This window comes from Silene latifolia, chromosome 8 (assembly GCF_048544455.1).
Source record: "Silene latifolia isolate original U9 population chromosome 8, ASM4854445v1, whole genome shotgun sequence".
Lineage (NCBI taxonomy): Eukaryota > Viridiplantae > Streptophyta > Magnoliopsida > Caryophyllales > Caryophyllaceae > Silene > Silene latifolia.
Window position 1 is genome coordinate 46012992 of NC_133533.1, and position 72089 is coordinate 46085080.

Genomic DNA, 72089 nt, shown 5'->3' on the forward strand with positions numbered 1-72089 from the left:
GTAAAGTAATTGCCTATGCTTCTAGGCAATTGAAGCCTTATGAGGAGAACTACCCTACTCATGACCTGGAGTTGGGTGTAGTGGTGTTTGCTCTCAAGATTTGGAGGCACTACCTTTATGGAGCAATCTTTAAGGTATTTTTGGATCACAAGAGTCTCAAGTACATCTTCACGCAAAAGTTGAACATGAGACAGAGGAGGTGGATGGAGGCGATTGGTGATTACGACATGGAAATCATCTACCATGAAGGGAAGGCCAACGTTGTTCCTGATGCTTTGAGTAGAAAGAGTGTACATTCCTTGAGTACACTCTATCTTTGATGAGGCCGAGGGATGAGGTAGCGAGCTTTGGGATTCATATGATGCGAAAGGGATGCTTTGGGTGATATGACAAGACACATGGAGTTTTATGATGATATTCAAGGTAAACAGGCTTTGGATCCTAAGATAGTGGAGTGGAGAGCTGGAGTAGAGAAAGGGACAGTGTCCCGCTTTTCCATTCATACAGATGGTAGCTTGAGGTTTGATGGTAGGTGGTGTGTTCCTAATGACGAGGAGTTGAAAAAGACAATCATGACTGAAGCGCATTGCACACCATATTCAGTTCATCCCGGTGGAGACAAGCTTTACAAAGATTTGAAGAAAACGTTTTGGTGGCCTGGGATGAAGAAAGAGACAAAATGTGAGTTTGTGTCCGTTGTTTGACATGCCAGAGAGTTAAAGGGGAACAAAGAAGACCACAAGGTAAGATTCAGTCTTTGGAGGTGCCGGAGTGGAAGTGGGAATCCATTTCCATGGATTTCATTGTGGGTTTGCCAAAGAGTCAACAAGGTAACAATATGATTTGGGTGATAGTGGATCGTTTGACCAAGTCGGCTCACTTTGTTCCAATGAAAGATACATGGACTAAAGCACAATTCGCTATGGCCTATCGAAAGAACGTGCTTAAGTTACATGGAGTCCCTAAGGACATAGTGTCTGACAGAGATGCGAGGTTTATATCAAGGTTTTGGAAGGAGTTGCAGGAATCGTTGGGAACAGCTTTGAAGATGAGTACAGCATTTCATCCCCGCGGATGGGCAGACCGAGAGAACAATCAAGACTCTTGAGGATATGTTGCGAGCTTGCGTGATGGATTTTGGTGGTAGCTGGGAGCAGAGGTTGGACTTAATAGAGTTTTCTTACAACAACAGCTATCACACTAGTATTGGTATGGCACCGTTTGAGGCTTTGTATGGAAGGAGATGTAGGAGTCCGATCTGTTGGGACGATAGTGCTGAGGCAGTGGTTTTAGGACCAGAGATGGTACATGAGATGGTGGAACAGATTAAGATGATCAGGGAACGGATGAGAGCAGCCCAAGATCGACAGAAGAGTTATGCAGATCTACATCGTCGGGACATAGAGTTTCAGGTTGGGGACAAGGTTCTTCTAAAGGTGTCCCCTATGCGAGGAGTTATGAGATTTGGGAAGAAAGGCAAGCTAAGTCAGAAGTTTATAGGGCCTTATGAGATCTTAGAGCGAGTTGGGGAAGTGGCTTATCGTTTGGCTTTACCGGCTGCTTTGGAGAAAGTGCATAATGTGTTTCATGTATCGCAGCTGCGGAAGTATGTGAGTGACCCGTCACATGTGTTGGAGGCAGAGAGCTTGGAGCTTGATGAGTCTTTATCATACCTTGAGATGCCTAAGCAGATCCTAGACCGAAAAGTTAGAAAGACCAGGAGTGGTGAGACAGTGTTGCTTAAGATCCTTTGGTCTAACCATGAGACTGAGGAAGCTACATGGGAGGCGGAGGATATCATGAAAGAGCGTTACCCTTTCCTTTTTGATCAGGTATGTATGGTTACGGGGACGTAACCTTGTTTCTTTTAGGGGGGTAGGAGAGGATCGCGAGAGTTTTTAAGAGTTTTTACACCCCTTGTATATGTTGTGTCGGTATGTTTGTCGGGATAAGTTGGGTTAGTAGCATGTTTTACGTTGTGTTTATGTTGACCTTCGAGTCGGGAAGCTTATGGGAGTACCTTTGTTTGGTAGTGGTTTGAACTTCGGGGACGAAGTTCCTTTTAAGGAGGGAAGACTGTAATACTCCGTATTTATGGTCTTGGGGGTACTCTATCGAGTAGCCCTTACTCTGTCGAGTAAGGGTATGTTGCAGAATAAAATAGTTTCTGACCTGTTGGGCACTCGATCGAGTAGCTGGGGCACTCGATCGAGTAGGGGGGTACTCGATCGAGTACCTTGGGTACTCGATCGAGTGTCCGGTTTTACGGGGGAGTTTTCTCGGGTTTTGTTAATTACGCGATTAAGGTATTTAAACCAATTCGTCTTTGTTCTAAATCACTTTTTACAAAACCTAAAACATGTTTAAGAGAGAAAGCAACTTGTCTTCTTCCTAATCGCGTTCTTGACAATTCCCGGAGTTCAGACGGTCGGTTTGCATCGTAGTTTGCGTCGTTGGATTCCTTGCGTCAAGGGTAAGCCTTTAATGTAATTGGTATAATGTTTTGTTATGAATAGTGAAACCCTAATTTAGGAATTGGGGGTTTTTATGAATAGTAATTGAATAGTAGTATCTATGTGTTGTATGATAGGAGGAGAGTTCATAGAAGAGGCGTTTTGAGACAGCTGTAGATACCGTCTGCGTGTTGTGCTTTCCAGGTAGGATTTCCTACTCAGTATTAGTCCCATAATGGGATATTGGTGATGTGCTGTAGTTAGTTACTTGATATGATGATTGTAATTGTAATTGTGATAGTGTTTGTGGTTGTGTTTGTGATGGTTCTCGAGATGCGTTCTCGGCTGAGTGGGGTCACTTGCGGGAGTGATCTCACGCCCTAGTTTCGCCCTTCGTGGAACCCGCCACGAAAGGGGATGTGCACATTAATGGACAGGGTTATCGCTCGTACGATGAGCGGGGCTTAGGTGGGAACGGCAGTGCGGTCCCCCATCGGCGGCGGGTCCAAAGGGACGATCGATATTGAGATGATGGGAGTTGGTGGTGTTGTGTGTGTGTGTGACAGTTCAAATTGCCTCTGTGTGTCTTATTGTTGTTATCTATTTTGATTGTGTGATTAGTACGACCCCTGTTGTTTTGTAAAACCTGCGGTGATCCATTCGGGATGGTGAGCGATATTGAGCAGTATAGAGATGATACGGGATAGGCGGGATGGCCACGACATGACGATAGAGTCTTCCGCTGTAGTTTAGTTTTATTTACATTTCAGTTGAGAATAGACAGTTTGGAATAATGTAATGTACTTTCAGTTTGGTTTCGAGGATTGTACTCATTCATTAAATTACTCATAATAAATGTTGTTTCTGTTTTGTCTATTTGATTATCATACCTCGGGCAACCGAGATGGTGATGTCTTCATACCTGAGTGGTCCTGGTAAGGCACTCGGAGTATGGGGGTGTTACAGAGGAGGCACGAAAGGGAGGTCACGGTTGGGTGGTGGTGGCAGTGGGTGAGTGAGGAAGAGAGAGGTGAGATGTCGGAGGAAGGTGGTGTCGGGGGAGATGGTGGTAGCAGTGGTGGGTGTCGGGTTTGGGGTGAGGGTGGAATGAGGGGAATTTTTTTGGGTGGGTTTGGGTTTTTTTTTTTGGTTGGTTTTGTTTTGGTTTTGTTATTGAGAGAGAATGAAAGGAAATGAAAGTTGTGAGACTGAATGATTAGTGAGGGATGAGGGAGTGGGTAAAGAGAGGGGATTAGAATGAGGAGGGGATTATGAATGATTAGGGAGGGAAATTAGCTAGATTCATTTCTAGCCTTCCATTGAGATGGAATCTCCTCCCTCCATCCCTTTCATCCAAAGGCCCATAATAGGACTAAGGGACTCAATTGATGCAAGGGACTTAAAAGAACTTTACTCTCTCTCTCTCTCTCTCTCTCTCTCTCTCTCTCTCTCTCTCTCTCTCTCTCTCTCTCTCTCTCTCTCTCTCTCATCTCTCTAGAGAGAGAGAGAGAGAGAGAGAGCAAAGTTCTTATAAGTCCTTCATATGGCTTTGAGTCCATGAGTCCTTTCCACAACCCTTGGATCATGCACGGTGGAAGGTTGAGATTGAAAGGAGGAAATACACTTAACACTAATTAATTCACTTCTCTCTCTAGTTTTAGTAATACATTCACTAATTCATTATCATACACAATTAACACCACCTTTTGGCTTATACTTCAAAGTTTATGAAAATTTTGTTAACATTTTTCCTGTTTCGGTTTTTTTTGTTTTTTTTTTTCGAGACAAGTTTTCGACATTTTAGGATTTTACGAGTGTAATTCTAACAGCAAAAAGTGTAATTTTAAGGAATGTTTACGAGAATTATGCGTTTTTCAAGTTTAACTTCTGTCTTTTTCGAGTGATTTTGACGAATAATATTTTGAATTTTTGTAATTTTATCACAAGTTATTGTAATTTTAGCATTTTACGAGTGTTATTTTAACGACAAAAAGTGTTATTTTAGTGATTTAGTCCATGTAAGTGTAATTTCAGTCCAATGAGATAGTTATTTTAGTCCAGGAGAATGTAATTTTAGTCCAGAAAAGTATAATTTTAGTCCAGGAAAGTATAATTCCAGTCCACTGAGAGTGTAACATTAGTACAGGTAAGTGTAATTTCAGTCCAATGATATTGTTATTTTAGTCTAGGAAAGTGTAATTTTAGTCCAAGAAAGTGTAATTTTAGACCAGAAAAGTATAATTTCAGTCCACTGAGAATGTAATAATTTTAGTCCATTGAGAGTATAACATTAGTCCAATGAGAGTATAACCATGTTCATTGAAAGTGTAATTTTAATAGAAAAAAGTGTAATTTTAATAGATAAAAGTGTAATTTTAATGGAGAAAAGTGTAATTTTAACAAAAAAAAAAAAGTGTAATTTTAACAAAAAAAAGTGTAATTTTAATGAAAAAAAGTGTAATTTTAATTGAAAAAAAGTGTAATTTTAATGGAGAAAAGTGTAATTTTAACTGAAAAAAGTGTAACTTTAATAATAGAGAAAAATATAACTTTAAAAGAAAAAGGTGTAATTTTAATATACTTAAAGTAACACATGAAAGGAAGAAGAGGGGGAAAATGCCCATAATTTAACTAATAACACCAAATCTGAAAAACAAATTAAAAAAAAATCCAAAAACAAAAAAACAAAAACAAAATCACATATATCGACACAACAAAACCAAAAAAAATAGAAAACAAAACGCACAGATAACCAAAATCAAAGAAAACACCAAAACTCTTAGATCCGAAAATGAAAAAAGAAACAAAAAAATTTAAAACACACAAAAACCATCTTAAATCTGAAACGAGCCGGAGAAAGGACGACTTGTTGTCGTTATTTGCGTGGGACAGCCCGATGGTGGTGGGGGACAGATCCGAAAACAAAAAAGGGGAGGAGGTGGTGTGGTTGGTGGAGGTCGTAATGGTGGAAAAGAGGCTGTCGGGGGGAGTTATGGTGGTGGCGACTTTGGTGGTGTTGTGTCGGGATTTGGGTGGTGTTGTGGTGGCTGGATTTGGGTGTTTTTATTTTCAGATCTAGTTTTTTTTTTTTTAATTTGTGGTAGACGGTAGTGCAATGGAGGTTGCTGTGGGGGGGTTGTCAGCGTTGTTGTTGTTTTTGTTGTGGAGTGGTGTGTCGGATTTGGTGCGTGGTGGTGGGATGGTGGTAGGTGGTGTCGGGTGGCCGGGTGGTGGAGGATGTGAGATGGTGAGCGTGGGTGGTGGGTGGTGGGTGAGGCTGTGGGGAGGTGAGGGTGGTGGTCGGTAGTGGGGCCAGTGGAGGTGGGTGGGAGAGAAATATGGAGGGATTTTTTTAGATTTTGAATTTTTTTGGATTTTGAGAAATGAGAGGTATTTGAGAGATAAAGTGACTGAAATTGTGTTGATGAGAGATAAGTAACTATAAAAATAAATTATATATAGTAAATTAGTTTTTAATTAGGTGGATTAGTGAGGGTAGAGTGAGAAAGTGTTATATTGGCTAATTAATCACCTTTTTTCCCTTTTAATCTCAACCATTCATCTCCTTCATCTAATGGCCCTAAAGAGAACTTATGGACTCACATGTAAGAGAAGGACTTACATGATCCTAATACTATATATATATATATATATATATATATATATATATAGAGGCCGGATCCGGTGAGGCACCTCATTATGGCGAGGCGGCCGGTCTCACCAAATTCCTCATTATGGCGAGGCAAGATCCGGTGAGTCCACCTATATATTTGAGTCCATGAGTCCATAAAACAATATCACGCACTATACAATACAATATCACGAATTTTTTTTTTCAAATTTTTTTTTTTAAATTTTTTTTTTTCGAATTTTTTTTTTCAATTTTTTTTTTCGAATTTTTTTTTTTTAAATTTTTTTTTTTGAAATTTTTTTTTCCGAAAAATTTTTTTTTTTTTTTTTTTTTTTTTTTTTTTTAATCTCATACCTATTTTGTGAATCTCATACCTTATTCAGTGAATCTTTAAGGCTTGTTTTGTGAAACTTGATCATCATAATTGGTTAAAATCACCTATTTCGCTCTTTTCTTTATTAGGTGAATCTCGGACTTTGTTTTGTGAATCTCGGACCTTGTTCATGAATCTTAGAACTTGTTTTGTGAAACTTGGTCATCATAAGTGGTTAAAATCACGTTTTTTCCTCTTTTCTTTATTTTGTGAATCTCATACCTTAGTCAGTGAATCTCAAGACTTGTTTTGTGAAACTTGATCATCATAAGTGGTTAAAAATCACCTATTTTGCCCTTTTCTTTATTAGGTGAATCTCGGACTTTGTTTTGTGAATCTCGGACCTTGTTCTATGAATCTTAGAGCTTATTTTGTGAAACATGGTCATCATAAGTGGTTAAAATCACGTTTTTTTCTCTTTTCCTTATTTGGTGAATCTCGGACCTTATTTTGTGAATCTCATACTTTATTAAGGTGAATCTTAAGGCTTGTTTTGTGAAACTTGATCATCATAAGTGGTTAAAATCACCTATTTTGCTCTTTTCTTTATTAGGTGAATCTCAGACTTTGTTTTGTGAATCTCAGACCTTGTTCAGTGAATCTTAGAGCTTGTTTTGTGAAACTTGGTCATCATAAGTGGTTAAAATCACGTTTTTTTGCACATCTGAGTACGGATTTCGCTAACTCATCCTCAATGTTAATGTATTTAAGTTTAATACACTAGATTCTTAAATTAACTAGGCTATATGAGATTCGAACTCATACCTTTGTGCAAGATTTGCACATTGCTCTCCCATTTGAGCTAATAGCCTTTAAGATATACGAGTACATAACAAAGATTAAATAAGGGGAACCAGGTTTAGGGTTCACATAATATACTCCAAGCTTCACAAAATCAAGTCGAGGTTTCACAAAATTAGGTTTATGTTTGAACCTTATTTTGTGAACCTTGGACCTAATCTTGTGAATTTCTGCCCGATCTTGGGAACTCTTAACCCAATTTTGTGAATCTTGGACCTGATCTTGTGAATCTTGGACCTAATATTGTGATAATTGGAGACTTACATGATCCTTTTTAGGACGGCAACATTTCTTGTTTTCCATATATAACACTGTAATCTACTATTTGTATTACTCTTAAATGCCTGTGTGTTATTTTTTTTTCATCAGCGTAATGTGAAAAAGGGAATGGCATTCAAGGCCGAGATAAAATTTTGTGAACAGAAACTGCAAAGCATTGGCCTTCTTCGACTTAGAATTACCTTCAAAGTGAACATTCCAAACAAGGATGAACCTATCAGGGCCCGATCTACACCAGGATGAACATTGGGAGGAACATTACTGATGAACAGTCCATATAATCCCATAGCAAATATCAACATCACGATTAAATAAATAAACATCTGCACATTAACAAAAAAATTATCAACATCTGCAAATTAACAGAAAATTCAACCATTTAGCAAAGGGTGATGATGACAGAGCCACATCTTCCTTTGAAGGATATGATTCGGTAAAATTGGCAGAGAGACCTAAACCTAAGCTATCAAAGTATGAGAAGCTATTATTATAATCTCACCAATAGCTTCAACCAATCTCAAAACCATCTGTCCAGTGTGTTTCCCTTTGAGACAACCAGTCCAATAAACTTTGTATGCATCAATAATGTAAGCACATCCCTGCAAAGTTAAAATGTATTATCAGTTGTTAGACACTTTGTCTCAAGTTAGGAGGTCAGGCCGTCAAGTGTAAACTATAGCAGCCTTCTAATATAGAACTATTGGATAGTAGTTGTTTTTTCTTTGAAGGTGAAAATATAAGATGATCTTGGAGGAGCGAGAGGGAACAAAATTACGTTTAAGAAACAAAGAACTGAGCCAAGCAGAGACCCTCCACAGCCAGAAGCGCCAAGAAACTGAAGTCAAAAATAACTCATACGAACATAACAGGAAAATGAGTACTTGAAAAACATTAAAAATCCAGAATACATGGAAAGTTTATGATAAATTGAAAATCACCCTTTGGGCTTGAAAACTACTATACCATTTAAATTTGAGTTTCTAAGGATGTTACGCAAGGGGTTCATCTTCATATGTCTTACAAAGATGAAATCTAATGACCAAATACATTTTCTGTGTTACTAATAATGTTGGGGTCCTTCCTCAAGTGATAACTAACTAATCTAGTAATCTACCACAAGAATGAAGCTCAAATCTCATCCGATCATCATTTGCCCAACTACTCCAACGGCTACGGATGCCATGTCCTATACTGATTAGTCGAGATATATAACAAAGACCATTATCGGACAAATCTTACCTTAATGCCACAACAATGACTCCAAATTGAAGGAGAGGTATATGGGTATAATGTACACAGTCTTACCCTATGTCAAAAAAATACTATCGATAGAGTTACAAAAAAAGCCGAAATCCACAAAGAATAGTTGTACATAAATAGTGAGCCAACTGCAGCGACTCGAGTAACGAAAATAGTCGGCCCAAAAAAGCGGAGGAACTCGATATGACTCCAATGGAACAACACGATGCTCAATCCAACACTGATTTAACCAATTAATGGTGACAAGATGCTTATTCTTACTTGGCAGCCCACCGCAGCTTAAAAAAATCACCGAGGAGACGACAAAATAATAGTATATCAAAGCTTGGTAGTCATATTAAATTGATGTGGCACATTAGAATAATTATGTAGTCTTTGACATGAACAACGTAAAAAATCATGTAGAAATACAAAATAGAAATTGACAAAAAGCCGAAAAGAAGAGAAGAAATAACCTTGTACTTTCCAAATGAGAACAGTCTTGATAATAACAAAGCTAACATCCGAGGATGACTTAGATTCAAAACTTCCACTCATAGTCGTGACTAGCTTTCCTATTCTTTCCTGCAACATGTAAAAAGATAAACCACCTAGAAATGTCACAAGTAGATATTCACATAGCAGAGGTAATAATAGTTGTCTAGAAAAGCAATCATGTATGTATTCATAATGCAAAGTTGCGTAGATAGTTTCATTGAATGATTACATCTTGAACATAAAAAGAAATGCAACCAACTTGGTGAGTCGCTTTGTATTCTTGTTTTCATTGTAATCTTTAAACCAAGGATTAGTGAGCTTCTGGATCTTGCAAATCAAAATCTTAAAAGAGATGAAAAAACTATACTTAAACGATCAATATAAGTTCATCAGTTCATGTGTAGTGATGATGTAAAGACTTAGAACAACTATAACAATTACTTTTTCCTATCGCCAATTGGTTTTAGGACCCGAGACGGAATTTAGCAAGAATCAAATCGGATCGAAACTCAAGAAAACAAAAAAGATTGAGTGGTGAGTAAGGAATGAAAAGAAAGAAAGAAAGAGAAACCCTTTCGATGGTGGACTCGTGATTGAACAAAACGGGCCATTGGGGTGCCATTTGGAGACCCGAGATCTGGGTTTGGGGAAGTATGGGAGTTTGTAGTAGAGGTTTTAGTAGAAGAAGTGGAATTCGAAGAAGGGAGATTAGGTATTGAGCAGTGTTCTTTGAAGTCATGGATACGATCCGCGAATTGAATAAAAAATTAGGTGACCGATATTACCTAAATTGCGGATGATAATGGAGGTCGAAAAGCTTAGTGATAATGGCGGATGAAAGCTTAGTGATAATGGCGAATTGAAGACGGAGCTCGGATGATAATGGCGAATTGAAAGACAGAGCTCGGATGATAATGGAGGTCGAAAAGCTTAGTGATGATGGCGAATCAAGACGGAGCTCGGATGAAGACATGTTGAAGGAGCTCGGATGAAGACATGTTGAAGAGAGAAAAATGAGAGGAGTAAATGATTGTATGAGGAAATATGCTTGTTAGTGTCGGGAGGTATTTAAGGAGACACGTGTCAATATCTTGTGTCTAATTTTTTTAGATCCATGGTTTTAAAAGGTGTCAAATGCCACCCTAAGAAGGGTCATTACATGATTCAATCTCTATATATATATATATATATATATATATATATATATATATATATATATATATATATATGGGATCTCGTGAGTTTGGTTCTTACGGTGAGTTGTGAGTTTGGAAAATCACAGTCACTGGATCAAAAGAAACCAAGGGCTGAGATCAAAATGGACAGTTGAGATTCTATTTAGCATACTTCACTCTCTACGCTAAAAAATTCCCCCAAAAATTTCCCATGAACCCTAAAATTACCCCCAAAAATTCCCCAATTTTTTCAATCGATTTCCCTAATTGCTTGCTCGATTGCTCATCAGAAACGCCGATTCTTACTCTCGAATTCTTTATGAATGAATTTTGTGAATGAATGAATTCTCTCGAATTCTTTCTCTCGAATTCTTTATGAATCATTCTTTCTCTCGAATTCTTTATGAATGAATTTTGTTCTTTTCGGTAAGGAAGTTCGATGACGGCGCGCGACGGGGATGAACTGGCGAACAGGTGCACGACCCTTGACGACTCAACTCGCCTGCAAAGTACGGTGGTGTGTGTGGTTGACGCTGATGATTGCGTGGTGAACTTCGTCGGTGGTGAGGTGAAATGGCGAATTGTCATGCTGGTGGCGGGGTATATGGTGGTGTTAATGATGGTGTTTATGGTAGCCAAATTGGTTTTTATCCGCTCATCGCCAAATTGGTTTTTCGTCAATTATACAACTCAGAAGCTCTCAGTGTTTGGATTAAATAGTCGAGCAATGCCTTTGTAGACGTATTTGTATATCGAGTAACACAAATGTTTGCTCCATTGCTTCTATCATTAATTAGATTTAACAGATCATTGCGCATTAAGATAATTTTGAATTCTGATGGAAGTTTTTACATATGTTGAATGGTCACATCTCACGAATTAGAAAATCCGATTAGCAATATACACATGAAGCCTGGGCAGGCGGGCAGCAAATCGTATAAGGATGTAAAGTTGGGCATGGATGAGAACGAAAGTTACACTGATGCACACAGTTAATTTGAGGTAAAGGGGACCATATTCAAGTGTACGTTGTGCAGGTTATAGCTATATACAATAAGAGATATTTTTAGTCTCTCAACAGAAGCAACTACTATATACTTCGTAGTACCTACCCAATCAGCTTGATTTATCTTTTTTGAAGGCGGATGGCTAGCAAGCAAATGGTGGTAGGATGATTCACAAAATTCTTTGATGTGTTTAAGGAATTGATTCCTCTTGTTAGAAGAGGCTGTTTGTGGCACTGACAATTGCTTAGTCTGTAATGCTGTTGTATTCATGCTGTATGGTCTACAGGTCTAGTAAGTTACTGTAAATCTATTCGAAACAAACATGTACTTCCCCGAGTATTCATTCTGCCATTATTGATTGAGCTCAGTTTCACTTAATATCTCATGTTCTGAAAGTGTTGACTCTTTTGTGATAACAAACTTTGACCACAACTGATTGTTTAACACATTATTTCTTCTTTCAATGACAGTTTTTCCACCGAAATGGTGACATAGATGATCTGGTTTAGTTCGCATTTTCAGTCAGGTAGGACCAGGAACAAGTATAAAATCAGTCAGTTAGATGATCTGGGTCACATAAAAGGACACACAAATACACAATAAAGCCAATCAAATCTGTTGGAGTATAAAATCGATCATGGGACTCCAACCATCAGCTTAAGCTTTTGGTTGGAATCCCAAGTTCGATTTCATACTCCAACAAGTATAAAATCGATTTTATACTCCAACAAAATCAAATAATCAAAATGCTAGACTATATTTATGAAGAACAGGAAGATTATCAACAACTGAAAATTCCGAAGACAGTGCAAAAACTTATTGACTGAAGATTGGCAAAGACTCCTCCCTTGTATTCCGGGTTCTAGTATGTGCAGGCAGTCAGGGACCGGCCAGACTTGGGCCGGACCTGACATAGCTTTTTTTTAAGTCCATAAACAAGCAAATGGTGGTAGGATGATTTTGTGAATGGTGGTGATGTAGAATAATTGAATGAATGATGATGGTGGTCTGTCGAGAGAAGTCAGGGGGTTGGAAAATAAGGGGCTTCAATTTGATAAGGTCAAAGGTTGACTTTTCTACCCCTTTATTTAAATGCAAAACCATGATTTTTTTTCACTGTTATTCATTTATTTGTAGTCTCAAAAGCTAGTGATGAATTTGGTACGCAATTTGTCACCTTCAAATGATAACGTAACAATAAATTGTACCATTTAGTTTTGTCGAATTGTAAACATTTGACAATAGAGTAATACCACAATAACACTGCATTAATAATTGAATAATACCATAATAACACTACAATAACAGTAGAATAATACCACAATAAACACCAGAATAACAGCACAATAACATGTGGTAAAAAAATCAAAGTGACACCGAAATAACATCACAATAACACCAGAATAACAACACAATAGCATGCGGTAAAAAGAGTAAAAAAATCAAAGTAGTAAAAAAAATCAAAGTGACACCGGAATAACATCATAATAACAGCAGAATAACAGTAGAATAACAGCACAATAACAAGTGGTAAAAAAAAGAAAAAAAAATCAAAGTCATAAAAAAAATCTAAGTGGCACTGGAATAACATCACAATAACACCAGAATAACAGCAAAATAACATGCAGTAAAAAAATCAAAGTAGTAAAAAAATCAAAGTAGTAAAAATCAAAGTGACACCGGAATAACATCACAATAACAGCAGAATAACAGTAGAATAACAGCACAATAACACGTGGTAAAAAGAAAAAAAAGAAAAAAAAATCAAAGTCGTAAAGAAAATCAAAGTAACAGCAGAATAACATCACAATAACAGCGGAATAACAATAACAACACAATAACAGCACAATAACATGTGGTAAAAAAAAGAGAAAAAAAAATCAAAGTCGTTAAAAAAATCAAAGTGACAGCAGAATAACATCACAATAACAGCAGAATAACAATAACAGCACAATAACACGTGGTAAAAAAAATCAAAGTCCTAAAAAAATTCACAATAACAGCAGAATAACATTACAATAACAGCGGAATAACAATAACAGCACAATAACACGTGGTAAAAAAAAAAATCAAAGTCGTAGAAAAATTCACAGTAACAGCAGAATAACATCACAATAACAATGGAATAACAATAACAGCACAATAACATATGGTAAAAAAAAAAGAAAAAAAAATCAAAGTCGTAAAAAAAATCAAAGTAACAGCAGAATAACATCACAATAACAGCGGAATAACAATAACAGCACAATAACATGTGGTAAAAAAAAAAAGAGAAAAAAATCAAAGTCCTAAAAAAATCTAGGTAAAAAAAAGCACAATAATAGCATAATAACACGAGGTAAAAAAATAAGAGTAAAAAAAATTTCAAGTATAAAAAAATCCGGTACAAAAAGAAAAAGAAAAAAAGGTAATATAATGAGTAAATTAAAGAAAAACATAAAAGAAAACAAAAATCAAAGTGGTAAAAAAAAAAAGCAAAATAACACGAGGTAAAAAAAAAAAAGAGAAAAAAAAATTAAAGTAAAAAAAAGTAACATTAGAAAAAAGAGAAAATAAGTAAATGACAATGGTTTTATATGACATGTAAGATTTGATCTTGGCCACTCATCTCTAATATAATCTAGTGGTTTGAGATTCTCACAACTCACCATGTAACCAAAAAACCAAATCCAATCTCTCTCTCTCTCTCTCTCTCTCTCTCTCTCTCTCTCTCTCTCTCTCTCTCTCTCTCTCTCTCTCTCTCTCTCTCTCTCTCTATATATATATATATATATATATATATATATATATATATATATATATATAGGAGTTCTAATGAATCCTCCTCTCAAATTGAGTCCATAAGTCCATTTAAGGGCCTTTGGATGGACTCAATGAATGGTTGAGATGCATTTGATTAAGGGCTATTAAAAAGAAAAGGAAAAAAATGTGGATGGTTGGATTGAGATGGGTGGTTGAGATTGAAAATTACCAAAAAAAATTTACCACTAATCAAATTTCTATACATTAATTAATTTTTCTTTCTCTCTCTAGCCCCTAATTAATCGCTTTTGAGTTTAAGATTTGAAGTGTAAATGTAATGTTGTATGAGTTTTACAAGTGTAAATGTGATGTTTTACGAGTGTAAATGTAACATTTTAAGAGTGTAAATTTGATTTTTTGTGACGGAAATTTTGAATTTATATAATTTTAACCTTTTACAAGTGTAAATGTGAGGTTTTACGAGTGTAAATGTAACATTTTAAGAGTGTAAAATTGATTTTTTGTGACGGAAATTTTGAATTTATATAATTTTAACATTTTACAAGTGTAAATGTGATGTTTTACGAGTGTAAATGTAACGTTTTAAGAGTGTAAAATTGATTTTTTGTGACGGAAATTTTGAATTTATATAATTTTAACATTTTACAAGTGTAAATGTGATGTTTTACGAGTGTAAATGTAACATTTTAAGAGTATAAATTTGATTTTTTTGTGACGGAAATTTTGAATTTATATAATTTTAACATTTTACAAGTGTAAATGTGAGGTTTAACGAGTGTAAATGTAACATTTTAAGAGTGTAAATTTGTTTTTTTGTGACGGAAATTTTGAATTTATATAATTTTTACATTTTACAAGTGTAAATGTGATGTTTTACGAGTGTAAATGTAACATTTTAAGAGTGTAAATTTGATTTTTTGTGACGGAAATTTTGAATTTATATAATTTTAACATATTACAAGTGTAAATTTGATGTTTTACGAGTGTAAATGTAACATTTTAAGAGTGTACATTTGATTTTTTGTGACGGAAATTTTGAATTTATATAATTTTAAAATATTACAAGTGTAAATGTGATGTTTTTCGAGTGTAAATGTAACATTTTAAGAGTGTAAATTTGATTTTTTGTGACGGAAATTTTGAATTTATATAATTTTAACATTTTACAAGTGTAAATGTGATGTTTTCCAAGTGTAAATGTAGTATTTTAAGTGTAAATTTGAAGGTTTAAGAGTGTAAATTTGGTCCTTTGAGTGTGACTTTGGTCCTTTATAAGTGTAACTTTGGTCCTTTTACGATTAAAACTTTAGTCCGACTCCCAACAAACACCACCAACGCCGTCCTCCACCACCAACTCATATCCACGAAAATATGAGTCCAAATACATATAAATTTAACGAGTGTAAATGTTCAGATATACGAGTGTAAATGTAAAGAAATAAGACTGTAAATGTTAAGAAATATGAGTGTAAATGTACACAAATACAAGTGTAAATGTTAAGATTTATGAGTGTAAATGTAAGGAAATATGAGTGTAAATGTTAAAAAATATGAGTGTAAATCTGAAAAATGCATGTAAATGTAAAGAAATACGAGTGTAAATGTACAGAAATATGAGTGTAAATGTGAAGAAAAACCAGTGTAAATGTAAAAAAATATACTATATATTTATCAGATCTAAAAGTGTAAATACTAAAACTAAATCTGAAAAAACCGACTGTGAACATAAAAACCCTAGATCTAGAATAAGGGAGAGGAAAACAAGTGCATACTTAAAAAAAGAAAAAAAAATGAAAAACATTTAAAAAACAGTAACAAAAAACACATAAAAGAAAAACAAAGAAAACAAAAAACAAAAAGAACAAAATTTGAAAACAATAACTAAACTGGCGGATGAAGAAAGAGAAGGAACAAAAACATGATAAGAGGAACAAAACAAAACAAAAGAGGAAGAGAAACAAAAGATGAACCAAGAAAACAGAAAAACAAAAGGAAAACGAGAAAGAGAGAAAAGAGGGAGCGGTTGTCGGCGGTGGTGACGGCGTCCTCCACCACACACACTCGTTTTTTTTGGATTAGTTATTCTCAGATCTCGTTTTTTTAAAGTCATGATGTTGTCGGCGGTGGTGGTGCGGCAGAGGTGAGGTGGAAGGTGTTGTTGTTGACGGGGTTGGTGGTGGTGTCGTGGGTTGGTAAGTGAGGTAGAGGGTGATGGTGTTGGAACGTTTGGTGGCTGTGGTTGGGGAGTGCGTGGTGGTTGGTGGCTGTGGATGTGGGAATACGTGGTTGTTGGCGTCTTTTAAGATCTGACTTTTTTTTTTTTTTGGCGATGGCGGGATGCTGGCGGTTGGTGGATGTGGATGTGGGGCCACGGTGGATAGTAGGGGTGGTCGTGGGTGAATGTGGGCGTGCGTGGTGGTGGTTGTGGGGTGGGTGGTGGTGTCGGGAGAGGAGGAGGGAGAAGGCGGCAGAGGGGAGGAAAGGGAAATGTTGGTGGTGGTTGTCGCGGGGAATGGTGCTAGCGGGTGTGCGGGTGGATGGTGGCGAGTGTGTGTGTCGTGGTGGTGGCGGGTGTGTGTGGTGGGTGATGACTGATGAGGATATGAGAGAATGAGGGGGAATTTTTTTTTTTGATTTTTTTTAATTATTTGGTTTTTGGTTTTTGTTGGATTTTGGAGAGGTTTTGAATTTTTTTGATTTTTAGAGAGATGAGAGGAATGATAATTGTGTGAGATGAGAGAGAAGTGAGTGAAAAATAAATGTTATATAGTAAAATTAGTGGTTGATTAGTGGAGGTAGTGAGGGAAAGTGATTAATTAGCTTCAATCCTCTCCATTTAGCATTAATCCCTCCCTTTTCCCCTTCAATCTCAACCCTCCATCCTATCTTTTCAATGGCTCTTAAGAGGACTTAGGGACTCAATGCTTTTTGGTGGACTCACTTGATCCTTCTTCTATATATATATATATATATATATATATATATAAATAGGATCATATGAGTTGGGTTTTTTTGGTGAGTTACCCCTCTAAATCTGAACCACTAATCTACTCTAAGATGGATGGCTGAGATTAGATCTTACTCAACCTACAAATACCCACTTTTCCCTCAATCTCCCCCATTATTAGAAAAAATCACTCTCTCTCCTTCTTCAACCTCTAAAAAACCAGAACAAAAAAAAAAAGAATCGATAAAAATTATGAAATTCAATCTTCTTCAATTTCGTTCAAGTTGCAGCTACAAACTCAGTCTTCATCATACTCTTTCAAATCGTCATCAATTAAGGAGATTTGGTCGTCACTTTCGCTTCATTTTCGTATTTCTCTTCAATTTCACAATAGGTAAGTACTACTTTTGTTTTTGTAGATCTGATTTGTGCGTTTTCATTATCGTTCTTATCTAATGTTCGTTTCATTTTCATTGATTCGCTGTATATTTGCTTGTTCTTATGTCTTTGTTGTTAAATTACTTGTTCTCTCATTGTTTTTGCCAATAATTTATAAGGTTTTGAGTTTGAGATGAGAATTCTAAATGATTTGTGCATTTTCATGTTGTTTGTAAGATGTTTGAGTAGGTTTTTTTTGTTATTCAATTGTGTTTTTGTATCTTTGATAGTATCTCGGATTCTGTGGTTAATCTGTTAATAGCAGTTATTGTATTACTTTAACCGACTTATTGTATTATTCAAACTCAGTTATTGTATTTTGTATTTACTTCTTGTTTTTATGTTTGAATATATTATGTTAATAATAGTTATTGTATTGCTTTAACCGAGTTATTGTATTATTCAAACTTAGTTATTGTATTGTTTTAACTTAGTTGTTTCAAATTAGAGTTGTTGTAAGATGGCGTATTCTTATATAATCTGTTTAAGTTGGTTATAATAATATTACACCTCAATTATTGTATTGTTTTAACTTAGTTATTTCAATTTGGAGTTGTTGTAAGATGGCGTATTCTTATATAATCTATTTAAGTTGGTTATAATAATATTATACCTTAATTATTGTATTGTTATTGTGGTCTCATATAATATGCTTATAGTCGGTTATAATAATATACTTTACTTTTCTAAAATATCCAGTTATTTTATAGTTGTTTTACAGTTATTTCAATACTTATAGGTGGTTATTGTATATCGGTTGCAAAGTTATTTATAACTTACCCCCTTTTTTTTTATTTCTTTCAGTGAGCTTTTGTTGTCTGCTGGTTCAACCCTCATCAATCGGCAAGGCATGGTTCTCGTTGGGAATAAATACTAGTGGAAGAAACGTGGAAACAACAACAAGACACGGTTCTCATTGGAAGAAATATTTTAGACGTTGTATTGTAGATAAATATATGTAATATTTGTGATGCTACTATTGTTCGATGTATTATTTGAAATGCATAGATGTAATTAAGATGATGCTTAGATATAATTTGTTAAAGATGTTTAAATGTAATGTGTTGGAAACAAAATAGTTATATAATGAAAGTAAGTGGTTTTTTTAACCTTGTTATATATATATATATATATATATATATATATATATATATATATATATATATATATATATATATATATATATATATATATTATTTCATTTTTCAGATTTTGCTATTTCATTAACCAATCTCAATTATTGATTGAATGAAATGCCTAGTTATGCAATTAAACAAGATAAACAAACACAAGATAGAAATTTGAGTATATTTGAATTTTATCTCAATACAATAACGCGATTTATTCATTACAATAACTGACTTTCTACATTACAATAACTACAAATACCAAAGTTTTACATTATAATAATTGAGTTTCTACATTACAATAAATGAGTTTCTACAATGGAATAACTACAAATACTAGAGTTTCTACATTACAATAATTGAGTTTCTACATTACAATAAATACAAATAACAGAGTTTACACATTACAATAAACTCAGTTTTCTACATTACAATAACTATAAATACCAGAAAAGATTATTCTCAGTAAACAACAAAGTTAACTATAAAATAACTACATTTCTTCATTAAAATGACCAAGTATAGACATCAATTTTCCATTGAATGTCAATTATCCACATCTATCTTGATTCCACCTGCAAATCACCAAAAAAGAGACTATAACTTACCATAACACTCATGAATCAACTACAAACTACAATACATGAGTTTTGATAATACAATAACGGAGTTAAAGTAATACAATAATCGAGATATAATGTTACGACAACTAACGAGTGAACATGAAATTTGAACATATTTGAGTTTCATCTCAATACAATAACACAATTTATTCATTACAATAACCGAGTTTCTACATTACAATAACTACAAATATCAAACTTTTACATGACAATAAATGAGTTTCTACATTACAAAAACTGGGTTATTCAATTAAACAAGATGAAAACTAACAAAAAATGACCAAGTAAATGCATCAATTTTTCCATTGAACGATAATTATTCTAACAATAGTAGCATCAATACCAAAGAACATTATTCTCAGTAAATAACTGAGTTAACTATAAAATAACTACGTTTCTTCATTACAATAACCGAGTTTCTACATTAAAATAACTATACATACCAAAAACCTTATTCTCAATAAACAAGATATTTTATTACAGTAACGTAATTATTCTATCATACAACATCAGTTATTCTATTACACGACTTCAATTATTCCATTAAGCATCAATTGTTCGTGTTCAACGTCATTCCACCTGCAAATCACCCAAAAAAATATACAATTAATCGAAATACTAATGTTATTAATCACGAAAAAAACACATAAATCATAAGAATTTGTTATTTAATTCAAATACTGCAGTTATTCAAGTATTAAATATGAAATCGTAAGAAATATTCATACCTTCGTTTTGATTTGAAGGATTAGGGTTTTCCGAAATTTGAGTATTAAGAAAAAACTGAGAGTTTCAATTGAATTAATCGAAAATGTTAATGAATTTTGTATAAACCTCTGGAATTTACAAAAAAAACGTGATGAATCGATGAATTTGTTAATCGATTTTGAAGAATTTTTGTGCGATTTTTTGATCATAATAGCGTAGGAACAATTTTGGTAGTAAAGGAGAGAGAGAGAGAGAGAGAGAGAGAGAGAGGAGTTTAGTTTATTTTGTGACGTATGATTGTGATTTGTGAGTTATTGGTTTTGTTAGGTCACTTGTATATATATGTAGGGGTAACTCACGAAAAATGGCAAACTCACCGGATCTTGCCTCTCTCTCTCTCTCTCTCTCTCTATATATATATATATATATATATATATATATATATATATATATATATATATAGAGAGAGAGAGAGAGAGAGAGAGAGAGAGAGAGAGAGGCTTTTTTTCGAGCGATTCTAAGTTGTCCACATCATCAAAAATCAATTTAGGAAAGCATCATAAATAATATTTTTTGATATAAAAAATAAAACAAAAAATATTTTAATTATTATAATATATATTTCCTAAATTATATTCAAGTGATTTTTCTAATTTTTATATAAAAACTTTTTACATTTCATTTAAAGAAAAAAGTATCGTTAATAAAATTATGAAAATAGTATAATTATGATTATAAATAGAAGACATCCTTGGAATTTATTAATTAACCCAAAATATTTTGAATCTCTCAAGTATTATCTTAGAGATTTCTTAAGAGTTTGTATCATTATCTTCACAATATGATATAAAAAATAATGTAGAGAATGTTTTAATTACTATAATAATATTTCCTATATTAAAATGGTTTATAATGTTTTAATTATTCAATTTAACGAGAATGAGAATATAAAAATGAGTTGGGTATTATTCATTACAATGGGACCAACTCACTGAATATTATTAGTCAAACAATTAAGCGGACAACAGTTGAAGAAATCCAAGTATAGCAAAGAGCTCATGGTTCAGCTATCATCTTAGCTCTAGCAAATGTAACCACACTCATAATAAAATGCTACATTAACATTTTCCTAAAACACCCATTGGCCATAACGGCTAATGTAGTGTTAATACCAAATTTATTTGTATTTTATTATCACAAATTTTTATTTGAGACGAAATTATCCGTCTTCAATCTTTTTTTGTTTAAATAGGTACTTCAATTAAAAGAATTACGGAGTTCATACATCAATTAAGGGGGGGTAGGAGGCCTGACTCCAAAAACAAATCGTTATTAAATTGAGTTGGATGTCGAACTAGGCGCGAAAAAGATGATGTACTTCTTAGTATGTTATATGTCACACATTTAAATAATGTAGATGTGGTGAACATACTACGTATAAATAGTAGAAAATGTGGGGTCATCCTATTATAAATATTAGAATTGTCCCATATCGAAAAATTAACATAAAGTGTGCTGCTCCTATTATTATAAATAGTAGAATTGTCCCACATCGAAAGATTAACATAATGTGGGATGATCCTATGATTATAAATATTATTCATCCTTAGAGCTTAAATATCAACCCAAAATCTTTTGAGTCGGTTAAGTGTTATCTTAGATAGCTCTTTTAAGAATTTGTATTATTACCTCTACAATAGTGAAATTTATTTGTATTATAATTTTGATTTTGGTGGTTTCACAATTATATAATTATATATAGTTATATCATCTCCTTTTCTACTCAAATTTAGTAGTTTAGCAATAAGTTATTCATTTTTTTAATTTTTAAGCTGAATTTTTAAATAACTACATTAGTAATATACTTATTATATAAGAGACTTTAAAAGTAACATTACATAATGTTATATTTTAATGTTCATTTTTCAAGTTTTAACATTTTTTTCATCTATAGAGTCCAACCCTTAAAAACTACTTAATATTTATAAGAAAAAAATGTTCATTTTATACGTAAGAAAAACTTTGGACTTTAGATGAAATTAGTTTGTTAGCAATAAGATAAAATTGCACAAATGTTACCTATATACGTGCGAAAAATTTTAGACTCTAGATAAGATTAGTTTGTTAATATTTGCTCATTATTAATCGGATTGGATGTTGAACGTACGAAGATTAACATATAGTATTTGCTCATATTATTAAATATAACTACTATTAGATATAATGAGTAGCAATCGTCCGTATTTCGGGATTCGGATTGGATGTCGAGCTAAGTGTAAAAAAGATGGTGTATTTCTTAGTATGTTATTTGTCCCACATTCAACAAATAATAGAGGTGGTGTGAATATACTACGTGTAAATAGTAGAATTGTCCCACATTGAAAGATTAGCATAAGGTAGGGTGATATTATGATTATAAATATAAGTCATCCTTGAAACTTGGAAATCAACCCAAAATCTTTTGAGTCACTTAACTATTGTGAAAGAGAGCTCTTAAGAGTTTCAATTATTAACGGTTAAAATTAAAATTTAACAAACTATAATTTTGTTGTCACTAAATTGTATGTTTACTTATAGTGGCCAAAAACACAGATGGGTTTATCTTTTACACATTTACGGTGGAATGATAGCAATAAGATGATCACAGGAGTATACATTAGATGTGCTTTCTGAAAGAAAGAACATAAAAATAAACTCTGTGTATCAGTAATTAGAAGATTAATTATTAATATTATGTAAGACAGTCTTATTAATTGAACAAAAAAAAAATGACTAATTTAAAAGCATGACATGTGTAAGTAAAGTGTCCATATTTGAATGGTAGGTATATGGTTTAAACAAAATATATACTCCTTCCGTCTCAGTCAATAGTCTACATTTGTTTTATTCCCCCTCACAAAATACAGCAAATGTAAACTATTCATTGATTTTACACATGTCTTTATATAATCATAAGGGCTATCAAAGCACCCCGATTCCCTTACACTTATGATGATTAGTACTTAATAAATTTTGCTAGAATTCGAGATAACAAAGCTTTAGAGGCTACGTAATGCTCAGAATCAAGTACGTATCAAGAGACCATAAGGGATTAGAATATTTCAGTTTTTTAGAATTATGTGACACCCGGATTTGAACTTCGAAACACTTATTCGATAATGTTCTATAACTTAGTTTTAAAATAATCAAGGTCATTAACTCATACGAAGTACGAGCTTTCAAATTAGTTCAATAATAATCTAGGCATTTAAGCCTTACTCATTCTCTTTGTTTTTACAGTTGATCAGATATATTTTTTTTTTTTTTGGTATTGACCAGGAGTATCCCCTACCGACAGCTGGGGCAATCTCCTTCGGGGTACTGAAGGCAATTTAATGGGTTGACCCCTCCCAAGTTTGGCTTTTTCATTCGCAAGAGTCAGGAATCGAACCCCTGACCACTTGTTTAAGAGATGAGAGCCCTTACCACTCACACCAGCCAACTTTGGTACAGTTGATCAGATATTATGGTAATACAAATAAACTAGAATCAAGGAAACACGGAATATAGTAAACAAATCTACGAAGAATTGTTAATATTATTTATTAAAAGATCATTCACAGTTGTGTTGTAGTTTTTGTATTATAAAGATTACAAGTATGTAAATAATACAAACAAATGCACTAAAACAGAAATGAAAATAATATAAGACGGTTTATTACACCCAATCGAATCGTGTTGAACACACTTTTCTTAGAGTATTTCGACCCTATAGCCTTTGGGTATCACGAAATCTCTATAGGATAAGATTTTTTATTCTCACATTAAGAGAGTTTGGTTTACTTTGTTTTGTCAAAATACGAAAACTCACAAAAAATTAATAATGCAAAGTCAACCAGACTTTTTATTCTCACATTCTGTGAAATATATATGTGTATGAATTACACACATACATACACGCATGCATATAAGAGGATAAGGACGTTTACTTTGTTTGTTATTTTTCAGCCAATCACAAACAAATGAAACTGTCATTACATGCAGAAACACGCGCCAAATACAAAGAACCACAAAACCCCTATTGGGGGGGATATGCAAGGCAAATTATATCATACTCCCAGGAGTAATGAGTAGGATACTCTCATGGTAGTTATTGAGGGAAAAAATAAAAATAAAATTATTAACTACCCACTACATCTTCATACAGTACGTTGCTACGTTTGTTCTTTTTTTCTTCAAATTACTCAATTTACAAGTTTATTAAAATCTTATCAAATTCATAAAATTCATAATTTTAATCTATTTGTACTCAAATTTATCAAGTTTATGAATCATAATCATCAAAATAAATCATCATATTCATTTAAGTTAAAGTGAATATATCGTAGAGTGAATATCACACTAAGTTACATATATTCATCAAATTACCCTATCATATTCACTAAGCTCAAAATGAATATAATAGTGTCATATGATGAATATCATAGAACCTTATACATATTCATTATGTTACACTATCATATTCACTAAACTGAAAGTGAATATAATAGTTACATATGATGAATATCACACTGGATAACATATATTCATCAAACTAAATTATCATATTCACTAAATTGAAAGTGACTATGATAGTATCATATGATAAACATCACGCCCGAAATCATAAATTTAACCATGAATAATGAAAGAGAAAACGGAAAAATTCAATTCAATTAATAGTATATGCGATTTTTAGGGTTTTAAAGTAATTTCAGCACTTACCTGATAAAATAATCGATCAAAACAGAAAACGAGATTACAAAACTAATAGGATGGATGGAAAATTAAATTTGTGCATAATTTATTTGGTGAATATAGAAGCTGTAGATTTGAAATAGGAAAAAGAATGATTATTTATTGTAGATGGTAACTGCTTAATAGCAGTTAGTAGATTATACATCCAGTGGTATAGTGTTATTATACAACCAAGGGTAGTTTAGTCAATTTCTCCCTATTTTTTGTTTCCCTAATTTTTTTCCCTAATTCCAATATTCAGTAACTGATTATTCAACGTAGTCAAGAATTTTCTCCCCTATCTCTCTTTTTCTCCTAATTTCTCTAACTGATTAACAATTATGCAGTTACTCAATTCAATTTTATTTTTGCATCTTCAGTAAACCACAATCTGTAATTAAAATCAAAATTCTATATAAGAATTACAATCTATGGATGATGAAGCTTCTACGGCGAATGTTACAAATTTATCATCAGCAATGGGCGATGGAGTTTTGATAGGCTATCGCACACCTATGCAAAGATAATATTTATACCCTAGACAACAAATGAATGTAGTACTTAGGGGTCGAACCCAAAGGAGACGGGAGTTATTATTTAGTTGTTATGGATTGAATTTTACCTTGGTAGATTAACGGTTGATTGATTAGTTTGGTTTGATGTGATGATAAAACAATAATAAAGAGAATGTCTAGGGAGGTCGGGTCACACATGCTAATTATGTAAATGCTCATGTTAAGTTAGGAAGTTGATTTTATGATAAATGTTTAGGCTTAAAGACACCCACCTTACGATATTAGTGTCAACCATAGACCGGGTCCTAGAGAAACTCTCGTCCATGACTAGGTCGTCCTACTACACATGCTTAGTCTAATTCGGTTCCATGCCTCTCGACTTTTAGAACGAATGAACAAACTTAATCAATGAATAAGGCCTTTAAACATAGATTAAACATTATGGTGCAAACATGTGATAGAAACAATTATACAATATTAACTTATCCTTATTTTCACATTTACATATTACTTAATCATGCATGGTTTCCCTTACTCCTTAGACAAATATAACTACTCAAACATGTTGGAAGTATAAACTAAACTAATACTACATGAAATGATAAATAACATAATGAAAATAGAATAAGAATTACCTTGAATGGAAATGGGAATGGAAATAGAAAAATAATGAAACTAGAACAAACTTGAAATGTAACTTGGAATTAAACTTGAAATGTAATTGTAATGTAATTGCTAAATGAAATGTAAACAAACTAAACTAAACTAAGCTAACCTAAACTAAACTAACTACTAAGATTTAGAGAGAATTTAGATGGAAAAATATGTGTCAAGATGTGTAAGAGGTGTCCAAGAAATGTCGACCAAAGCTTCTATTTATAGGAGTGAAGGGAGTAACGGAAATAAGCTACAGGGGGCTAACCCCGATCGGGGCCACCCAACCCCGATCGGGGTCGTGGTATTTCTCAAATTTCTCTTAATTCCGTCTTAACTTTGCACTTAATGTTGATGCGGAATCCGATGCTTATGTCTTAATGCGTCCGTCTAAGGTATCTTAAGCATCCTTTGGCATCCAATGCAAACTCTTATCATGGGCTTTCATTTGGATTTCATTTCTTTACATATCCACCAACTAAGATTGGTTTCCTCTTGTTCGGGTTTTCCAATTTCTTCCCAAAATGCCCCTATGCTTCCCGAAACTCCTTTGCATGATCAAGACTTGCTCTCATTAGCCTCGTGAACTCTTGTACTTGCTACTTTGACGGGAAAAAGCAACTAAAAGCTTAATTTTCTACAAAACACAATGGAAAACAAGCAAGCACAACTAGAACACGGAATTAGCTCACAAACACTAACATTAGTGCAAATGACATGTAAAATAGAGGTAAAATAGGGGGTTAGAATGTATATAAAATGGACCTATCAAACTCCCCCAAGCTAAACCCTTGCTTGTCCTCAAGCAAGATCATCCCAACATTGCAAATCCCAAGCAGCTAACAAGCAATTGATTCAAATCCCGAAACAACATGGGCATAAGGATAAGCAAAATCATGGATGAGATTTACATGGCGGCGTAGAGTAGAAGACTTCAAGTAAAATTTTCGGCTCTTGCATGATCTTTTGACTTTCGGACTCTCACGATCCACTTATAACTCAAATTTGTGTAAAGGACATTTTGTGAATAATCACTCAACTATCCTCGTCTCATGAGTATGTGCCCGCAATCTAATATGGTAAACAATCAAATCATAAGCAAAACAATCAAATGCAAGCAAATAATGAAGCCAAAGGGTTAGAAGAAGGCTTTATTGTGATACGGGAGATAAGGGGGACAAATGATTATGGATATGTGGAGCTAATGTTAAGCTAGCAACAAAACCATGTGAAAATGCTCATTCCAACCCAAAATAACCCAGTTAGAAGACAAATGACTTCTTACATTACAAACCTTAAGAATTTCTCCAAAATATATAATTAACCATATGAGAAATCTGAACTTCTTCTTCTTCTACCACTTATTATTAACATCAACTTCATCAAACAAATTTTTTCTTTTCTTTTTTTTCTTTTTTTTTCTCATCCTTTTTTTTTTCATTTTTTCTTTCTTTTTCTTTTTCTTTTTTTCCTCATCCTTTCTTTCATAGCACAACCGGAAAACAATGACATCCGGCAAATAAATTCACAATGACATAAATTTTAAAGAACATCCCAATTTTGAGCATCCCATCACCAAAAGACATAGCTACTAGCTTTAACAAGGGTAGGCTATTTTTAATATAGCTAAGGAATAAGAACATGTGAAGAGGGCTAGAAAATGGGCAAATTTATCAATGTGAATTTGGCTTCAAAAATGCATAGCAAAATGAAAGTAATTCTTAAAAGAGATGAAAAGAAGACCATACTTGTGCGTTTTGATGTAACACACACCATAAGGAGACCTACCACTCACCTAAGTGAGACCAAATAAAGATGAAATGGCCTTTAAGGAAGTTCTATCTTACTAATTTTGTAGCTTGCCGAAAGTCAAGATCAAGCCTATTTGGTTTAATTTCCATCTTCCACCTACTATGTCAAGACATCCCCATGCATGCTATATCCCGTCAAAAGTAGCGAATCAAGAGCTATCAAGCCAAAAATGGGACAAACAAGAGGGCATAAGTAGGACAAGCAAAGAATTAGAGCAAAAACAACACAAATTTTTCAAAAATTCTCACTAAATCTACACTAACTAAATGCAAACCAACACAAATTTCGAAAATTGTTGATTTTTTAAATTTATTTGAAAGCAATAAAACAACTAGACACACTAACTCCCTCCCCCAAGCTAGAACATCACATTGTCCTCAATGTGAAAATGGGGTTAACCGCAAAAAACCACAAAGAAAGACAAGTAAAGCCAACAAGAGGAAATGGAAATGACACATGCGGAAAATAAAGAAAATAAATGCATACTAAATTTTAGAAGCCTCCCCCAAGCTAGCTTGAGAAGGGGCTTGGGAAGAAAGGACTTTTGTTTCTTAAAAAGCTCGTCAAAGCCCTTAGAAGTCTATCATATACCTGCGCATGAGCAACATGGAAGCATATATACGCAATTGATAAGATATTAGCATGAATGATCAAAGGTAAGAAATAGGATATCTTATCAATTGGCGCATAAGAGACTTCAAATAATACCACCATATCACTCCACTCGTCAGCAAGAAATGGAGTAAAATTCTTAAGATCACAAAATAAATCGTTAGAGCACAAATTATAATCATAAAGGGTCTCAAATGGGTGGTAAGTAGAATGAAAGAGGAGTGGATCATCAAAAATGGGAGGTTTATCCCACTTAATTTCTAAGTCGAAAGTGCTTAGACCTCTATCTTCCTCAAATGGATCAACAATATCTTCTACAAATAAATTGTCAATGGGGTCAAAAGACTCGGGAGAAACCTCATTAGAATTACAAAGAATCTCGACAAATTCATTTATAGAAGGTGACTCATCTACTATGGGGTTAATGTCATCAACATGAGTCTCAACATTTTCTATTTGAATGACATTAGAAGGGATTTTAAAAGATAAAATCGGACCATCATCATCATCATCCAATAGGTCAAAATCGTTAGTAGCAAAAGACTCACAATGGGGAGGTAGAAAAGCAAAATGAGAGAATATAGGCTCACGTCGTCTCGGCTTCTCTTGAGAATTTCTTCCCAAACGAGCCTGTAACACTTTAACCTCTTCTTCAATGCGCCAATAATGGAATTGGCGTGCTAATTCCCGACATTCGGAAGCCATGAAATTTAAGAAATTCCAAAGTTCCGGCCCAATCATGTTGTAGAGATTCCCATTACTCAATTTTAGAGCCAATCCACGGGTCTCGGAATCCATGCCGCCAAGCACGAAATGACCCAAGTAATCCCCATCAAGGACATGTCCAAAGGAGATGAGACTATCGCAAAAGTAGTAGAATCGGTCAAGATAGTCAGGAAAAGGCTCATCTTGGAGTTGTGGGATGAATTCGTAACTCATTATGAAAGGCCAATAGCTTTATCACCTACAAGAATAGGCACTAAAACTACAAGAAAACGGTGAGATGAATCTCAAGGAACAAGTGTTCCTCGAGACAAAATAAAAAGATAAAATTCAACAACTAATTAGCAAACAAAACCGTCTCCCCGGCAACGGCGCCAAAATTTGATAGGCTATCGCACACCTATGCAAAGATAATATTTATACCCTAGACAACAAATGAATGTAGTACTTAGGAGTCGAACCCAAAGGAGACGGGAGTTATTATTTAGTTGTTATGGATTGAATTTTACCTTGGTAGATTAACGGTTGATTGATTAGTTTGGTTTGATGTGATGATAAAACAATAATAAAGAGAATGTCTAGGGAGGTCGGGTCACACATGCTAATTATGTAAATGCTCATGTTAAGTTAGGAAGTTGATTTTATGATAAATGTTTAGGCTTAAAGACACCCACCTTACGATATTAGTGTCAACCATAGACCGGGTCCTAGAGAAACTCTCGTCCATGACTAGGTCGTCCTACTACACATGCTTAGTCTAATTCGGTTCCATGCCTCTCGACTTTTAGAACGAATGAACAAACTTAATCAATGAATAAGGCCTTTAAACATAGATTAAACATTATGGTGCAAACATGTGATAGAAACAATTATACAATATTAACTTATCCTTATTTTCACATTTACATATTACTTAATCATGCATGGTTTCCCTTACTCCTTAGACAAATATAACTACTCAAACATGTTGGAAGTATAAACTAAACTAATACTACATGAAATGATAAATAACATAATGAAAATAGAATAAGAATTACCTTGAATGGAAATGGGAATGGAAATAGAAAAATAATGAAACTAGAACAAACTTGAAATGTAACTTGGAATTAAACTTGAAATGTAATTGTAATGTAATTGCTAAATGAAATGTAAACAAACTAAACTAAACTAAGCTAACCTAAACTAAACTAACTACTAAGATTTAGAGAGAATTTAGATGGAAAAATATGTGTCAAGATGTGTAAGAGGTGTCCAAGAAATGTCGACCAAAGCTTCTATTTATAGGAGTGAAGGGAGTAACGGAAATAAGCTACAGGGGGCTAACCCCGATCGGGGCCACCCAACCCCGATCGGGGTCGTGGTATTTCTCAAATTTCTCTTAATTCCGTCTTAACTTTGCACTTAATGTTGATGCGGAATCCGATGCTTATGTCTTAATGCGTCCGTCTAAGGTATCTTAAGCATCCTTTGGCATCCAATGCAAACTCTTATCATGGGCTTTCATTTGGATTTCATTTCTTTACATATCCACCAACTAAGATTGGTTTCCTCTTGTTCGGGTTTTCCAATTTCTTCCCAAAATGCCCCTATGCTTCCCGAAACTCCTTTGCATGATCAAGACTTGCTCTCATTAGCCTCGTGAACTCTTGTACTTGCTACTTTGACGGGAAAAAGCAACTAAAAGCTTAATTTTCTACAAAACACAATGGAAAACAAGCAAGCACAACTAGAACACGGAATTAGCTCACAAACACTAACATTAGTGCAAATGACATGTAAAATAGAGGTAAAATAGGAGGTTAGAATGTATATAAAATGGACCTATCAAGTTTCTAAGGGAATTGGGACGTCAATGGAAATTGTTGTATTTAATCCAGTATCAATGAGTTTGGAAAGACAACCAGATGAAAAATCTACTTGTCAAGGTAATTATCGTTAATTTTATGTATTACATGACTACTTCACTGTATTCGTACTGGAGCATATAATTTTCGTCTTTAAAGTGATCAACTTTGGCAATGTTTTTTTTTTTACAAAACTTTGGCAATGTTTTGTAATATAAGATATGGTTTTCGTCTATGTTACAAGGGTTGCTGTTTTCTGACTTTGAATATATGTGGCTCGATAAGTCTGTTGAATAGCTCGTGAAGTTTATGAGTTTTGCTCCATTTCTTTGTTTAACAGTGAAATTCAATTTTGCTCGGAAAATTTTAATGACAGCTCAATAAGTTAGTAGGTGTGCTCTGATTGTTTGATATACAAGTTCATTTTACGTTTGCTCGGTAAATTTAGACGAAAGCTCAATAAGTTACTAGTTGTGCTCCTGTTTTTTTGATATACATGACGATTTTATTGTTGCTCGGAAAATATACATGATAACTCGATAAGTTACTAGTTGTGCTCCTTTTTTTTTTTTTTTTTTTTTAATATACATGACTATAAGATATGCTTTTCGTCTATGTTACAAGGGTTGCTGTTTTCTGACTTTGAATATATGTGACTCGATAAGTCTGTTGAATAGCTCGTGAAGTTTATGATTTTTGCTCCATTTCTTTGTTTAACAGTGAAATTCAATTTTGCTCGGAAAATTTTAATGACAGCTCAATAAGTTAGTGACAGCTCAATTTTGAAGAGAGTGGGTTTTTATGTCGTCACATTCTAAGGATATATCATTGTAACTGTGTCGATGAGATACCCAATGTTTATGTTCTCAAGCGTTGGACGAACGATGGAAAGCCTAAAGATGATGTAATTGAAGTGTCAAAAGGGAAGGTTGCAGGGCCCGTGAGGAGATTGGATATGCAGCGCCAGTTTCATAAGCTTATTATTGCTAGTTGTGAAAATGACACCACAAGAGGTATTGTTAATGATTGTTTTGAGAAAGCAAAGTCCGAGATTGAGGCTGTAGTTGGGGGCATCTAATGCTCGGATGTTGAAGGGGACGATGTTGATGTAATACAAAATGCAAAGCGGAAGACAAAGAAGGGGGATAGGTTTACTAGGAAGCGGAGTTTGATAGATATTCAAACTAGCCGAGCTCGTGGGAAATTCAAAGCTGCTAATACTCGTGCACTTAAAAAGGCAGCGAATAATGCAGAGAAAGAGAGAAATAGAGTTGGAGTTGTGCCTTTCACTAATAATCATGCTAATAGCCACGTCGGTCTTCGCGATATTCTGATGTCTTCGTAGAATTATCATTTATTGGTTTTTAAACTTGTAATTTAGCTTTGTTGAAACTTATTTAGTAGTAGTTGTAGTCATTTAATTCCGTGTATTTGTTTCATATGGACAAAATTCTATTAGTTCATGGTTGAAGTTATAATGAAATTTTAAAGATGTGTCATAGTCATGGTTTATTGCAATTTAGCGTAAAAACTTACCGAGCTCGAAACCTTTACTACGCAGCTCAAGTTATTTCTAGCGGAGCTCGAAACATAGTCATGCTTTATACAATTTGGCGTATAAAATTAAACAACTCGTTTTCTTTCTTTAGTAGCTTTAATAGTTACATACGTAGCTCGAAACCTTTGATATAAAAATTTGTATGTAGTCATGTTTATTTTAATTTAGTGTATAAAATTTCAGAGCTCGAAACCTTTCTTGCGTAGCTCTAATCGTTACATATGGAGCTCGAAACTTTTTTTTGCAAAAAATTGTGCATAGCCATGGTTTATTGCAATTGTTAGCGTATAAAATTACGGAGCTCGTTACCTTACTTACGAAGCTCGTTACCTTTCTTACGAAGCTCAAGTTATTTCTTGCGGAGCTCGGATCGTAGTCATGGTTTATACAATTTGGCGTATAAAATTAAACAACTCGACATCCTTCTTAAGTAGCTCTAATAGTTACTTACGAAGCTCAAACCTTTGTTACAGAGCTCGAAAAGATAGCTCAAATTGTATCATACAAAACTTGAAATCTTAGAATATGCTCAAAAAATATTGTCATGTTATTCCAAGCTTGTACCTCGAACATGAAATAGTTATTGTCTTTAAAAACAACCTACATAGTTTGCAATCTGTAAAAAAGTTTCATATAATAAATCACTTGGAAGCTTTACAATTTACAAAATGTCTGAAAGGCGTGGCCTTTAAACTTTCTATTTGAATTGCAGATAAGTTGCTAATGAGCTTCACCACCTTCGCTGGAGACATCCTTGTATCCAGTTTAGGAAAATTTCCCAAATCATCGTCATCATCGGTGTCTTTCTTCATCATCATGTTTTTGTCTTTTCGAAGGCCTAAGAGAGGAAATAGCCAAAAACTTAGTATTGTAGCTCCTCCTAAAACAACCCAATTCACTTGACATAATTTTATTGATTCAAATAACTACTAATAAATGGATTATATTCATGTGTGTAGCAACCTGATTTTCAATAATACTAGAAAAACCTTCGTTTTTTTTTCTTGAAGATATTCACGGTCTTTTATCGAAACGGATACAGAGCAACAAATTGATGGCAATGCTGCTCATGGAAACGTTCTGAGCATGTGTGAAATATCAAATGTGAGTTTCACAATAATAGTACTTATTTATGAACATTAAATTTTGTTATTTCCCACTTCAGCTATGGGAGATGAGTTAAGCATTACGCTGTATCGTCTGCATCTATCACTTTGGTACGAACTTAGCCGCTAATTAAGCAAGAACAGGAATATCGTAATCGCGCAAGCAAACATAACCCAGAAGCAAGGCAAAAGTCGAAACATAGCCAAAAGTCATTAGAAACCTCAACCCCCTTTTCACCACCGACCAAAACCGATGTGGAAATATAACGACTGGATTAAAATAAATGACGATGAAAGAAAAGAAAGGCAAAATTACTCCATAAACCTCATTAATGGTAAGAGCAAACATAAGAATTACCAATTGTAATTTCGTGATTAATGAACGAAAATTAGGGTTATGGTGGTTTACCTAAAAATATAAAATACATGCAAATAAACAAAGCGATAGACAAAATTACCTCGGAATGTTGTTAGATGCACTCGGGATGTTGTTTGATGCGTTCTTTCGTCTTGCTGGTATTGTTGATTGATGTTTTTCCATAATGAGAGCAATGGAGTTTTGAAGAGAAGTGTGGAATTGAGAGGTGAGCGTCTGAGCGATTGTGTATTTTTAGGGTTTTTGGTTTTTTTTTTTTTTGTTTTTTTTTTAAATATTGGGATAGATATTGGGCCAGTTGTATAATTCTCATATACAACTGGTTATAGGATACAATTTGTGGCTTAATAGTGAGGATGTTGGGGGTTTTTTTTTTTTTTTTTTTAATAGGGGGTGTGAAGTAGCCTACACTTGAGTGTAGGGTATAAGAATTGGGATATGCAACCCCGATCAGGGACGTACCAAATTTGATATTTATCAAATTTTTTCTTCTCAATTTTCGCTAAGTATTTGATATACTTTGATTCCGAGTATAAGACCCCGATAGGAGATATAGTATACTATGTATATAATTACCGAACATGATAAACTTACTTATCATTACCTTATCCATTACATACATGAACTCGATATACGATTATATGAGCATACACTCCGTATTCCCCTACTCACATTATATCGATTCCGAGCTCAAATCCGATTTTGACACGAAAACCCGAATACACTTAAATGTACTTGTGATCAAAATCACCAACAAGTTGTATGGCACGCGCGCCGTGGAATTCATAGTACTGAAGTTGATATCAACTAGATTTCTATGTCGCGATTGAATAAGAAAGCTTCAATAGAATTTGTTATCAGAGATTTATCATTTTTAAGCAGATTGTTCATCCTAGCAGGGTGTTATAGTACTAATGTTTTTTGGGATACGGATTACTGTTTGAATTGATTATTATTTAACCGATAGACTGATGTACTATTTATTGTATGAAACCGTTCTACATTGTGAGACGGTCTCATTCTAAAAAAAACAATTCATTTATTAGCATTAGATGAATAGTTTTCATACAAAAATGGACCGTCTTATTTTATAATTTGTTTTACTAAAATTTGTATTATGATTTAGCATTATAGAATAAGACAGATTTTACACTCTGAGATGGTCCATTCTTGCAAAAAGTATTACACTTTAGTAGTAAGACAAATTATTGAATAAAATGATCTTACATTGTCTTTTTACTCAATGAAACCATCCAACACAATTATTCACAATATTATAGTGAGGTGGTAAGTCGGTAACTCAAGGAATAAGGAGAAGCATGCCAGTTAATGTTGTGGAAAATAGCTTTGTAAGATTGTTAGTATATATAGGTTAACTAGTTTTAAACCCGTGCAAAATTGCACGGGTATGTATTTGGGCCGATATTAATATTTTTGGATGTATATTTGTTTTTGCATTTCTATTGTACTTATCTAGTTGGTCTAAATCAACGATTTACATAATTAATGTTTAAACTTGTTACAAATACGTGTTCACATGCACTGATTTATGAGGAAATAGCGTAATTAACTCGGTTGTCTATCATTGTCAACTACCATTTTCGGTGTGCGCGGCTGATAGTTAAGTTGCCGAGTTTTATATTCCAAGTAAATATTCCGTCATGATTGATTTTTTAAACAAAATTTTTTGTACCATGTAGTTTTAAATAATTATGTTGTTATGTTGTTGCTGCATGGTACAATAATATTAACCAAAATACATGAATATTTTATACTCCAAGTAAATACTCCGTCAAGATTTATTTTTTAAACAAAAATTATTGTACCATGTAGTTTTAAAAAATTATGTATGTAATTCATTTGCGTTTTATGTTCTATCCCGTATATAAATGTAATTCCTTCTCGTAATATAAATGTAATTCCTTCTCGTAACATTGTAATTTTATTATTATTTAATTTTGTTTTAAAAATTATGTAATTCAATTTCATTTACTCCCATTTGTAATTCATTCTACTTATACGTTATTAATTTTATTTACACGGGAGAATTGAAGGCATTTGTAGGAATTATTTATGGTGTGGGGGGACTGAATATAACAGGGCACCTTTGGTTGCTTGGCATGATGTCTGTTGTAGTAAAAAAGAAGGTGGACTGGGTATAAAAGATGCTGGGGTGTGGAACATTGCTAGTGTGGGAAAGTTAGTTAACTGGATATATACAAAAGCTGATAGACTTTGGGTACTTTGGGTTGATCACATTTATATGAAGGGTGCTGCTTGGGCTACTTATCATCCTCTTCCTGATTCTAATTGGAACTGGAGGAATATCTGTAGGGTTAAGGAGTGTTTGGCTAGTGGTTTTCAGGGTAATTCCTGGATTGCCTCTGCTAGTGACTATTCTATTAGGGCTGGATATCATTGGTTACAGGCAGCACACCCACCTGTTCAATGGTATCATGATATCTGGGACTCATGGATTCTTCCTAAACATGCTTTTGTTGGTTGGCTTATTCATAGACAGTCTCTGAATACTAGATCTAAACTGTTTAAGCTTGGATTAAGTACTACTGATAAATGTGTTCTGTGTGAGTTGGGGGAGGAAACACATGACCACCTGTTTTGGGATTGTGCTTATTCCTCACGAGATAATTAAGGAATGGAGAACTGGCTGCAGCTGAAGCTCAATGGGAGCTCTTCTTCCTATTCTAAGCTGCAAAGAAGAGTTTGCAGAGTAGTCAAAATGGCTACTTGGTATGCTATTTGGATGGAATGAAATTCTGGTAGGCTGGACTATGCTATCAGACGGCCTGGTGTAATGATTTCAATTATTCAACATCAAGTGCATGGACGTTTAGTAAAGCAATTGTGTACTAACTCTATGCCTAGTGATTGTAGTTGGCTAAGTATGATTAATATTCGTTGTCATTTTTGTACTTAGCTTAGCTTGTGCAAATTCATGTAATCTGGAAACTGCTGTAACTGGTTTTTATTATTAATGAAAACGCTCACATTTCACCAAAAAAAAAAATTTATTTACACGGAATGTATAAAATTATTTCATTATTTCATAATATTAATTCATAGAATTTTTCATAATATTATTTCATAGAATTTGTTGCAAGATGGAATTTATCGCATGTTTGAAAAGACGGAAATCTGAAGAAATAAATACATTGCACACTAACGGGTCCCACCATAACATGAATTTCCAAAAAAAAAAAGGCTGCATTAATGACGTGGCGCGCTGAGGATTGAGTATTGTCTTTTGTATTAATATAGATAAGATTGGAACATAAAAACTTTAGGGAGATGGTATCTTAATAGAGTTATTTTTTATTTCTCCCACTAATTTAGTGAAAGACGGTCACTCAGGAGACCTTTTCTGAAAGAAACGTTACTTTTTGAAAAATAAGGGGCCAAAAGTCAGATATACTAACCTTAACAAATATATATATATATATATATATATATATATATATATATATATATATATATATATAGAGAGAGAGAGAGAGAGAGAGAGAGAGAGAGAGAGAGAAGAGATCAACTAAGATCCTTAGATATATTAAGTCCATAAGTTCTATTATGAGCCATTGGATGGAGGGAGATGGAGGGATGAGATCAACCCCAAAAAAGTGTGTTTATAAGCTAATCTCATCATCTCTCTCCTCCTTCACTAATCCACTCTAATTAATCACTAATTTACTATATATTTGTTTTCCACTCATCCATTTCTCTTTCATCTTACACATTTCATTTCTCTCTTCTCTCAAACTCTAAAAAAAAACCCAAATAAATAAAAAAAAACCCAAAATCCAAATAAATAAAAAAACCCAAAAAATCCAAATAAATCAAAAAATTCAAATAAATCATTCATTCATCTATTCCTTATTCACCACCACCCACCACCACCCCACCCGAAACCAAATAACCACCCACCACCCCCGCCGCCGCCACCCCACCGCCGCTGACCCTTTTTTTTTTTTTTTCAACTCGGTTTTTTTTTTTTTTCGTTTTGTTAATTTGTATGTTTTGAGTTGTTTTTTCCATTCATTATTTTTTTTGTCTTTTATTTTATTTTAGTTGTCTTTTATTTTATTAGTTCTCATTTTTTATTCATTTTCTTAAATCTATTCTTGTTATACGTTTTTTTTAAGATTTCGTGTTTTAAATCTCGTTTTTTTTTTGCGAGATACTTTTTTTTCATCTAAGACAAAAATGGACTAAAGTTATACAAAAATGAACCAAAGTTATACAAAAATAGACCAAAGTTATACAAAAAAAGACTAAAGTTATACAAAGATTAGACTAAAGTTATACAAAAAATTGGACTAAAGTTATACAAAAATGAATCAAAGTTATACAAAAATGAACCAAAGTTATACAAAAAATGAACCAAAGTTATACAAAAATGGACTAAAGTTATACAAATATGGACTAAAGTTATACAAATAAGGACTAAAGTTATACAAATAAGGACTAAAGTTATACAAAAATGAACCAAAGTTATATAAAAATGAACCAAAGTTATACAAAAATTAACCAAAGTTATACAGAAATGGACAACAGTTATACAAATATGGATTAAAGTTATTCAAATATGGGCTAAAGTTATACAAATAAGGACGAAAATTATAAAAAAATGGACCAAAGTTATACAAGAATGAACCAAAGTTATACAAAAATGGACTAAAGTTATACAAACATGAACCAAAGTTATACAAAAATAGACCAAAGTTATACAAAAAAAGACTAAAGTTATACAAAAATTGGACTAAAGTTATACAAAAAATTGGACTAAAGTTATACAAAAATGAACCAAAGTTATACAAAAATGAACCAAAGTTATACAAAAATGAACCAAAGTTGTACAAAAATTGGACTAAAGTTATAACTTTTGTGCATTTTTGTATAACTCTGGTCTATTTTTGTATAACTTTGGTTCATTTTTGTATAACTTTGGTTCATTTTTGTATAACTTTAGTCCAATTTTTTGTATAACTTTAGTCCATTTTTGTATAACTTTGGTACATTTTTGTATAACTCTGGTCTATTTTTGTATAACTTTGGTTCATTTTTGTATAACTTTGGTTCATTTTTGTATAACTTTAGTCCAATTTTTTGTATAACTTTGGTTCATTTTTGTATAACTTTGGTTTATTTTTGTATAACTTTAGTCCATTGTTGTATGACTTTAGTCCAATTTTTGTATAACTTTAGTCTTTTTTTGTATAACTTTGGTCTATTTTTGTATAACTTCAGTCCTTTTTTGTATAACTTTAGTCCATTTTTGTATAACTTTAGTCCTTATTTGAATAACTTTTGTCCTTATTTGTATAACTTCAATCATTTTTTGTATAATTGTAGTCCAAATTTGTATAACTTTAGTCCAAAATTGTATAACTTTAGTCCTTATTTATATAACTTTAGTCCTTATTTGTATAACTTTATTCCATAAGAGTACAACTTCAATCCAAAATTGTATAACTTTAGTCCAAAATTGTATAACTTTAATGCACGCAGTGTATAACTTTAATAGACAAGGTGTATAACTTTAATGCACCCAGTGTATAACTTTAATATTTTAAGTGTATAACTTTAGTCGTAAATAATATAACTTTTATAAAAACCAAATAAATATGAAAAATCGTAATTAATCAACAAATATTAAATCTGGAAAAAAATTAAATAATAACAAAAACCAAAAAAACTCATAATAACAAAAACAAAAAACCAAATAACAATAACAAAACCAAAAAACCAACAACCCAACCCAACCCGAAATCTGAAATAAACCAAATAACAATAAAAAAAACCAAATTTAAATATCGTGTGTATAACTCTAATGCACGCAGTGTATAACTTTAATATACAAGATGTATAACTTTAGTCCAAAAAATCAAATAACAAAATAAAAAATAAAAACAAAAACAAAAAACAAATAACAAAAACAAAAAACAAAGAACAAAAACAAAAATAAAACAAAAAAAAAAAACAAAAACGCAGTAGAAAAACAAAAAAACAAAGAACAAAACCAAAAAAACAAAGAACAAAACCAAAAAAAAAATGGAAGGAAGGACGGCGGAGATCTCGACAAAACCAAAAACAACAAACAAACAAGGAGTTGTTGTCATCTAAACCAAAAAAATGCACAAATATTGAGATGTCGACATTTATTTAAACAAAAATGTTTGCCAAAAAAAAAAAAAAAAACCAAAAAAATGCCAGATCTGAAATGCACAAAAAAACGAGTTGTTGTCATCGGGTTGTGGGTGGTTGTGCGGGGGTGTTATCGTCGTCGGGTTGTGCAGGGGTAGTGGTGGCGTCGGGTGGGGTTGTCGGGTTGTGCAGGGGTAGTGGTGGCGTCGGGTGATGTCGGCGGTAAGGAGGATTGTTGGTGGGGGTGTTGTTGTTGCTGGTTGTTGATGTCGGTGGTGGTGTTGTTGTTGCTGGTTGTTGGCGAGAAGGGAGAAGGGGCTGGGAAGAAGGGAGGTCGGATGGGGGGGCTGGGAAGAAAGGAGGGAGGTCGGGTGGTGGTGGGCCGGGAAGAAGGGAGGGAGGGTGGTGGTGTCGGCTGGTGAGGGTGATGGAGGTGGAGGTGGAGGTGGAGTGGTTTTTTTGGTTATTTTTTTTGTTTTGTTTTAGTTTGGGTTTTTTTTTGTATGAGCTTGGTTTTTTTTTTTAGAGAGGATGGGAAGAAAATGAGAGAGAAAGTGTGAATGTGAGAAATGAGAGAGGATGAGTGAATGAGGAAGTGAGTTGGGAGATTAGAATGGTGGTAGAGTTGTACAAAATTAGGTGGAGTTGTACATAATTAGGGAGGGAGATTAGGGAGGTTCATTTGTGACCCTTGAATGAGATGTAATCTCATCCCTCCATCCCTTCCATCCAAAGGCCCTTATAAGGACTTAGGGACTTATTAGATGTAGTGGCCTTATAAGAACCCCTCTCTCTCTCTCTCTCTCTCTCTCTCTCTCTCTCTCTCTCTCTCTCTCTCTATATATATATATATATATATATATATATATATATATAAAATATATATATATATATATATATATATATATATACATTACACAAATCCCATAAAAGTTCTTGCACTCTAGGCCTTGTTTCTCTCACCTATTTATTTCTCTTGACCGATAAAAATTCAACATCTCTTATTTTATTGGGGTAGAAGTACAGCAACAAGAAATGTGGTAATTGCTTTTAATATTTTTCTATTCTCAAAATGTACTTTCAATCATTTCTTAATTGTTGCATACATCTAAAACGTCAAATAAAGAGCAATGGAGTTATTGTATATATATATATATATATATATATATATATATATATATATATATATATATATATATATATATATATATATATATATATATATATATATATATATATATATATATATATATATATATATATATATATATATATATATATAGGGTCGAGATCCGGTGAGAACCACTAACATAATGAGTATATATATAGGAATGGGATCATATGAGTATGGCTCATATATTTGAGGATTTAGGATTAATACCATCCATTAGATCTAAGTCATCTAACGTCCTATATTCAGCGCGGCTCATTAAGGGTAAAGATGTCATTTCATCTTTCAGCTATATAAACTCTTTTCTGAGGCAAAAAAATCATTCTCATCTAATTTTTTTTATCTCTCTCTCTCTATACCGTCTTTCTTCATTCTCTCACTTGTTCTTCCATTAAAACCTTGTTCTTCTCTTCGTGATTTTTAGTTTTTTGATCAATTATCAGCTCGATCTCATCTTCAATCGTAATTTGCGTTGTCAGGTATGTTATTGTTGTTAATTTTCAGCTTATGTTCTCTTTAATTTGTAATTTTTCGCTTTAATTCAAATGTTTTTTCGTTTTACCCTACATATATTTGGGATTTGTACAGATCTTACCGCGTTTCTTCAAGTTTTCTGTTTCAATTTTTAATTTTCTGTTGCTTTATTCTTATTTTCGCCTTTATTTCGCTAAATTTGCTACGTTTGCTTCTTTATTTCTAGGTTTTCAGCTCAATCTCAGATCATATCTCTTTTTCTCATCACTTATTATTCTATTTCAATCATTATCCGATGTCAGGTACGTTATTCTTCTTAATTTCAGTTTTATGTTCTCTTTATTTAGTAATTTCAACTTTCAATCACATGTTATTTTTTTTTTCCTACATCTATTACCAATTAGTAGTCATCTTATAATTTTCGTACCTAATTTAAATTTTATGCGTATTTTAATTCTTATTTTCAGCTTTATTTGATGTTTTTCGATTTTGTTTGCCTCAATATTAAGTTGTCATATTCATATTCTTCCACAAGATGATAGTTGTCGTATGATTTCTCAGGTTTAGCAAAAGTTTATATTTTTTAGCAAATTGTGTGATATTATTTTGCAGAATATCTGATATTGTTCAGCAGAATGTATGATATTGTTTTACACAATACGTGATATTGTTTTACTGCATGCTTCAGTATAAATGACAAGTTTCACATGATTCGTGTCAAAGTAGGGGATAGTTGTAGAATTTATTCGTAATATAATTTGAAAGCTCAATAAACTCAATTAATTAAAATGTTGCTTGATAAAGCCGTATCTCCGTACAAAGTCAAGAGATTAACTACTCTTTTTACTCGTGGTTATCTGAATGAATCAAATTCCGATCTTTACTTTGTGGAGTATTACTCAAATATTATGATAAGTTCAAGATCTTTCCTCCACAAATGTGAAAATGAAAATGCGTTATTAATGTTGTTAGTATGTAGTTTCTTTTAATGTCACGTATGTTGTCGTGGTTATTTATTATGAATATGATGTACAGAGGACCTAATTGCGGAGAAGATGCTGAAGATCATGGACATCAGATCAAAATAAGGCCACTACGATACAAGACCGTTGCAACTCTTAAGAATAGAAGTAGAGGTAGAAGAAGTAATTAGAACGACAACTAGATATGTTGGACAAAAAATTGTAATTGGAAGTACATGGATGTAATGCTGGTAGAACTTATTTCATTCGTTACTCAATTATTTATGGTGTAGTTGATATTGTATCTCGAGATTACAAAGGTAGTTATGGCTAAACAATTTCTTTTGGCTCTGATATAATTCTTGGTAAGGTGTGATATTGTTCCAAATATCATGTGATATTTTACTTTAATGGTTGAGATATTGTTACTCTTATAACAAAAGTGGATAGGGATTTAAAAATCCATTTTACTTCAATATTGTTTTGTATATATTGTGATATTGTTTTATATACAATGTGATATTGTTCCTAAAATTGGAGACTCCTTTTACAATACTTTTAACCGTGATATTGTTTTGTATACAGAGTGATATTGTTTATAAGTACATGTGATATTCTATAACAATATCACACAAGGGGTATTGTCTACAATTAAGCGTGATGTGATGATATTGTTTTGTATATAGTGTGATATTGTTTCTAATGACTTGTGGTATTTTATTTACCTGGTTGTGATATTGTTTCACAGTAGCACAAAATTGGAGACTCCTTTTAAAATACTTTTAACCGTGATATTGTTTTGTATACAGAGTGATATTGTTTATAATAAGTACATGTGATATTGTATAACAATATCACACAAGGGGTATTGTCTACAATTAAGCGTGATGTGATGATATTGTTTACAATACCGTGTGATATTGTAAAATGCAAAAGGCAAATCTTGGTAACACTATATTATTGATTCCAAGGTTTTATGTTATTGTTAACCAAAAATGGAGAAAGAATACAAAATTGTTGCCATTTGGAATTACATCAAAGCATAAAAGAATTTGTCTATGTGAATAAAATGAGTAAAAAAAGACGATTTTGCTAAGTTGATGATGTAATATAGACTTTCTCAGCATGCACACAAGCTCTTAATCAACATCCGCAAATGAAGAAATCTGCAAAAATAAAAAAGAAAACAAAGAACAAAAACATAATGTCAGTAGTAAGTTTAACACATTAATAACAAAACTGTGATATTTTTTCTAAGGACTTGTGGTATTTTATTTTAATGATTCTGATATTGTTTCATAGTATCACAAAATTAAATTCTCATTTAAAGCACTTGTGAAATGATCTGAATGACTCATGACCATAATGTCTCTACTGACTTTAAAACAACTAGAGTTCGAACTGACCCATACCCAAATTGACTCAATGACAGCACAATTTAAATGATCTGAATGACTCGCTTGCTAGGTCGTCTAAATTGTTGGTAATAAGTGAGGATGTAATATTAACCTCTCTATATCTGCTTTTGGTGCTTTTTATACTTGACCCTCCTGAATCAGTAGTCTGGCCAGTACGACTCCAGTAGCTTCCAACACTACCAGTGATAGGCATGTCATCCGGACTGCGACCAGGTGACTTTCTTGGCGTTGAAGAAGCCGGCATCTGCCTGATTTCCTCCACAGTCAAAGCTCCCAAAATAGGCATATCCTCAAACTTGTTAGGTGTAATTGGTTTCTTCCTGTCTCGCTGAGAATTCCCAACTGAAACTAAACTATTTCTACTGTTACTTATCTGAGATCCTCCCTGTTCTGACCCCTCCAGCCACGTCGAAAGACTCGTATCGACTGTTATCTCCTTCTTACCCTACAATGTCTCTTTTTTAACAGGAAAGCTGAAATCTTAGACTGAATTACAGTTCTTCTTCGGTTCATCTTTCGACATTACCCTTGACCTAGCTTTAAGATCCTTCCACTGTGTAACATTCTCAACAAGGTTCAACACATAGTCGTCATACTTTCCTCTATCAAACGACATTCTGAAACCGTCGTAATAATCAACATCTTTATACTCACCATCATCAGAAGATAATGAGGGTGAAGATAATGATTAGCCTATTTTCTAGACAGAATATAGGGTAAGGAGTTCGTCTCATATGACCCTCCTGAATTGTTTTACATCAATTCTAGACTTAAATCCATCTTAAACTCTACCATAAACAGTTAAACTAAAAAATCTTACAAAATTGAACTAAAAATCGTAATAGAATGGCGATGAATTCAGATTTTGCAAAATCAAACCCTAATTTAAAAACAGGATATTAATTAAATGAAATAAGGAAATTAATAACCGAATTAATAATGAATATTGAAGAACAAACGCAAAATCATAAATTTAAATTGACAAAATGGAGAGATGAGATCCAAATATACTTGTTTCAAATTTTCAATATTGACCTAAAAGATGAATTGCGTCAAACTCAATTTCTTCATCTTTTAATTGTTGTTCTTGATGTTGAAATTAAATGGTTTCTAAAAATTTTGAAGTTTGAATCTCTTGAAATTTTGCAATGAATGAGAGAAAAAAGTAAGGAGGTGAGATCGATTCAGGATCTGTTTTCTAATCCGCGTATGTTTGCATTGTTGAGTAGTTAAAGCTAGTTGACGGCTCACTTTAATCCTCAATCCTCAAATATTTAGGAGTTCTCACCGGATCCCGACTATATATATATATATATATATATATATATATATATATATATATATATATATATATATATATATATATATATATATATATATATATATATATATATATATATATATATATATATATATATATATAATAAAACTCTATCGTAAACTTTTGTCCACCTTAATTCAAAGATATGCTTATGTCATTAATAATGACATTTTTGTTCTGCATGCTAGGTTCTTCTAACTTATACTAGTCTTAAACCCGTGCAAACTGCACGGGTATGCTATTTCAAATTTTGTTATTATAAATAAATATAAATATTTAAGGTTAATTTTTATATTTATTAAATATCTTCTTTTAAAGTTAATTATCTTCATAATAAAGTTTTCAACGAAAACAACAAAATCTCTCTACTTTTTGTAGAAATGTTATTATTGAATTATAAGGTCATTTTTAAGTTTTTAGACTTGAATTTTAAATTTCATGTGCAATTGTGGACAGCGGGGGCCCACGGGGGCGCTTGGGAGGAAAAGAGGAACAAGCGTTTGCATTTTGTATGGAGTCGCCACCAATTTTTATGGGAAATTGGAACCGTTCGAATACCTCGTGCCATGTCAAGACACAAAGTAGAGACATGAACACTAAGCAATCGTTACCCTTAGCATTCTATGTCTAGAATGACTCTCATGGATGCCAATGAACACGGGTGTTCACGGAGATCTGGAGTAAGGGGTGAGGGTACGTATTAGGAAGCTCTTTTGATCGAACACCTAATCCCGCCCGCCTCGATAGCGGCCTCTACTAATGATTAGGGAAGTTATTCGTACTCGATATATCGTCGATTGTATGCATGCAATGAAACATCCAAGTTTTAATCCTAGCATGTGAGAATTAATACTAAGTCGGTTGACAATTAATTAGCAAACAATTAGGTCGAAGTTGGATTTAGGTTCAATTACATGTGAGAACATTCAAACAATAAATACAATAATTATAAACTACAATAATGAAAATTACAATAATTACAAAGGAATAGGCGATTTATGTCGAAAATACCTTTAAAACGGATAATTTGGAAAAGAGAATAAAAGAAAGAATTAACGAACAGGAATTAGGCGATAATACAAATAATAGTTAGTTAATACGTAAACTAAATAACTAGGTCAAGGCAACAACGGAGTTCAGGGATAGAATTCAACCGGGCAGTAGCGCAAGAAGCTGCGTCCTTTGGAATAAGCGCAGCCCGATTCTTTGCGTCTGTTCTGACCGACCCGAATACAGGTGTGAAGCGGAATTGCGTGTTGTTAATACTCGTTGGTAAATTTAATGATTGATTAAAATTATTTACTCGGATGAAAGTGATTAATGGGTTATTTACATGTGATTAAGGTCATAAAACAATAAACATGGATGAGACGAAATTAAGATAGATTAATTACAGGAGTGAAAGATATTAACAAACTAAACAAATTAAATCAATTGATTAAGTTAAACACGATGGATTAATGACGAATATGTGACAAAGGACGATAAACAGATGAAAATATACGTCAATGACGAATTCCAGAAACCCAATATTGATGAATTGAATCTCTATAACCCGGAATTGAATTTAATGACGAAAACCCGCAAATATTGGTTATGAGGGATCTAAGTCGGATTTGTGATGATTCAAAACATGTTAAAGATGAATAATAAATATACATGTGAATTATATGCTATTATGATGAAGAATTAACAAACAAACGAAACAAATAAAAGAATTTTGACGAATAACGAGAGGATCGAAAAGAAGAAAGGAAGCGAGGCTGCGCGGCCTCACGAAGAGGCACAAAGGAATCTGCGCTCCTTCAAGAGGCGCAGCGATTGCTCTTTGCGTCCTTTCTCGAGGGTTATCTACTGGAAATCCTTAAAAAGAGGTTTTAAAGCATGGTTTAGAAATCGGTTTTAATGATATTTTCGACATAAACCTTACAACTGTGATACAATAATTAAATACAATAAATAAAAGAGAGATTTACACCCTCAGACTTACATGTTGACGAAACGAGAAGGACTAAGATATCAATTAGTGATGCTCGACGCGGATGCAAAGAAAGTGCCCTCGTAAGAGGAAAACGATTAATTAATTAAGTTGATTATTGGTGTAGTTGGTCAAATTGGTCGGTCATGCAAACGGGGAGGCTGGTACTCAGAAGGATCCGAGCTTACGTGGTCGAAAGTCCAAGCACGTAGGCGCCAATTAGTAAGAACGAAGTCTAGAATGCAAAGGGAGAAGAGAAGGGCGGACACTCGCGTGAGAAATATGAGGAACGAAGGCTCCTATTTATACTAATCACGTGAAGGAATAGGGTTTCGGAGACTCTTTGGAAGTGAATCTCGGAAAGATATAAAAAAGATACGTAAATCATGCAAAGAAGGGCCTGGGAAGAGGCGCAGCAGCCACTGCGTCCCTTGGAAGAGGCGCAGCGCCTGCTGCATCTATTCCCAGGAGGTTTCCGCGTTTGAGTTATGGTAGGACGGAAATAATTCGATTATCTTATGAATATTACGGGATATTGTTTGCCAAAAGATAAAATTTATGAAATATGGAATAGAAATATCCGGAACATTCCAAACATTCGACTCGGGATTTAACGATTATCGAGAAAATGGAGACGGTTTTTGACCCGGACTCCGAATGTACTCTAATTACTGCCAAAACGACCGTATCGGCGCGTAGATGACAACTAAGAGGTCGACATTAATATTTGAGCAAACACTTGACGATAATCTTACGAACTGTCACAAATCGTTCCGCGTATCAAACATGCGGCCCAATCATCACTTAGGGTGGTTTTGCGGGAGGTGCGAAACGAGGTGTCTCTGAGCCCCCACTTTGACCGAGGCTTGGACAAGGCGAAAGTCAAAGTATAGCCATCAGGTCAATCGAAGATTACAACCTGACGACTATGGCGACGAGGCGCTCAAGGGGTCGAGCCAAGGACCTGTCGTCGGGAACATTTTAGAGTCTGTCGACTATCGGGAGGGTCGTTTAAAGTCCATTAGACTACGTAAGGAAGCTCGCCAGACCATAAGAAGAGATCATACCCGAGATTCGATCGAACTTCGCGGGAAACAAGAAATATTGAAAGCGCGGGACGTCGGTAAAGCTGGCGGGGAATCCGCTTGCGTCGGTCTCAAGCGAACTGCGCGAAACTTGAGGTTGAATCTGCTTGCGTCGGTCTCAAACAAATTCTTGTTGGGAAATATTGTGACGACTAGGAACATCTGGATCGTCGCGGAAGAAATCTTGAGTGAGCAGTACTGCAAAATACTACTGCGTTGGGGACAGACGACTAGGAACATCTTGATCGTCATGAAAGAATCTTGAGTGAGCGATCTTTGCAAAAATACTCTGCACGGGATAAAATGATTTGAGCGATACTGCAAAATACTGCTGCGCGGGATAAAATGATCTTGGACAATACTGCAAAATACTGTCGCGCGGGATAAAATGATCTTGGACAATACTGCAAAATACTGTCGCGCGGGATAAAATGCGGGTCGGAACGAAAGAAAATCGTCGAAACGGACCAAAAGAATATAATAGCATTGAAGAAGAGGCGCACCAAAGATGGGCCCACTAATAACGAACTCATAACGAATTTTTGAAAATTCGTATGGAGGGAACACAAGGAAGAGGCGCAGCAAGAGCTGCGTCTCTTGGAAGAGGCGCAGCGCCTGCTGCGTCTTTTCCCCAATTTGGCTATTTCCGCGTAAAAACGCGAAATCAGACGGGTTATGCTTCATTATTTCGAAACACATTTCCTTCAATTTCTCTCTCAAATCTTCACCATTTCCGTCGAGGTTTGATTCAAAAGCTTGCTTTGAACATGACTAATCGAGTTATGTGTCTTAATCTTGCATTAATCATCTATATTTGTCGAATTTTGAGCCGCGAGAATTAGGGTTTTCGACCCTTTTGATTGAAAATTTGGGGCTTTTCCCCCAAATGGATTTGCTTTGCCAAATTGATGCTAGAAATGGATAGTAGGCAATGTTAGGAACATAACCATGTATTTGCTTTGGATTTTCATCGAGTTTTGAGCCCTTGAGCGAATTTTGAGACGGTTTTACAGCTGAACCGTAAATTGCTTCGAAAATAGCCTTAGGATTGCCCATTGGCGATGAAATTTGATATTTGGGATCCTTGGATGATGGGCAAACTTCCTACCATCTCGAAATTTTGGTTTGTGACAACTTTTTCGGGGCACCTTTCTAGGGCATAATCGCCGTTATAACGAAATGCTGCCGAATTTTCGGCTTGAACCCGGGACTAGGCTTTGACTTGGACTTGACTTGACCCAATTTGTCACATGAGTGATTGGGTTGGCGGGAATATGGCCAAATATGGCCTGGAAAGGACAGTTTTCAGGGCTCTGGAGGGTTCGAAAACTCCTTAACAAAGGCTTGTCGTCATGTGACGCGGCCTAAATTTACTTCAATGTTGCAGGTGATGAGGCTTCTACTTCTGGGAGGACTCCCATGGAGGTAGACGCTGCTGTTGAGGAGGCTTTGGAGCAGGTCTTCACCGATGCGGTGATGGCTACTGGAGACGAGGCTCACGAGGAGGAGGCCGTCGAGGAGGAGGAGGAGGCCCCGAGACGGGCCAACGTCGAGCGAGGAGGTCGTCGGTGAGGGAGCTCCCGCGTGGTGAGACCTGGGAGAGTAGGCACCTCGTGTGGGCAGAGGGGTCACCCGTCCTACAGACGGTGAAGAGCTTGGTAAATAAGAATTCACTACTCATTACCTATTCTCTTTCGTTCTTTTTGTCCAAACTTCTTGCAAATTTCATTCAAAACTAAAGATAGCTTTGTTTCAAACCATAATAGGAGGCCGGGAACATCAGGTCGTTCTCGGGTTACACGACAAAATGATGGAGCACTACGGCGGTTGTCGGCGGAGGAGAGGGACATGATCGAGCGTGGAGCGTTTGGTCCTCTGGTTCAGGTTTGGAGGGATATCGTGAAGAGGAAGTTGCGGGCTAACCTTAGTCCAGTCCGCGCTTTCTTGGACCGATTCGGGATACGACTTCCGCGTTTCACCCGCCTTTCGGTGAGGTGGGAGTTACTCGGAGGATTACGGCATGATTTACAGTGCCGTGTGGGGCCGAGGAGATGGTGTGGCCGGAGACGGTATGAGGCGGATTCGGCCGAGGCGAGGAGGTTGATCGGTGGAACTTATCGCCGAAGGTTGCGATCTTAGGGTTTGGTACCCGCACCTACGTCCGAGACTACTTTGCGGGAAGACCCGGAGTGGTGACGATCGATGGGAGGGAGACTGCTCCCTCCTCCGCATGCTAAGCGAGAGCTCGTCTGTGGCTTTGGTGGTTCTTGTCTTCGATTTACCTCGGAGACAAGGGCGAGAGGCTATCGACGAAGCTTCTTCCCTTTCTTTCGACTGAGTTCCCTAGGGCGCTGGGACTAGGTCACTGCTGGTTTTGCGGTCCTCATCCGCTTCATGAGGGCCATGGTTCGTCCGGAGTTGATGGAGAAGGGGACTTCTCCTGGCGCTGTCGGACCTGGACTACTGTTGGAGGTATGAACCTTCCTTTTGACCAAAGTAAATTCTTTTCTTTATCGAATTACGAAAGATCGTTATTGATTATTCTGTTTTATAGGCCTGGGTGTATTCTTACTTCCCGAGTCTCGCGCCCAAGAGGACAGAGCCGCTGGAGAAGGCCTATCCCGTGGTGAGGGATTGGGTGATGTGCCGGACGAAGAGCAAGCGCTCTTCTCACAATGTCTACCGGCGGGATGTGAGTTGGAGCAAGAGCTGACCCAGTCTCGGGAGGAGACGGCTCGCTTGTCGAGGGAGCTCGAGTTTCGGGACGCCGAGATTGCTGCTCTTACGGCGAGGGTTGCTGAGTTGGAGGGTGTCCAGCAGTAGTTTGGCGTAGTTTTGTAGACTTGTACATTTGGACTTCTGATTTGAACATTTTTGGACTTTGTTTGGTATGGCGCAAGCCCCCAGTTTGCTTGGACGTTTGTATATATGATGGCCTGAGTGCCTTTGCTGCTGGGTTGTGTTGCTTGTACCTGCAGGTTAGTTCTTGAACAAGTTTGGTAGACAACGGTTTACGCCGTCATGCTGCCGAAATTTACATGGAAATCTCACCAAAACATACATTTTATACACATAGTCTTAATTAGCGCAAAAAAAGACTCAAAAGGACAAAAAATGCAAAAAATGCAAAAATTTTGTCGGAAATGACCGGACGGTAGGGAGGGTTACCCCCTAAAAAAAGAAAAAAAAGAGAAATCTACAAGTGTAGAAATGAAAATGTTGAAATGAAGACAAAAGAAAATTATTTCCTAAAAAGAAATTTACTTCCTAAAAAAAATGAAATAAATAAATGAATTAAAATAATAACAAAAGGAAGAATTAAGTGCGATGAAAATGGCGAATGTGTCGACGTCGCCTCGAAATGCGTGCCCGCGAATTTAGGAAACATGAAACATGGTAAATTGCTCGTATTTACCAAAATAAAATCCCGTAGGAATAGGAAATTATTCGTTATAGAATTAGGAAAGATCCAAACGCGGAAATCGCAGAAAGTTAGTCTGGGGAAGAGGCGCCTGTTCCCAAGCTTGTCTCTTCTGGCGGATTTTTTGGAAACAGCAATTAGTATAAATAGAAGCGTCGACGAAGCTTTAAATCATATAATTCTTCCGTCTCTTCTCCGTTAATCCACATAAAAACTCCCAAAATAAATTTTCAAGAGAAAATTGTCATCATGAATACTTTGGAGATCCGCTTGAAGGAATGGACTAATGAATTCTCGAATATTGAGAAGCACGACATGGGTGCTCATAACCTTGGGTCTCTATTGAGTTTGAAACTCATTAAGGTTGTAAAACCGTTCTTGGATGCTTGTCTTGACTACTGGGACCCAAATTATCATGTTTTCGCGTTCCCAGGTGGTGATATTTGTCCTTTTCCGGAGGAAATTGCTGCTATTGGTGGGTGGGACCCCGAGCATCTACCTGCCATTCCTTCCACTTCACAAGGGTATAAGACAAAATTCGAGACACCTCGGATTGACTAGACTCGAGGTGGATCGCTTGGTTACCCCGAAAGGCGTGAGAATGCTGGACTTTGTAGACCGATTCATCAACAGGGCTGACCCCACTGTCTCTTATGTTGCTAGGAGGAGAGCATTCGGCTTTTGTTTGCTGCATGTGTATGTCTTCCATGGACACGTTGATGAAGATTTGCGAGGTGATCCCCGTCTTTTGGGTCTTATCGAGCAAATGGAGCTGCGCAGGAGCCCAGCTTGCTTATGCTTAGGGGAGATTATCTTGGGTTTGGATAATAGGAAATCCAACCGCGATCTTCCATTTTTGGGGAGTCCCGTTATCTTACAGGTAAAAGACACCTTTTTTTTTTTTTTTTTTTTCGTTCTTTTTTTTTTTTTTTTTTTTTTTTTTTTTTTTTCGTTTGGGTGTCTAATACCTGCTTTTGGTAGGTTTGGCTTATGGAACGGCTCCGACTGCTCGAGCCCCCAGTTCATGCACTTTCCTATCATTCCCGTATGATTGCGATAAGGACACGGTTGTACATGGTGGACTTCACCCGGGTCTGTGACTATTGGAAGAACAAGCTGAAGAATGATGATGGCCCGTTGATTAGGTGGGTCGTACCGTGGTGTCGCCTCAAGTCTGTCACTGGAGTGTCTTCTTTGGATCCTACTAGGTCCGTGCGCATTCCGGGATTGGAGTTCATGGTATGCATCTTTCCGGAAAGATTGATGAGGCAAGTTGGTTTGAAGCGAGTATCCCGAGGCTTGATACCGTTCCATGCAGATCTTTGTAGCGCTTACCACCGAGAGCCGAAGAGAGTGGGCTATCAAATGGGCCCAAAGGAACATGTGGTTCTTGAGCTTCTCCGCCAATGCTTTGTGGGTGTCGGATTCCTATCTGAGGTGGAGAAAGGCTGCAACTTTGGAAGAACGCGAGAGACTGAGGAAACGCGAGCCTGTTGACTACAAGGTGCGCGAGGGAGAGAAAGAGAAGGAGAAGCATCTGACAGAAGGAGAAGAAGAATGATGCGTGTCTTTTATATAAGGTTTTCACCTCATTTTTACACGCATTTCTGTGTTTTTTATGTAGCATCTGGCTACAAATACCCCCGAATGTTCTACTTTGGTCTATTTATTGTAATTTGCAGGAATTGACCGAGGAGGAGCTAAATCGAGCCTTAATTGTCCCAACTGTATGCATTTACGGGAATTGAGGAGCCGGAGTTTAGGAATCTTACATTTGGAGGACGTATGAGCTGAGTCAAGGAAGTTAATCAAGTCCTGGTGCGCCTATATAGCTCGATCGAGTACTTTGCTACTCGATCGAATGCTTTACATACTCAAGGCTGTTCGATCGACCAGCTGAAGGAGTCGATCGAGGAGGACCAGCGAGCAGTACTCGATCGAGAGGGTGTCCTAGCTCGATCGAGTGACTTGGAGCTCGATCGAGTGATCTCTTTGCTCGATCGAGAGGTTTTCGTGTGCTTTTAGTCTTTTTCCGCCTAACCTTTTATGGACTTTGTTAATCAGCCCAGAGATTAGGTTTTAAACATTTTTTACAGTATAAGACTGAGGAGAACACTACGTTACTCCTATCTTCTTTACTACGTAGATTGCTGCTGTTACTCTGGTATGTTCTTGGAATTTATTTCTTTACTTTGCCACTCAAATTCGGTATCATCAATTAATTTACTTCTTCCGTTTTTATTCTTTTAATCCCTTTTCTCTCTTTAATTCATAATTGTTTAATCAATTAGATATTTCATTATGTTTAGTTTCAATTGTTTAGTTATCGTTATTGTTAACCCGTCAATTATGAGTAGCTAATTCCCCATGCTAAGACTATAGGGGACCCATGATTTGAAGGGAGAGTAATCGAATTACTAGGTTAATACCTCTACGTCTTTGTTGTTAAAATGCTACATATAATCAGAATCGCCTAATTGAGTCGACGCAATTAGACCTTTAATTCTTAGTGGACCTTGACCTGGACCGAAAGGTTGGAAGAGGGAGACTAGTAGCGAACAATAGGGTATTGCAGCGAGGGCGAAAGTTAAACTGTTTACGCTTTAGGGTGAATTAAGGACCGAAAGGTGACGTTCACTACCCCTTAGACTGTGCTGCATTGACCTGGGACCTAGATTACTCAACCGGACGATTATGGTGAACCGCTTGTCTTAGCTGTTCTCTTTTATCTGTTAAACCCTTTTCCTTTATTTCTCTTTCTCTTACTCTGTTAGTTTAGAATTCGCAACTAAAAACCCCCAAAATCGGTTACTTAGACGAACCTAGTTTAGCAAACAAATTCCTACCTCTCTGTGGATTCGACCCGACTTCCCTAGCTATATTAGTTAGTTGGAACCAGTTGGTTTATTTTTGACAGGTACGCGACAGACGTGTCAAATTTTGGCGCCGTTGCCGGGGAGGTGGCGCAATTTTGTTGCTTAAATTAAGTTTGTCTTTTGTATCAAGGAATTTATTCCTTGAGGCTGATCTCATTTTCTGCAAGTTTTGATAAGTTTTGCAGATTAGCCGTTTGCCAAGATGCCTACGATTACAGAGCATACAGAGCCATGTGGAAGATGTGGTGAAGAAGGGCACGATCTCTACGAATGTGTAGCGAGTATAGAGCGCGCTCTCGCATATAAGAAGTTCAAGCAGGGAGTTCCTTTCTCCCAGCTATATGAAGAGATAAAGAGCGTTGCTGCTCCTTCTACGCCAGTATCACGACCGGCTTCTCCCTCTTCAAGAGAAGAAATTGCCGAGTTAAAGTCCATTATGCTGAGTATGTCACAGAAATCTGATTCAGTTATATCAGAATTGAAGGAACAAGTCGCACAGTTGACACAGGCCACGGATCAAGCCAAGTTTTTTCCAATTTGTGACCCAGCCAGTGCAATGAACTTCCATCATGAAGAAGACAAAATATTGGCAGCTAATGATGATTCAGACGATGACTTAGACGAGTTCCTGCAGGAAATGCTTGCTGCGTGTGAAGTCACCACTCGATCGAGCAACTCATCCACTCGATCGAGCAGCTCTAATCATCCAGTCACTCGATCGAGAGACTATGCTGAAGAAGACGCTCGATCGAGCATCAAGACAGGTCGATCGACTGATGTTGAAGAAGAAACTGGTCGATCGACCAGTGAAAGTGTTCGATCCAGTGCTGTAAGTGGCGGAAATTCCAATTTACTACCCAGTACCACCACCGTGTCATCTTCCCCTGCTGTGGAGACGTCACGCATTGATAAGGGTAAGGGAAAGGTTGCGGGACCACTCATCGCTACCAGGGTACCCTTCCCAAGTCGTCTGAAGGACGCAAGGATCGAGCAACAGTACGGTAAGTTCGTGGATATCGTGAAGAACCTTCAGGTAACCGTTCCTTTCGCTGAACTTGTCACTCAGGTTCCTACTTACGCTAAATTTATGAAGGATATTGTGACGCGTAAGAGGAATTTGAGCGAATTTGAGACGATTTCGTTTATGGAAGAGTCTAGTAACCTACTGTTAAATAAGGCCCCTCCAAAAATGAAAGACCCGGGCAGCTTTTCTATTACCTGTGTCATAGGTGATTTGATTATTGATAAGGCCCTTTGCGATTTAGGTGCCAGTGTTAGTGTCATGCCCCTTCCTGTCTGCAAGAAATTGAAACTGAGTCACTTCAAAGTGACTAACATTACCCTACAGATGGCCGATAGATCTGTTAGGAGACCTTTAGGTGTCTTGGAGGATGTGCCTGTGAAGATAGGCAAGCTTTACATCCCCGTAGATTTCATTGTCTTGGATATAGCTGAGGACACCCGGACCCAGATTATTTTAGGAAGACCGTTCCTTTGTACAGCTGGGGCCGTCATTGATGTCGAACAAGGCGTCGACTCTTGCGAGGGGATGACGCTATCACATTCAGTTTGCCCACTACTTTAGCCCACCCAATGATAGAGGACACTTGTTATTCGGTCGATATCATTGATGAGTCTATTTATGACTTCTGGTCGGGTTCTTTTATGAAGGACCCACTAGAAGCTCTCATGCTTTTTGATGAGTGTGCAGATAGCCCAGAGGACGATGACGCTGCATTGGATTTGCTTGTTGATGATTTGGATGAGCATGAAGGAGAGCAGGTGGAACAAATGATCAGCACTCTTTGCTCCATTGAGGTAAAGGTACCGGAACGTAAGCCTCTCCCTTCTCATCTTAAATATGCTTTTCTAGACGATACAGAGCGATCCAGTCATTGTTAGTGCTAAGCTTAGTGATGATCACCGACTTCTTTGTTAGTCCGTGCTTAAGAAAACAGAAAGCAATGGGCTATTCACTGGATGATATCACAGGGATTAGTCCCGATATTTGTATGCACAGGATAGAGCTGGAGGAGGATCACAAACCTTGCAGGCGGGTCGGCGTCCGGGTGAACCGAAAGATGCGAGGATGTTGTGATGGCCGAGGTAATGAAGCTCTTTGGATGCGGTATTATCTATTCGGTAGGTAATTCTAGATGGGTAAGCCCAGTACAGGTAGTCCCGAAGAAAGGAGGGACAACTGTAGTTAAGAATGAGAAAAATGAATTAATACCTACCCGAGTAGTGACTGGTTGGCGGATGTGCATAGACTACAGACAGCTGAATGCCGCCACCAAGAAAGACCACTTCCCCCTTCCTTTTATTGATCAAATGGTAGAAAGGTTAGCTTCTCATAAATTTTTCTGCTATTTAGATGGGTATTCAGGGTTCTTTCAGATCCCTATCCACCCAGATGATCAGGCCAAGACTACATTTACCTGTCCTAAGGGCGTTTTTGCGTATCGCAGAATGCCCTTTGGTTTGTGCAATGCCCCTGCCACCTTCCAAAGGTGTATGATGGGGATATTTTCAGAGTATATTGAGTCTATCATGGAAGTTTTTATGGATGACTTTAGTGTATATGGGAGTGATTTTTCTGACTGTCTGTCTAACCTTGAGAAAGTGTTGCGGTATTTGTATTGAGGTTAATCTTGTCTTTGAATCGGGAGAAGTGCCACTTTATGGTCAACGAGGGAGTTGTCTTAGGGCACTTGGTTTCGATAGGGGAATAGAAGTTGACAAAGCAAAGGTGGAAGTGATTCAAAGAATTACCACCTCCAGTTAATGTTAAGGGGGTGAGGAGCTTCCTTGGTCACGCTGGCTTTTATCGCCGGTTCATCAAGGATTTCTCCAAAATTGCTAAACCACTTACACAACTGTTGCTTAAAGATGCCCCTTTTGTTTTTACTGATGCTTGTCTTTCTGCTTTTAACAGGTTAAAGCAGGCCTTAGTCTCCGCGCCGATCATACAGCCTCCCAATTGGGACTTGCCGTTCGAGATCATGTGCGACGCGAGTGACTATGCATTAGGAGCGGTGCTAGGTCAGAGGAAAGACAAAGCCTTGAATGCTATTTACTATGCGAGCCGAACTCTGGATGAGGCTCAAGTGAAGTACACTACCACTGAGAAGGAGCTCTTAGCTGTAGTTTATGCCTTAGAAAAGTTTCGTACTTATTTAGTTGGGTCAGAAGTCACTGTTTTTACTGACCATGCAGCTTTGAGGCATCTCCTCGCTAAGAAGGAGGCCAAACCGCGGCTACTGAGATGGATACTCCTTCTTCAGGAGTTTGATTTGCAGATCAAAGACAAGAAAGGAGCTGAGAACGTTGTAGCTGATCACTTGTCGCGGCTGATGCGACAAGAAGGGGAAGACTCTCTCCCTATTGATGATTCTTTCCCTGACGATACTTTAATTGTTTGTTATATCGTCTATTGTTGACCAGAACCCTGGTATGCGATATAGCTAACTTCGTTGTCGTTGTGGCAAGTCAAGCCGCCGATCTTTCTTCTCTCGCCAGGAAGAAGCGTTTTCTCTATAACGCTAAACAAGATTTACAGGATGATCCTTACTTGTTTAAGGAATGTGCAGACGGTCTCTACAGACGGTGTATTCCGCAGTGGGAGACCAAAATAGTCCTGGAAGGCTGTCACTCCTCTTCATATGGTGGTCACCACGGTCCATCGCGCACCGTGGCTAAGGTACTTCAGTCTGGTTTTTACTGGCCTTCTTTGTTTGCTTTGGCCAAGTCTTTTGTTTCAGCTTGTGATGCATGCCAACGATCCGGGAACATTTCGAAGAGACATGAGATGCCACAAAACGGCATCCTAGAGGTTGAGGTTTTCGATGTCCGGGGCATCGATTTCCAAGGACCGTTCCCATCCAAAGAAAAGGTAACAGGTACATTTTAGTAGTCAGAGACTATGTGTCAAAGTGGGTTGAGGCAATTGCTTCACCCCATTGTGACGGTAAGACCGTGATAAAAATGTTCAAAAAGATCATATTCCCCCGTTTTGGTGTCCCTAGGGTCGTCATTAGTGATGGGGGGATGCATTTTAAGGAAAAGAAACTCACTTCCATACTTCTGCAGAGTTGGTGTCCAACACCGGCGTGGTTTGGGGTATCATCCCCAAACTAGTGGTCAGGTAGAGGTCTCTAATCGCGAGCTGAAAGAGATCTTGTCCAAAGTAGTTTCTAAATCACGGAAAGACTGGAGTCTTAAGCTAGATGACACACTATGGGCTTATAGAACTGCCTTTAAGACACCAATTGGTGCATCACCTTATAGGCTAGTTTATGGGAAATCGTGTCACTTACCTGTTGAGCTGGAATGTAAGGCCTGGTGGGCAATTCGTGAGCTTAATTATGATCCTAAATTGTGTGGTCAGAATCGTCTTTTGCAGCTTGATGAATTAGAGGAGTTTAGGCTTAATGCCTATGACAGCTCGCGCATCTACAAAGAAAAGACGAAGAGATGGCATGACAAGAGAATCCTACCTCGGGAATTTCATGTGGGGCAGAAGGTGTTGCTGTTTAATGCCCGATTGAGACTATTTCCTGGCAAGCTGAAGTCCAGGTGGAGTGGTCCATACACGGTGACGGCCGTCACCAAATTTGGATCCGTAGAACTTGAGGACTCCGAGGGCCACAGATTCAAGGTGAATGGCCAATACGTGAAGCATTACTATGAGGCGAGTGAAGCGGACAACCCCGTTGAAGTCCTGCACTTCGACGAGCTCGACGCGCCAGTAACTTGATACCAGAAAGGTCGTGCGGGACCTCTTAAACCAGCGCTCTCCGGGAGGCAGCCCGGACAGTTTTATTTATGCTTTTGTTGAACTATTCGCTTTAATTGTTTTAATTGTTTTCCTTAGCTTTACGTCGAACTTTAGACGCCTTTTTATGAACAATTTCTGTACTTTCCTTGCTTTCATGCGACCTTTGCAGGCTAAAAGTACTCGATCGAAGGGTTTTTATGCTCGATCGAGCACTTTCTGATGCGGCAGTTACTCGATCGAGGGGTCATGTCCTCGATCGACCAGATCCCTACCCATGTCCACTCGATCGAGTCCACTCCTGCTGCAAAACATTCGATCGAGCTGTTCCACGTGCTCGATCGAGGGGATAAGTCTTCCAGCCGCTGTTTTTACGTCTACAAAGCAACTGTTTGACTTTCTTTGACCTCCCATGTTCATGGTCGGTTTGGGGAGGTCCCGCTATTTGACGTTTTGTAAGTTTTCCGACTCCACTCCTCTTTTTCTTTTTAGTTTGCATGTCTTTCCCTATTTTTGGTACAATGAGGGCATTGTACGGTTTGGTTTGGGGAGGTATGCATCCATATCTGTGTCTGCATGTTTCTTGCATTTTTGCTTGTTTTAATCTATTTATTTCCGCATGCATTGTTGTTTTAATTAATTCCAAAAAATCATAAAAAATTCAACAAATTCAAAAAATTTTCAAATTTTCATGTTTAAATTGAGTCGGAACGTTTGAACACTGACGCTACTTTGAATCCTTACTTGAGCCTTGCATATTCTTGACTTTTAGTTGGCATGACTATGTGCATAATCCACGAGTTTTTGTTTCTCTTTTGTCTGAACGAATAGACTTGATTCTTTATGTCGGCAAGCTACAATAACATTCTGAGGTTAGAGTTTATTAAACTGGTGACATTCATGACCGGTTTCGTTTAGAATGTGAGTAGTACTCTCTTTAAGACATGTAACATTAATTTGCATAAGCATGAGTCTAGTCTTCTTAATACCTGTATGCATTCGGTCTGTGGATGGTGACACGTGTTAAGAGAGGCAATCCCCCTTATTTCATTCTACCCATGAGCCTCACATAGCCAAATTGCCTTTTTGCCCATCAACTACTTTCTATAATATTTCCTACCCTAGCTGAGCTGGTAACGAGTAGTTTTTGGAATGTTATTGCAATATGGTTATTTCATCTGATTTCAGAAGACGGTGGAAGAATTGAAGGGAAAGAAAAAAAAAAAAAAAAAAAAAAAAAAACGGAAAAAAAAAAGGAAGAAAGCGGAAAAAAAAAAAAGAGACAGGAAAAGTCAAATGAAAAAAAGAGAATGAAGAAAGAAAGAAAATCGAGAATTGTACATTGTTCACACTCCCATGTCTTATTTCTATTTTATGGGGAGTTGACGACCTTTTGGTATTTGGTGAGTTTAGTGCACAATTTTGCAACGTTTCATCTTGCTGTTATGAGTACGAAGTTGGGATGCAGTCTATATTTGGATCCACTGTTGCTAGCTTAGCTATTAACCCCACGTATCCAAATTCTTTTTAGCCCCTTCTTACCCATTACCTCACTAACCCAAATGTAAGTCCTCAGCACGTGTCTTGGTCATTAGTATGGTTGGAATGCGTATGTACGGTTGTAGAGGCTCTATTCATGTTAATTGCATGCATGTTCTTATAGGTCGAGTTAGGTGAGTGTCTTGCTTCTTCCTATCTTTCACATATATACTCACCCTATACCTGATTTTGAGTGACGAGCGACCCGTGAGAGTCCGACGTCTTTGAATCTTGCAAGGTCGACGGTTCAGTAAGATTGAAACATTAATTTAACTCGTTTGCACTTTTCGGTTGCCACTTTGTCATTTTGTTGCATTAAATTGGTTCCGGTGGATGATTTGTAGCTGATGTGTTGGTCCCGTTCTTTTGTTCACCCTTAGTTGCATTCATATTTGCTTGGGGACAAGCAAAGGTTTGGTTTGGGGAGATTTGATGCGTGTCTTTTATATAAGGTTTTCACCTCATTTTTACACGCATTTCTGTGTTTTTTATGTAGCATCTGGCTACAAATACCCCCGAATGTTCTACTTTGGTCTATTTATTGTAATTTGCAGGAATTGACCGAGGAGGAGCTAAATCGAGCCTTAATTGTCCCAACCGTATGCATTTACGGAATTGAGGAGCCGGAGTTTAGGAATCTTACATTTGGAGGACGTATGAGCTGAGTCAAGGAAGTTAATCAAGTCCTGGTGCGCCTATATAGCTCGATCGAGTACTTTGCTACTCGATCGAATGCTTTACATACTCAAGGCTGTTCGATCGACCACCAAGGAGTCGATCGAGGAGGACCCGGGCGAGCGATGCTCGATCGAGAGGGTGTCCTAGCTCGATCGAGTGACTTGGAGCTCGATCGAGTGATCTCTTTGCTCGATCGAGAGGTTTTCGTGTGCTTTTAGTCTTTTTCCGCCTAACCTTTTATGGACTTTGTTAATCAGCCCAGAGATTAGGTTTTAAACATTTTTTACAGTATAAGACTGAGGAGAACACTACGTTACTCCTATCTTCTTTACTACGTGAGATTCTTCTTTGTTACTTCGGTCCATTCTTGGAATTTATTTCTTTACTTTGCCACTCAAATTCGGTATCATCAATTAATTTACTTCTTCCGTTTTTATTCTTTTAATCCCTTTTCTCTCTTTAATTCATAATTGTTTAATCAATTAGATATTTCATTATGTTTAGTTTCAATTGTTTAGTTATCGTTATTGTTAACCCGTCAATTATGAGTAGCTAATTCCCCATGCTAAGACTATAGGGGACCCATGATTTGAAGGGAGAGTAATCGAATTACTAGGTTAATACCGGTACCGTCTTTGTTGTTAAAATGCTACATATAATCGAATCGCCTAATTGAGTCGACGCAATTAGACCTTTAATTCTTAGTGGACCTTGACCTGGACCGAAAGGTTGGAAGAGGGAGACTAGTAGCGAACAATAGGGTATTGCAGCGAGGGCGAAAGTTAAACTGTTTACGCTTTAGGGTGAATTAAGGACCGAAAGGTGACGTTCACTACCCCTTAGACTGTGCTGCATTGACCTGGGACCTAGATTACTCAACCGGACGATTATGGTGAACCGCTTGTCTTAGCTGTTCTCTTTTATCTGTTAAACCCTTTTCCTTTATTTCTCTTTCTCTTACTCTGTTAGTTTAGAATTCGCAACTAAAAACCCCCAAAATCGGTTACTTAGACGAACCTAGTTTAGCAAACAAATTCCTACCTCTCTGTGGATTCGACCCGACTTCCCTAGCTATATTAGTTAGTTGGAACCAGTTGGTTTATTTTTGACAGGTACGCGACAGACGTGTCAAAGAAGCTGGATTTCAGGTCAGTCATCCTTCGAAGAAATCAAAGACTACTCCTGTTGCAGAGATGGTGGTTGGCAAGAGTGGAAGGGTCAGGCCTCGAGAAAGACCGTTGGTGATTAGGTCTGAAGTGGTGCAAGAGCACCCGGCTCGAGGTCGTGACAAGAAACATGACAAGAATGACAAGGGCAAGGGGAAGATGGAGGAATAGCCCGAGTCCTTATTTATTATTTGATTATTATTATTATTGTTGTAATAAAAAGGAGGGATTTTTAGAATCCTAGCCTATTCTATTTTTTATTAATGTATCGTACTATTATTATTAGAAAATGAATGAAATAAAAAGGTTAAATGGTTAAGAAACCGCCGTGATTTTCTTTTATTATTCTTGTCGAATTTCAAATGCAATGCAAATGTCCTTCTATTTACATTTTAGGTATATTGGGTTGAATCCGGTGAAGGATTGCCTACGTATTCACTTAAAAAAAGCGAAATCAAACCCTTGCGCGTAGTTCGAGTAAATGTAAAAGAATAATTGTTCGAAGCAAGAGCTTGTAATGAACATAGAAAATAAGCATGAGCTTTTGCTTGTTCTCAAGGTGCGAATTTAGTTTATTTGATGATATGAGGATGACAATCTTGTCAAAATGCAAGAGCATAGTGACACTTAGCTTATTTCAAACTTGGCCGGGGGGTCGTTTATTTAGTGCCACAAGAGCGACACATGGGTTTACGCGAGGCGCGTTTTTGTCCTAATCTAGGCATAGTATCGTTTCAGTTGGTCAAGGTTTGTGGGGTTTGAAAACTCATTCCCATCTAGGTCTGTGATTCTAACCGCACCCCTTGGAAGTATGGATTTGACTAGATATGGTCCGGCCCAATTAGGTTTGAATTTTCCCCTTGGGTCGACAGGTAAAAGAGCTCTAACCGATTTGAGTACTAAGTCTCCTTCTTTGATGTTTCTTGGCCTAACTCTTTTGTTGAAAGATCGTTTGATACGGGCTTGATATGTTTGGACATTATGTAAGGTGCGTAGCCTACGTTCATCCAGGAGGATGAGTTCTTCATACCTATCCCTCTTCCAATCGGCCTCAGGGATTTGGCTTTCTAGTAGAATACGCAAGGATGGTATTTCTAGCTCGACTGGTTGTACGGCCTCCATGCCGTAGGTCAAATAGAAAGGAGTAGCCCCAGTGGGCGTCCTAACTGATGTACGATATCCCCATAAAGCAAAGGGTATCTTGCTTGGCCAATCTCTGTAGTTGTCAGTCATTTTCTTGAGAATTGTGACAACGTTCTTGTTTGCCGCCTCTACCGCGCCGTTAGTCTGTGGTCTGTAGGGCGAAGAGTGGTGATGCTTAATCTTGTATTTGGCTAGCAATTGCTCGGTTTCAGCTTGGAAGTGTGACCCATTATCGCTGATGATCTCATGTGGGCAACCATATCGACAGATGATGTTGTTTTGTATGAATTTTGCCACATTTTTAGCCGTAAGACTAGTGTAGGAAGCCGCTTCTACCCACTTGGTGAAATAGTCAATTGCTACTAGAATGAAACAGTGACCTCCTGTTCCGGCTGGGGTTATCTTCCCGATTATGTCAATTCCCCATGCGGAGAATGGCCAAGGAGATGTCATCGTGTATAGCAACGAAGGAGGGACATGTTGTACATTCCCGAAGATTTGGCAATTGTGGCAATGTCTCACGTATTTGATGCAATCGGATTCCATTGTGGTCCAATAATACCCTAAGCGTGTGATTTTCTTTGCCATCATGGGCCCACTCATGTGAGGACCGCATTCTCCGTCGTGGACTTCTTCCATCACATTTCGTGCCTGTGAATGATCAAGGCAACGTAAGACTACACCAAGAGGTGTTCTTTTGTATAACTCTCCTTGCATCAGAATGTATTGGGAAGCTAATAGGCGTATAGCACGTTGTCCCCTTTTGTCCATATCCGGTGGATAGGTACCATTAAGCTTGAAATTCAGGATCGCTTGGAACCAGGGTTCCTGTGCGATTTCTTCTTCATCGGTGATTTGGTGGACATAAGCGGTTCGATCGTCGTTCGATACACAAAGGCATTTCCATCATGTGATCTGGCATATTTATCAAAGATGCAAGTTTCGCAAGAGCGTCTGCAAATTGATTTTCCTCTCGAGGTAGGTGTAAGTAGGTTACGTGATCAAAGAATTGAGCCACTTGGTCTATCCTAGCTTGATAGGGTGCGAGGCTTTAAGCCGGATTTTCCAGATCCCGTGACTTGGTTGATGATCGGCGATGAGTCCCCATGTACTCGGAGGTTTTGATGCCTAAGCTTACTCGCGCTTGTAGTCCAATGAGACAAGCTTCATACTCTGCAGCGTTGTTTGTCACCTCGAAGTCGAGTTTGACAATCGAATCGGTGTATGCTCACCTTCAGGAGAAATGAGCAACACTCCTATTCCGAATCCTCTTAAATTTGATGCTCCATCAAAGTATAGATCCCAAGAGTCTACGTCTGTTTGAAGTATATCCTCGTCGGGAAATGACCAAGTGTCTATGGTTTGTGCGTCGTTGATAGGATTTTCCGCGAAGAATTAGGCGACGGCGCGACCTTTTATGACTTTTAGTGGCACATATTTGAGGTCGAATTCTGAGAGCATCAGAGTCCACCTTGCAAGACATCCGTTGAGGACGGGTTTCTCGAAGAGGTATTTGACTGGATCCATTTTGGAATATATCTTGACGGAGTAGCTAAGCATGTAGTGACGTAGCTTCTTCGTTGCCCACACAAGAGCGAGGCATGTCTTTTCGAGTTGCGAGTATTTGCACTCATATTCCAAGAATTTCTTACTTAGATAGTAAATAGCTCTTTCTTCACTTCCTCACGATTTGAGCCAAAGATAGCACCCATGGCGTTTCGATTCTTGTGAGATATAAACCAAGAGGTTGATCTCGTTGTGGTGGCATGAGCACTGGTGGTTTAGCCAATATCTCCTTGATTCGGTCAAACACCTTTTGACAATCATCATCCCACATGGTGTGGTCTGTTTTCTTGAGTTTCTTGAAGATAGGCTCGCAAATCATGGTAAGTTTTGATATGAATCGACTTATATATTGTACCTTTCCCAGGAATCTTCTGACTTCTTTTTCTGTTTGAGGTTGTGGCATTTCGATCGAGCTTTGATTTTTAGGGATCTATTTCTATACCGCGTTGGTGACGACATATCCCGGAGTTTTCCTGGATGTTACCCCGAATGTGCATTTATGAGGATTGAGTCTCATGTTGTACTTTCGTAGCCTTGCGAAGAACTTGCGAAGGTTCGCGATATGTCCCTCTCTTTCCTTGGATTTGACGATCATGTCATCTACATATACCTCAACTTCTTTGTGCATCATGTCATGTAGGAGTGTAGTTGCGGTGCGTTGGTATGTAGCTCCGGCGTTGATCAATCCGAATGGCATTACTGTATAGCAATATGTTCCCCATTGGGTGACGAATGCGGTCTTGTGCATATCTTCCATGGCCATCTTGATTTGGTTATAACCCGCATATCCATCCATGAAGGATAGTAATGCGTGGTCTGCAGTATTGTCCACCAATATGTCAATGTGAGGTAAAGGGAAGTCATCTTTCGGACTTGCTTTGTTCAAGTCCCTGAAGTCAACACAAACACGGATTCTCCCATCCTTTTTGGCACGGGTACTATGTTAGCTACCCGAGTCAGTACTCGGAAACTTTGATGAACCCGGCTTTGAATTGTTTATCCACTTCTTCCTTAATCTTTAGAGCCCATTCTGTTCTCATTCGTCGAAGCTTCGTTTCACAGGTTTGAAACCCTACTTAATCGGAATCCTATGTTCGGCGATATCCCTGTCGATCCCTGGCATGTCTTTGTAGGACCAAGCGAAAACGTCTTTGAATTCATTTAGGAGGTCTATGAAATTGGCCCTTTCGGTAGAGCTCAAGGTAGTCCCTATCCTAAGTTCTTTGGGTTCTAATTCGGTTCCTACGTTGATGGGTTCGAGATCTTCTATTACTGGTCCCCCTTCCCTTTCCTGTAATATTTCTTTGGCTACGTAGGGTGGTATTTCGGTCAAGTCTGGGTCTTGGTCATCCTCAGTATCATCATAAACAGAATTGCACTCGAAAGAACACAGAGAGTAAGCAGAACCTGATTTATTCATATTAAGATTTGAGTAAAGTTGAAACAAAGAAGCCAACTGATCCATGGTCAGTGGCGGCAAAGGAACAGTAATTGGGGCATTCCCCGAACTACCGTGACTACTCGAGGCTAGGCTAGGAGAAACGAAGGGAGTGGGGATGACAACAGGAGTAGACTCTCTAATGACTTCTCTAGACTCCGACTCTGACTCCGACTCCGACTCCGACTCGAACTGTCGTCTCTTCGGTTCTTCTTTGAACATCTCTCCTTCTCCAAAGAGTGATCTTGAAGAGCCTTCCTTGGTTGTTGGTCCATTTGATAGATTTTCTCCATCCTTTCTGCTGCTTTGTGTCGGTTTCTGTGATCAAAGCGGTGGGGTTGAAGCGATCGTCCTGAAGTATCATAGTAATGATCTCATCCTGCGCGGCCCTAATGAATCGGTCTTCTCCAAACAATAGGCTAACAGCTTGTTCGTCGAAGCAAGGTGCTTGACGGGTTTTGACGGTAGGAACCGTTTCGGGAGGAATGAAGTAGCAATCATGAAAGATCTCGATTCCGGCTAACTTCCTCTCAAGATAATGCCAAGGTTCGGGAAATCCATGAAAGGGTTCTGAACTTCCTTCTTGGACAAAGTACCCATTTAAAGTGGGGAGATACGGTCTCATTTGGACTCCCACGTGCTTGCGATTTTGGACTTGAGCGAGCATTTCGAGAACTTCTTCAGTTGTGGGTTTGTATCCTAGTCCAAGTGGTATCCTTGTCGAGTTACCTTTCTTGTATGGTGCGAAGGTGTTCTTCCGAATTGGGTTTAAAGGCATTCCAGGGAAGTATCCCTGGGATTTGAGTATGTGGTTGACCACCAAGTTAGAGTAGGGATTATAGTATAAGGGTGCCAACTCACTTTCTATGACATTCACACTTTGGAAGCCCCCAAGTAAATATATATGATCCGCAAGGACTTGATTGTTTGATTGCTTTTCGATTATTGCCTTGATGGGTGACGAAGTGATTGTCACAACTTTGCCATTTAGTGGGATCTTGATCTTTTGATGAAGGGTGGATGTTACCGCTTTGGAAGCGTGAATCCAAGGCCTTCCCAGAAGTATGTTGAATGAAGCTTCGATGTCCACTATTTGGAAGTTAACTTTTCGTTCGATTGGTCCCGTGGCTATGGTTAGGCTAGCAAGTCCAACCACTTTTTGTCGTGTACCGTCATATGCACGTACACCTTGATTTGTAGGAGTCCAATCCGACTCCTTCATGCCTAGTTTGTATGCCGTTTTGAGGGGTATGACGTTGACTGCGGAGCCATCATCTACCAAAGTCATTGGCACATTCTTCTTTAGACAAATGACAGTGATGTATAGAGCAAGGTTGTGACTAGCGCCAAAAGGTGGCAAGTCTTCATCTGAGAAAGTAATAGGATTACTTAGCCTCGGTGATTCTTGGAAGATCAAGTTGACTACATCTTCAGGAGTGGAGTTATACGCTACATTCAATTTGGCCAAAGCTTGCAGTAAAGCTTGGCGATGCGGAAATGAGCTTGCCACTAGTTGCCAGACTGAAAGATCAGCCTTGGTTTTCTGTAATTGCTTGAGTAAATGATCCGTGGGGTCATCTTCATTGTCATTTGGTGTGATGACGTTGGTTGGACCGTTTTGAGTAGTGCTTTGATATGGGCGACCCGAACGAGTTAGGTGATCCACATCTTGGTCTTCACCATTTTGGACTATTTCCTTGACCAAGGAGTTTTCAATGAGATATTCGTCTTCATCATCATCGGCCCAAACCCCATTGACTGCAGCTAGTTCCTTCATTCTCATGATATCACTTTCTAGTCGTATGATTTGATCGACTAGTTTATCGACCACGGTGACTACTTCTTGCATAGTGGCATTTTGAGAGAAGATCAATGGTACACGTTCCTTAGGCATTGCATTGGGATGGCTCAAGGCCGTTACCATGTTTTCTAGTTCCCACACTTGTCTATCTACACTCCTTGCCCATGCGATGAAGTCGGAAATGGTAGGGGAGATGGTAGAGTAGAGCCTTTCTTTCTCAATTGCATGAATTTCATTTTCGGTGGGAGAAATGAGGTGTGAGCAATATAAGGTAGATTCGTCACTTGTAATCACTAGAACTCCAAGAGGATTCTGAGTGTTGTTGGGCTTACCTCCTGGTGGAATTGGAAGTCGACCATCTTCAATCATATCTTGAAGCACGTGTTTCAACTTGTAGCATTTTTCTGTGTCGTGCCCTTTGCCCCTATGGTATTCACAGTAGGAGTTTTCATCCCAGAACTTGGATTTCCTTTCGGGTTCGGGAGTAGGTCCAATGGGTTGGAGTTTACCTTGCTTCATTAGCCTTTTTACAGCGTTGGAGTACGTATCCCCGAGGTTTGTGAACTTCCTTGGTGGGCTAGTTTTCTTGGATGGCTCGAGAAGGTTAACTTCGTCGGTCTTGCTAGTAGAGCCGTAAGAACGACTTGTGGACCCTTGATATCCTCGACCTACCGTTTTGGACAAGAGTCCTTTGCGGATGTCATCTTCTATTCGTGTCTCTAGTACGGTTAAGTCCTTGAAAGTCTTGATGTTTTGATATCTCAAATGGTTGGCATAGATAGGTTTGAGATTATCCACGAACTTTTCCAAGAGAGTAGCCTCATCCGGGCGTTCAACTAGTTGAGTACTAGTCTTCCTCCACCTACTTAGGAAGTCGGTGAATCCTTCTTTATCATTTTGGGTAAGAACCTCTAGAGTACGCATGTTGACTTGGATCTCGGCATTATCCGCGTATTGTTTCGAGAACTCGATTGCGGCGTCTTCCCAAGTAGCGACCTTTTTGTGATCTAAAGTGTAGAACCATTGCTTTGGGATGGTGTCAAGAGATGAAGGAAAGATCCTTAAGAACATCTCGGGTTTGATGCCTTTGATAGACATGTAATCTTTGAAGGCACGGATGTGGTTCAAAGGGTTCTCATGTCCTTTAAACTTAGGGATATCCGTCATGCTAAAGTTAGTGGGCAATTTGGAATTGACGGCTTCATACTTGCGATTGTTTTCCCTATAGATGTCATCCCCCTTAAGGTACATCAATTGCTCCTCTAGGTATTGGAGTCTCTTCTCACCGGTTGTCCCTAGGACAAGATTCTCATCTTTAGACTCGTCATCGGAAAATTGTAGTACTTCACCTTTAAGGGGAGGCAACCTTCCCTCTACATCAAAGATACGGCCTTCGATAAGTTCAAGGCGGTCATAGGTTTGTTCTTGAGTGATTTGCATTTGGGTTATCGCGGCTAGGATTCGATCATTACTTTCTTGAATTTGCTGGAGGTTTGTTTCATCACTTGACCCAGGCATCTTGGAAACTGGATAAGAGATCGGCGACGAATCAAAACACGATCGACCATTCTATCACACTTGCTAAAAGAGGAAAAGCTTTGACTCGTGAAGTGGGTGTGTGCCACTTGTGTTGAGTGAGTTTTGAAGAAAGACAAGGTCTTTGAAAATGTGTGTCCTAGCCAACTGTAGTGTAGTTGTAGGAGTGGACTCGAAGTGAGGTTTTGAAATGGGCTTGTGGCCCGAATTTTGACGCGACAAACGGACAGAGTCTTGACCGGATTTTGCGCTAATTAAAGGCCTATTTTTTTCGAAATTCTTGTTTGAAAATGAGGATTTTGATTTTTTTGAAAATTCGTCATGGTTTTGTTTAGAAGTGGTGATCACGTAAGGTTTACACATTTATACAAGCATTATAACGGGATGCTGAGTGCATTTAAAAGGGTTTTGGTTTAAAGGGTAGGTTGCCATACCGAACCATCAAACCCGAAGTCTTGGGAGAGGCTCGTGCCAAACAAGAGTAAGGCCGATTCCTAGTCCATTTCCTCAAGTAGTGAAGGCCCTTGATACAAACAAGAGTAAGTATCATGGTATGGATGACGTCAATCGCTATCCATCCTTAGGCCCAAATAAGAATTAGGACCGTTTAGACGGGACGATTGGTCGAATGGGTTGGGTTGGGCCTAGGAAGGCCGAATAAAACGGTCTAGGAAGACCGAGTTATGAAAACCGACAATTGTCTTGTACAAACTATTCCCTAACCTTGTTCAAGTTTCACCCTAGCTACACGTAAGTGTATTTCCCAGTGAGTCGCCAAATCGTGACAGCGGGGGCCCACGGGGGCGCTTGGGAGGAAAAGAGGAACAAGCGTTTGCATTTTGTATGGAGTCGCCACCAATTTTTATGGGAAATTGGAACCGTTCGAATACCTCGTGCCATGTCAAGACACAAAGTAGAGACATGAACACTAAGCAATCGTTACCCTTAGCATTCTATGTCTAGAATGACTCTCGTGGATGCCAATGAACACGGGTGTTCACGGAGATCTGGAGTAAGGGGTGAGGGTACGTATTAGGAAGCTCTTTTGATCGAACACCTAATCCCGCCCGCCTCGATAGCGGCCTCTACTAATGATTAGGGAAGTTATTCGTACTCGATATATCGTCGATTGTATGCATGCAATGCAACATCCAAGTTTTAATCCTAGCATGTGAGAATTAATACTAAGTCGGTTGACAATTAATTAGCAAACAATTAGGTCGAAGTTGGATTTAGGTTCAATTACATGTGAGAACATTCAAACAATAAATACAATAATTATAAACTACAATAATGAAAATTACAATAATTACAAAGGAATAGGCGATTTATGTCGAAAATACCTTTAAAACGGATAATTTGGAAAAGAGAATAAAAGAAAGAATTAACGAACAGGAATTAGGCGATAATACAAATAATAGTTAGTTAATACGTAAACTAAATAACTAGGTCAAGGCAACAACGGAGTTCAGGGATAGAATTCAACCGAATAAAGCAGCAGAGTCGAAGCTGCGTCCTTTGGAATAAGGCGCATTCTTTGCGTCTGTTCTGACTTTCGACCACCTT

The 72089-nt window shown here is 36.9% G+C and overlaps 2 long non-coding RNA genes across 2 annotated transcripts; one reads left to right on the plus strand and one right to left on the minus strand.

Annotated features, from left to right (window-relative positions):
- Positions 1–33152: 33152 nt before the first annotated feature.
- On the minus strand, positions 33153–34309 carry LOC141594320 (uncharacterized). Its single transcript, XR_012522121.1, has 2 exons — positions 34100–34309; positions 33153–33373 (listed from the first exon to the last, which is right to left on the minus strand). It is a non-coding gene; the product is annotated as an uncharacterized LOC141594320 (long non-coding RNA).
- Positions 34310–42025: 7716 nt separating this feature from the next.
- LOC141594321 (uncharacterized) lies at positions 42026–43134 on the plus strand. Its single transcript, XR_012522122.1, has 2 exons — positions 42026–42123; positions 42857–43134. It is a non-coding gene; the product is annotated as an uncharacterized LOC141594321 (long non-coding RNA).
- The last annotated feature ends 28955 nt before the right edge of the window (positions 43135–72089 follow it).